The sequence below is a fragment of the Xiphophorus hellerii genome, chromosome 23 (genome assembly GCF_003331165.1).
Source record: "Xiphophorus hellerii strain 12219 chromosome 23, Xiphophorus_hellerii-4.1, whole genome shotgun sequence".
NCBI classification, from domain to species: Eukaryota; Metazoa; Chordata; class Actinopteri; order Cyprinodontiformes; family Poeciliidae; genus Xiphophorus; species Xiphophorus hellerii.
Window position 1 is genome coordinate 23097363 of NC_045694.1, and position 67378 is coordinate 23164740.

Consider the following 67378-nt stretch of genomic DNA (forward strand, 5'->3'; position numbering starts at 1 on the left):
AATATTATTGTCAACAGCTGCTGAAAGTAACTAAAAGAAGTTACTTTTAATGTAACTTAGTTACCTTCCAAATCAAGTAATCAGTAATCTAACTAAGTTACTTTTTCAAGGAGTAATCAACCGATTGAAGTTACTTTTTCAAAGTACCTATGCCATTACTGGTTGCCAGATAGCAGACAGAAATGCAAAAATTGCTACACTATATTTTTAGGCAGTTCAGTGGAGAACCATCACGTTGAAAGATCTCAGAAGTCAGGGCAGGCTGTTTTGAAAAGAGTGTCACCAGGCGGGCTTTAGGACCCAGCGGGGAGGTTCCAGGCCCGCTGATCTGCGTTGTGTCGCTTGTATCTGTCAGTGGTTTGAGCTCTTCTTCCACACACACGCCCTCACACACTCAACTATGGGCCCTTATTAATTTCTACAGTTCGCACCGGGAGAGCATCAGCAGGACGATGGACCCAAACGACCCCTCATGTAAGTACCTGGACCTTATTTGCTCACCCTAAACTCTGATGCTGAACCCTTCTTTGGGATGTTAGTGTTTTCCTCCTCTTGCAACTTTTGACAGTTACTTAAACTGGAAGATTACTGCTTAATCCAAAACCTTTCTGTCTATATCCTGTTTTCAATTCTCATTGAAACTTATGAATCTTTTCTGGCCTACTGTGTTTACAGCCTGGCTCTTATTGACTTTAATTTCTCTTCTTTCTTTTTTTTTCTCAATGTTAGATTTTCAGATGTTTTCCTAATGTTTGTTCTGTTAATGGTGCAATGTCGGGCCCGGATGAAAAAACAAAACAAGCTTTTGGTCTAAAGTTTCTTGTTCTAGAAAAAAGAATGTCTTGCACATCCAAGTCAAGTCATAAATCTGGAAGAGGAGATGCAACAAAGATTGGGTGGGCTTGCTCAGAACCATTCAATTTTGAACTCCACCAGCAGTGAAATCTTTTTGCAGATTTCTAGTGTTTTTGTGTTGAAATAGCTGGAAGTGTTAAATGTGTTTCAGCACTGAGGTTTTATTTTCTTCTTCTTTTTTTTTTAAGGAGGAACATATTTACCCCTTGCACATAGAAAAAAAAAATAAATCCACTTCCCTCCCTGTCTGAGGTTTAGATGATGCATTGATAAGGCAAGGTGCAAGCTGATGTTGTCTCTATTGAATTTGCTTCCAAGATTTTACATGGGTTTTGTTTATGTTTGTTTTGGCCCTCCAGCTGATCTTTCTTAATACTTGTAACGCGGCAAAGAGTCTCGCTCGAAGCCGACATGTGGAGGTGATTATATTCCATCTAATGAAGTTTTTTATTTTTTCCTCAACTGACTGTATCTAAGAGGAAGTGGGACAAATTGCATACGTGCTCATTTGGCTTATTTTCAGGATTTATTTTTTTTTGCAGAAAGTAAATCTTGCAGGGACATTCATCACTGCTCTTCGTGTCCTCCTCATATTTAGCTCTGTTGTATCCTCCCTAAAATCACCAGCGCGCAAGGATTTCAGTGATGTTATTGTTGCTAATGTGTTCGGTGTGTATCGGAGGAAGGAAGTCTTTAGGTCTTCGCCAGGGTGTGTACAATCCCCATCTGTCATTCCTATCTGTCTTGACACACAAGCACGAGCGCACAGCACGAACAAGAATGCAACTTAGCCGAGTCGTGTGGTTCAGGAAACACCACAAGACCTTACGCACTGTGGTCCCGGGGGATCAGCCGACTGTTTATGTTGTCTTTACGTCGCCTGATTGGCCTCTGGTGATGGGTAGATTACTTTTACTTGATTTGCTCTAAACAGCAGAACGGTGCGTTGTCAAATTGCCCAAAGCGTAGCTTTGAAATTGCTCCCTTTGTGTAAGTGTTGGTATAACAAATAATAGATTTTTATTTTTATTTGTAGCAGCTTGTCATAGTTAGAAAGTTTTAAATCCTGTACCAACAAAACACTTCAGTTTTTTTTTAAGCTTTTGCACTTTGGGTGGATTCAGCTAATACTTAAAAAAAAAAAATCTACATGACCAGTAACAAAACATAGAGCTGCATCTTTATTAAAGAGATTAATGGGAAGAAAACCTTTTTTTTTTCTTGGCTGCTTTTTAAAGAGCAGGGGATCCACTGAGATAGCATCGATCAGAAGCAGGCAAATGAAAAGCAGATCCTCACAGATTTATCTGAAATGAAACGGTTGTCTCCCGTCACAGATAATATCGACCTTTGGAGGACATCAGTGCTGCTAATCTTCTGTCTAAAACATTCTTCTAAAACGTGCGTGGGTTAGATCTCTTGCGTGTCGTTTTTGATAGTCATACCAGCGTCTCTGAACTTAACCTGAGCACAGAAATGTTTAAAAGACCAAACCTATTCATTGAGTTCATTTGTTTTCTTGACCAACCTCAGTTTTGCTGCAGTTAACGTTTATTCACCATGTTTCCTTCTATTCATCCTAATATAAATACAGACGTGTTAACAATACGCATCTTCTCGCAATGTCATGTTGCTTACTATGGCTGGCAAAGTGAGTGAAGGCTGTGATCCAGGTTCCCATCACATAGACTGTATCTATACATACTTCACAAAATCTACTATCCACCATAAGATAAGATCTTAGAATATCTTAACCACTCACTACTAATTTAAGAAGCTGATCTAGATGTGATGTTTCGGAATCTTTCTGAATGTCATGGAAATTGTATCTTTAACAACTCCAGTTCTCCAGGGACGGCTTTTGTGCAGCTTTTAGATGTGTGAATCGACACACCTGAGTCAAATTCTGAGGTGTGTTGAAGCAGTGGCACATCTAGAAGTTGCAGGAGACAGAAGTTTTTGACCCCTGGTGGAAGTTGTCTTAAATGTGGGCTTTTCCCTCAGTTGCCCTGATTAAGTGATATTTTGTGCGTGCACCAGCTTTGCACCACTTCCTTGTCCTTCGTTACATCTGTCCTGATTATCAGAAACCATTTTTTTTACTTCTCAGACCTGCTGAACAGCCTTTTTTTTTTTCTTCCGTGAAGGCCAATATGATGGCAGGAAACCCTGGAAAGGCATTGTGAGGAGCATGTGACTTCAGTGCAGTTTGACGTAAAAAGGCTATTGTCTATGACTGACATGATAATAGTAGATGATAAAAGTCTTTCATAATTCAACAAAATTAGGAAATTATGGTTTAGAAGCATTTTTGATACCTGGTAAAATAAAAAAAATTATCACTTGTCCAAAATATGACACTAATCAAATCTGAAATGGATAATTCTACATTGAGCAGGAAATAGAAAACAGAATTTGCAACAACTGTACTTAGAGCTTATTTTCAGTTCGGTATGAAAACTGCAATGCATTGACTAGTCATAGACGTACATGATTTCAGATTGCTGAAAATCAATCTGGGAAACAGTTGCTCTATTAATGGAAACAGAGATAATTGTCATTGTTTGTTTCCCCAATCACAGATTGTCTTACCTTGACAGCTGGATGTATTTCTTAACGCCTTCTTTGCGGCTATGCATCAAGCTTTTGAAAGCCTCCTTAGGCAAAGACAAGCAAGGCTGTTTGTTTTAAAAGACATCGCTGCATCAGATTAAAACCCCTAACTAAAACTAGAGCTTCGGTCTCACTTTGTTGATAAATCTTACATTTTAAGCTTTTTATGTCTCTTTGTCACCAGGTAGTCTCTGCAGTGATCTCTTTTCACTTTGTTTTAGTTAGTTTTAGATGGACTTTTTTGGTACTCTTCTCTAAAATATCATGAATAAAGCCTAAGCAGTGGTATTCTATTTTTTTTTCTGCAGAATAGACTTGATTTTACTTCTTGTTTCATGGTCCACTCTTAAAAAAAATGACCAGAGTTTCAAGTGGGTGTAACAGGGGAGAGGCTGTCTCCTCAGAGATGCATATCGGTAATGGGATTGTCTGTGATTTCGTCCAGCTGATGTGGTCAACTGTAGCTATTGTCACATAATATGTTTCAGAGAATGTGACGTGAAAGAACTTTCAGGCTAAGTATTTGCTATTGCATGTAAAAAAAACAACAACTAAAAAACCATGTATTGTCACTCCAAGCACAAGTCTGCTGCATACATATAAAATCCCCATTCCAGCCATGCCTTACTGCTCACATGGCGAATTGAGTGTGGCTCAAATACATGAATAGAGAACCTGTGAGCTTGCAATCAAGTTCTAGATTTTTTTTTTTTTTTGTAACTTATAGCTGAGTCTTTATCTTTATAGACAAAAGACAAAGGAACTGGTTGCAGCTAACCACATTTCAGCTTTGGTGACTCCAGTTAGCAGGGCAAAAGAGCACCATTTAAATGCAGTCTTCTGTCGTCATCCCGCCAGAGGCGCGTGACCTCACAGTGTTGTCACTTATTATACTTATATATCTATATATTTGTTTAATTACTTCCATGCATATTCTGTAATCTGTATTCCCACTCATTAAAAGCTAATATTTAGTCAAACATTGTAACCTTTTCTCCAAAATAAAAGAAATAGTACACATCAGCATTTTAACACAGTGGGTATTGCATTCAGTGCTAGCTAAACTATTGCTCAGTGCCCTGCCTTACAGTTTGCTGATTGTGGGCCAAAGAGCTTTCACAATAACAAAATAACATCCCTGGGTATATTTTTGTTTCAGCCTTTTGCTCTGGTTGACCGTTCTGTTTCGAGTGTTTTATTAACACCGCATGGGCCCGTGACTGCCAAAGGCAACTGAATAAAATAAATGCTTACATATCAGTAATGACTCTTCTGACTTCATTAAAGCAGCTTCCCGCACTCTCACGTGATACGTCTCCCTCCATATTTCAGCTTGACTAACTTTAACATTGTCTACAGGTCTCCAGTCTGTATAGAAAGTGGAATTTCCCTCCCATGTAACTCATAAAGCTGATAAAGTTCTTTGGTTTCTGAGGTTTATCAGACATTGTCAACACGCTCTTTAACACGAAAAGACGTGCAAACTCTTTTTGTGACTTGATGGGGAATAAAATAACACATTCAGTGCTCGATACGTGCATGCCCCGTCATGTTAAAGCTGTATATCATGGATTATTGTAGAGCAGGCCCATACGAAGTGGAATTCCCCTCCTCAACAAGAGTAGGAGATCACTATAATTCATGTGGCTGGGATGTGTGGAGGGGTACCTCTGTGATGTAGGCCATGTGGGAGTGCACATGTACATTGTGTAAAAGGCAGTGGTCAATGTCTGCATGGCTGTTTACATAGGGTTTCTATGGAGATGTGCTGCTGCACACAGCGCTGCTGCAGAGTGTATTTCAAGCTGCTCTGTTCCAGAGGGTGAGGTGACTCTGCCTGGGGTGTGCGTGCACACTCATACAAACAATTCAGGAAAATGTTCCGATTTATTGAAGGGACTTGGCAGAGTAGGACCTACCCAACCTGTTATCAGTTGGGGGTTCATAAATGTTACTTGACACCAGCCTCAGTTTACTAAGATTCATGGTAATGCGTCGGTGGGGGCAGTAAATCCTCAGCGCTCTTTGTGGGGGGGGAAAAAAAAAAGCCTATGGCGTAAAACACTCTGGAGGAAAGCCGGCACACAAAAACTTTAAACATACTTCTTTTGTAATTATGCTTTTCTTTAGTCATATGTGCTCTTTGATTAGGTTTAAAAATGTTACCCTACAATCCTCATCACATCCATGAAGTACGGAGGAGGATCTCTAAAATGACTCTCTGTTCTTGTTAAATGTTTGTATGGAAAGTATATAAGCTGCAAAAGGCATAAAAAGCTCTGATATTTTGAAGTTTGCAGGGGGTGGTGGGGTTAAATGCACTTCGGTTTACGTCTTTAGAGTTGATAAAAAGCTGATTATATGGTTCTGTGTGAGACAGTTGCAGATTTTAAACCCATTTTTTTTCAAACACTTTTTTGTTTGTTTTATTGTTTGCTTTATTGGTTTCTGATGAAATTCCGAACTCTCAACGTTGACATGACTGTTAAAGGGTCTTGTTTTTTCCTTTAAACCACATGATGCAACATTGGAATTATCTCAAGTGCCTCCTCTTACCATTCCAGGTATGCCTGCAGGTTTAACGGTTGGAAACTGACACTGAAATTTCAACAGTAAGGCAGTTCTCATAAAACAGAATGGCAACTCTTAGTGACTAAGAGATTGTCGACTTTTCACTTCATTTTATCATAATAAAACAGAATTTGCATCGACAAAACACTGGGTACAGCAGTTTTAAAAAGACTTCAACACTATGAAATAATTACTTTTAAAGACTAAATGACAGGTTTTCTATACATAAGCAAGGCTTTTCCTCTATAAAATCACACTTTAGCCTGATGAAGAACGCCTTGTCATCTGATTTTTTTTTACTTTTTCCTGAGTATATTATTTTTCCCAGCGACTCACAATGACTACTTCTAAAATGATCGATATTTTCAAAGATCAGAACGAGGACAGTGGATAGTCCCACTTTTAAGCTAACCCTGCAAATCCAAAAAGAAGACAAAGTTGCCCTTTCTCCAGTGTTGGGAGTTTTTCTGTGTGTATCTTGGGGTGTGTGTGCGTGTGTGTCTGTTCTGTGTGTCTGTTCAGCATCAGTGAAGCTACGCTTCCACTTGCAAAATAGCATCTTTCTCAGTATGTGAATACTTTTCTGTCTTGGAGACATAGTATTGTGGTGATGTCATAGCACTCGGAGCAGATATGGGATCTGAATTATACTGACTCCTCTGTTGGGCCTTTGTCTGGCAGCGGTCTGACTCAAGCCCCCTATGCCACCCCAGACTTGAATAAATCAGAGTGAAAAAAGAAAAAGAAAAATGGGGCCGTAGCAGACAGACGTCGCCTCATATTGATCAACTTTTTGACTTTTTAGCCTTTGGCCATATTGAGAAAATGCCCAGATGCAATTATCGCCACCTGTTCAGTGTGAACTATTCCGTGATCAGACTACTTTGAACCATCTGTCTGTTCTCTCTTCTTTTTCTCAATGTTGGGGGACGGAAACGAGGGAATTTCCCTGGATGGATTACCAGCGGGTCACCATAGTAACGCAAAGATAGACATGTTTAATAACCAACTGTTGATTTCTGTCATTTCGTCAGATGTTTCAGACTTGGTGTGTCAGATAAAGAGTAAAGTTGTATCCAGAGTTTCTTGCAAATTACACTTTTCACATAAATGGACAACGCTACCTTTCCTGCTGCTTAGTCTTGGTTGTGTCTCCCAACTTGAAGAAATTGTGTGGTAATGCAAAGTAACAAGCTACAAGTAAAAGCAGGTCTGATTTAGCTTGTAGAATTTTCCCAATGCCCCTATTTAGTTGTCTAACTCTAAATAGGGGCACAGGTGCGGTTATACTTAAGTTATATTTAATAATTGTTCCTGGTGCAGGTGATTTGCAACATATGGTGTTGGAGCAGCACTTTCTAGTGGCTAACAAGACATGCTACACTCAGCATTTGTTTTCCTCCTAAAGAGTGGACATTGCTGCTCACAGGGCAAATATGAATGAATGATGGCAAAAGATGAGTTGGGAAGGAAGAACATTTTGAAAACTACCCTGTTTCGCTTCATGTGCTTTCAATTAGTTTTTGAAGTTTATGAGACACTTGCGATAAGTACGTGCCCTTTGGATCTTTCAGCTGTGCAGATGCCTTTGGAAGTGAACCTGCTAACAGATGATTCCCGTTGTTTTGCCAAGAACCATTTGAAAGGCATAAAACTGGCTACAGAAAGCCTCAAACTGACCGAATCTGAATCTCCTGTTAGCTATGAGACTTTATAAAGTTGTTTTTTTTTGTCTCTGGTATGATGCTCAATGGAGTTTTCCAATTGAAAATAGAGAGAAGTGTATTAAGCCAAAAGGTTGTCCAACAAAGTGACTGCAAGTTAGCTGAATATCACATTTGACCAATTATTAGCAATGACGATTCAACGCTACTATATCCATTGTTCGAACCTCAAACAGATTAAAACTGTGATTAGGGTAAGTAATTGTGCGGCGGAATGCAGGCCGTTTGCATGCAGGATCTTGATAAATGAAAAGGCATTTCAGGGTAAGAAATCTGCTGAATTGTCATTTTGTAGGGTTGAGCAAAGAATTTGGCTGCTGGTTTACAAAAAAACACAACAAAAAACACATCCAGACTGGAGTAACTCAGACTGCATTCTTGGCCATCTTCCAGCATGACAGCATTTTGTGTGTTTGTTCACTTGTACGGGGTCTTTTCTGTATTTTTATGATATCCTGAAGCATCTTTCGGAGTTCAATAAAAACAGCAGGGAAAGAGAGGTTGTTTTTTTCCTCTACGACTCTTCCAGACAAAATAAGCTTTTCCACATGGTCTCCTCTGTCCCTGTGCCAGATTTGTAGTCTGCATTCGGTCTAGTATGTTGATCCTAATGTTTGTCTAAGATTCCTGGCCATATGATGAACGCAGCTGCCAAACTATGAGAAAGTAGTTTTCACCCTCGAGGGGGTCAACCTGTTCTTGCTCTGTGAAAACTGAGCTTCATTACAATGTCCTCTCTTTGAAATACAGCTCTAAGCATAACTCAGTCAATGCTATCTAATGTCAGGATCTAAGGAGCGCAATGAGAATGGGGTCACCAGAGACGGTAAAGTTAAAGTGGCATTGGGTCAGCTGACAGGAAGAGGAAACAGAAGGCCGGGGTTGATAGGCGATGTCATTGGTAGAAGGAGGAAGTGCATCTCTATAGGGGGCACATGGGGCAACGCCATAAGGTTGGCTGATGTAGGAGAGGGAAATTATTTTCTTGGCATCGAACAGAATCTGAGTCATCTTCAAGAACTCGGAGCAACAATGGGCTCAACATTACAGCTCTGTCAGGTGATTTTCACTGGCTTCCATAGATCAGAAAAAAAAACTTACATTGTGATTATTTTTGTCTTTGGTTCCTCTCGCAGGATTGTTTATCCACATCATGTTTGGTTTTTTTTTAAAAAGATTTTAAGCTTCACTTTCAGATATCAAATTAAGAAATTGAGCTTTCTCCGCATTAACAGTTGGAAACATCCCAGCAATAGCAAAAATAATAAAGGGTTCACTGAAACTTGCCTTTACAGCTTTTGAAAAAAGATAAACGAAACCAGTCATAAATACAACATTCAAATGCTGTAATCATTAAATTTAAAACATCATGTTAAGATTATGGTGTTTTATTAAATGCAGTTAAAATGTGTTTAATTCAGTTCAGAATAACAATACTGCACCAGTCCACTACAACTTTCACCTGGTTGCAAAACTAATTGGTCATTTTCAGCTAGAACATCTGATACTATTGCTGATTATTGTTATGGAAATATCAAATATTTGTCATCTCCATGAAAACTTCTTAGTCTTGTGACTATTGCTTTGGCAGTTTTGTTCTTCTATAAATGCTTTCTTACAGTAGAACTTTGACCTCACAGTGTGACCTTGTTGTGGTCGCACTTTCAATGTGATCATATTAAGAAATGTCTTCCTATCGAGATGTTTTACTATAATCATTTTCTTTGTTGTTATTATTTGTAACTTTTTAGGATGCAGCACAAAAATGTAGGAAACAAAAAGGGGCAAACAGATGTACAACATTTAAAGAATCGAAAACAGAAGGTGTTTACTATGCAGTGAAGAAATGAATGTGCTCATTACCACAAGGCGTTATGTGCTAGTAATTATCAGTCAGTTTTGGAAGACATTATGTCATGAAAAATTATATACGAGTGTGGAAATGGTTCATTCTGGGTGTTTGGTTGTGGTTGGGATTTTCTCAGTGTTGAAATATTAACACGGAATAATTCAGCTTTTGGCTGGGTGAACTGAAATTTGTGACTGAACTTGCACAACACTGGAAATGAGAGGGATGGATTATGGCATAAGCAGGGGATTGGAATTTGAGATCGCTCTCGGAATGTGGTGTTATTTTCTTGTAGTATTGGATTCCTTTATTTAGTTTTCCCTACAAAAATAAGACAGTCAATGTTTTCCTTCACTTTCATTTGCTGCTAGTCTACAGAGACACTGAGCTTGGTTTTGAAAAAGACCAATGCTGGGAATAGAACCTTTCACAGCAATGTTTGGGTGATATATTCCCCAGAGATATTATACATGAGTGTAATTTGTTTTGCAGCGTTCATATGAAGATCATAGACTCAGTTTGAATAACACATTATATGTATGAATTGTGTACATTTAAAATCATAACAAATGAAAACACCATATCTGTAGATCTGCTTCTTCTCCAGCGATGACGTAAATTGCCAAAAAAAAATGTCGGTCAAGTCATAGTTGCAGTCATTATATTGATAAGCTTTATCTTTCCAATGAAGCTTCACCGTCTGTGTTTACTTGTTGTGGACTCCAGAGTTATCAGACCTGTAAATGCCCGGACATGTTGACAACCGGCAGAGGAGAAGAGAAAACGTCACCCTCGGGAAATGTCTGGAATCCTGAGTACACTAGAAGTTCATTTCATCAAGATAGAGCAACGATTATTAGGAGACATGGTTGGCACATGTCTTGATGCAATTAAAAACTTGTAGTATGTATGGTTTACCTCACTTTTCTTTGCAAGGTGTCTGCATTCACCTCACTGATCTGTATATGATGAAAGAGTGTGATAAGGTTGTGGTTTACAAACTAAGAGTTAGGATTTCCTTCAATATTTTTGCTATCTTGCAGGCATTGACTACAGCCACACAATGCCTTGCAAAAGTATACTTTCCATCATTTTGTTGAATTAAAAACAAACAAAAAGACTTTAACGTAATCAAGATTTTATGTGATAGATTTTAAAAAGTTAGTGGATAACAGCAAAGTGTTAAGCTTCATCGTCCTCAGATTTTTTTTAAGAAATAAAAATAATAAAAAACATGGCATGTAAAAAAAATAAAAAAAATTGCTTAATGAGCAAATACCTTCTACTTTTGTGCGTCTGAGGATTGTTAGAGAATTAACAAAGATGATGAAGCATCATGAAGACCAATAAACACTGCAGACAGGTCCGGAATAAAGTTGTGGAGAAGTTTAAAGCAGAGTTGGATTACTTCCCAAGTTAGGAACATCCCACAAAGCACCGTCAAAGCTGTTATCTGAAAAGAGAAAGGAAATATGAGAAAGCATGCTCCAGTTAGATGATACTAAAATTGACATTTTTTCGCATTTATTGCTGTGTGGTGCAAAAATTACGTCCTTATGCTGTGGTAGCATCATTATGTCGGGATGGTTTTCTACAGCAGGGACAGGGAAGCCAATCAGGGTTGAAAGGAACCCTGATTGTTCCTGAATGGAACAAAATACTTTCCTGGAAGAAAACCTGTTAGATGCAGCAAAAGACCACAGACTGGGATGAAAAACTCATCTTCCAGCAGGACAATTCCCCAAAGCACACAGCTGGAGTTACAGTGATGTAGTTGATATTAAAGCATTTTCATGTGGTGTGAAGAAATCCGGAATTTCTGAGAACTAAATCTTCATAAACAGCAAATTTATGCTGTTTATGAAGATTTAAAATAATCAATAGAACCAATCTGTCACAACTCTAGTTAGAAGAACCGGGATCAAAAACTAAGAGTACTCTTGGCAAACTTTAAAATTGATATTGACACACGTTTGCTATCCATTCTGACTGAGCTTGTGCTAATTTGCAGAAAGGACTGGGGGAGGGACAATGACAAACCTAGAAGAGACATACCACCTTAAATTTGGGGTCTGACTACATGTCCAGACCACACTCTTCAGAATATTTTTTGTAAAAGAAATTCTAATAATTTTCCTTAAACTTTTCCGTTTTACAATACTTTATTTCAGTCTCTCACAAAAAATATCCCAGTAAAATAGAAGTTATTGGTTCCTACGTGACAAAATATGAAGAAATTCAAGGGTTAGAAACAATGTTGCAAGGCTCTGGACATACTCCAGCTGCACGGTAGTATTTAGTAAAACCTCGTGTAATTTTCAAGCTGTTTTCTGTCCCTCATACAGAAAAAAATCCTCCCACATTTCTCACTTAACCTGAGATAATATTATGCTTGCTCTAGAAAAAAAAAAAAGTAGCAGAGTAATGTTTTTCAGCTGACAAAGAGACTCCCACACGTTATTTCTGGACACCACAAGATTGTCAACATGCTGAGTTCTTCCATGCCTGGTAAGATTTGGAAGAGTCTGTGTATGCAACATTTCCAAAGACAATAGGAACAAAAGAGGTGTTAAGAAAGACCTGGTAATTTTCCTTACCTACTGACCTCTTGTTTAACACAGATGGTACTTTAAATGTTCCCACAGCAGCTTGCCTTAGAGAACATGTAGTTCTGCTTTTATATTTTATGTTATACATGTAGTACTTAAAATCCATACACTATTCATCTTTACTACTGAATAAAATAAAAAAAGAAACATTTGAGGTCACCCCAAACCTCTTGTGAGATAAAAGGCTGTGAATTTTGCAGCTGAGTGAAAACTGCAGTCCTCCTGCTGTCCCGTTGGCTGACGTGTGATCACAGTTTCACTCTGGAGGTCAGAGTTCACATTTAGTCACAGAAAGCAGTGGTTTGTCAGGCCTTGACCGAGAATTGCAGGGTGAGTCTGTTGGATTTGTCACAGCCAGGGCTGATTTATTAAAAATAAATAAATAAACAAATTGGGAAACACTATATGCCTCTGGGAAGTTCTGGCTTTTGTACAATTTAATTTTTGGAAATGGTCCAGCATCACGCAAAGTACACAACTCCCACATTGATCCAAAAAAACAGATCCAAGACGAGCCCTTTATTAAATTTCTCTGTCTTTTTTTAGTTGTTTATTTTTGTTTGCATCCATGTAGACTTTCAACAACATAGCTACATGGAGACAAATAATACTAACAAATGTACTTAACAGAGACCCTAGTTTCTGGTCAAGGTTCTTAACAGCATCAATTAACTAAAGCAGAAGTAATTTACTCTTACATTTTTCTTTAGCATGACTTAGCAGTTGTACAGTTAGCATGGTTAGCATTAGTAACTCTAAACATCAGTTTCAATGTGTAATTCTTAGGTGTTGTAGGAAATTTGATTTAGTTTTAAGATTTAACAAATTTCAAATGTACCACTGCTGCGGTTTTCTTTTCTCCACCTGAAGAGGTTTCACTTCAAATCAGCCCAATTTTATTAGAGGTTACTCTGTCTAGCCATGGTTTAGCTTGGCTTTAGTTTTATCACTGTGCTCTTTCTCTATTTCTCAAGTTTTATTGCTTGAATAAAACTTCATTAAAGAGGATCAAAAATAACTTATAAGATGACTTATACGAGGATCCTGTTCATGTTTGATGTATCTCTCAGTTTTGAAACCGTTCCTACACCAGTCATAGGACAAAAACAAAAGAGCCTGTAGTTCTAAGAGACAGATTTAACTATGTTGAGGGCTGTTTGTGTAGTTTTAGTGGCTGAGTGAGCGATTGAGGGCAGCATGCTACGTCATGTTCGGGACACTTGAATCTGCCTCAGGGCAACAAGTCATCCACGTGGAACTCTCAAAGGTCTACCTACGCAACACAGAAACAGCTAAACCCTGTCATGTTTAAGTTGATATTTCTTAAAGCAACCAACATTCATGTTTTCAGATGTAGCACATTTACTGTCAAAGTTAGTGCTGTTGGAGTTATTTGAATTCAGAGTGGCAGTAACCAGGATATTTGTGGGCTCTTTCGAACTTTCTTGAGTGGTTGGCATTTTGCTTGGATGGTTGGACGGCCATGCTTTGGTTTCAGGTGAAAGAATGTGGAAGAATAAAGAATGTGGGTTAGCTATTAGTCGGCATGTGTGTTTACACAGCAAGCCTTTCCCAGGTGCTATACAATCCCCAGGATTACAGTGGAGGGCAATCCAGAAAGCTTACACACACACACACAACACACACACTGCACCACAATCTCCCTACCCCCCAAAAGGAAAAAAAGAGGAGGGTAGACAGAGGGAGGTGGAGAGAGATAACAGATCAGATGGAGGAAGGGAGAGGTAAAGGGAGTGCGAATTCAGCCTACTCGAGCTAACCTACAAATACAAAGGCTTCACAGGACTGAGTGAAGCTAGAAATCTTTAACAGGACGGTGGAATATCTTGTTTTATTCCTGCATCTATTTTGTGTATAAGGGAGCTGGTTTGCTTCCTTCTTAATCTTGCAGAATGGTGGGTCTCTCATCCATTGCTGTTGAGGGTAAGTTTTGTTACATGTTCTATTTGGCTCATAGTTTCCATTCCAGGTGTATACAGTAAAATGTCAGGATTACAGTTAGAATAGAAAAGATTTTTAAAGATGTTCCACTTTATTTTGCTCCCCCAAATTCCATTGTGCATACCTTGAAAAACAAAACAAAAAAAAAAACTCACATCACTTTGCTTGAAAACTCATAGACTAAGTGGTTTAAACGTACTGGGGAAGCCGCATGCCAGTAAAACCAGGTGGTGAAACGTTGCTGTTTTAATCCACTAAAGCCTCTGTGTGGGTGTGGACTGATCTGCTGGTTGGGATGCAGGCAGCGATGTTGTGAAACTGAGCTGATGCTAAATCACTGAAATCTGTGACTTTTGACTCACTGTGACGATGTTTGTGTTTGCATTGCATGCCACGGAACATTGTCTCAGCATGAGGAAGATCTTTTAGCATAACGGGGGAGTAGCAAGAAGAAAAAAATATATATATATCTACGTGCACCCAGTTGAGGTCACATTATTCGTTTCATCAGAGTTTGTCGGACATGTTAGCACAGGTGCTGAACTCCCGTTGCCACCCCACACCCCCACTCAACCTCCTTCCCCTGCAGAGTTTAAACAAAAAAAAGAAAAAGAAAAAACTCCAATTGGAAGCTCCTTTTAAAGGCCTGCTCTGTAGTGTTAAACAAACCATTCTCTCTGACTTACAAATGTGTGCTCGCTTACACAAATGCCATGTACTCTTAACAAGCAGAGGAATGTTGTTGGTGTTTTACAGCAGTTATAAGGCAAGTGAAAAGGGCTATATGTCTGAATGTGTACAGAGCTTTGTAAAACTTTTAATATTTATGCATTTTCTTTTTTTTCTCTCTAGTTGCTCAAAGCTTAAACAATCAAAGTGTCTTTGACCAACAACAAAACTCTTTTTCAATCTCCTGCAGAGCTTAGGACTGTACTAACAGTGCTAAGATCACTTTTGTTTTTTTCAAATTTTATATTTCTACTTTTAGTTTGTTCTCTCAAATAAGAATTTTAGCGTTCCAATGATAAATAACAATAATAAAACAACCCCAAAAGTTTTAATTGTAATTTCAAAAGCCAGAGATCCACAACTAATCCTGAATTCAGACTGCATATGGATGCTGTATATATGAACACATTTTTTAAGTTGCAGAATTATGTTGTTTATTTGCTTATTAGATAAATAGCACACCTAGTAGTGCATAATCTATCTCTGATCTTATTCTTTTATTAGATACATGAAATATGCTAAATACGTATGTTTGGATACAGTTGTATTTGCTAATGGTTGATCAAAGAAGCAGCAAGATCTGGTAGAACTACACTATATTTAATTAGAAACATATTTCTTGCTAAAGTGAATTCTGGCTTGCTATGCGGTATCCAGTTGCTTACCGTCCGTATGGTGCAAATTTCTGATATTGTTTTGAGTCCTGGGTCTGCTGATGCAATCTGCAGGCTTGATACCTTGAGACTCTTATTTTGAAATAAGAAAGGAAGTGGTTTTTCTGACAGACAAAAAAGACTTTCTGTCAACGTGAAGCTAGGTGACGCACCGTTATGATGGCTTCCAGTTGTACTTGGAACTGGGAAATTTGGACTTCCCCATCTGAAATATCAACTGGAAATCAACTGGGGCAGCTCCGACTACCCCCAGTTATGACTTGTAAGGTAGAGTTTGTGTTTCAATATGGCTGCTTCTCGCATCAACAGTTGTGGTGGAAACATGCTTATTTTACAAGACACGCGTGTAAGGGTGCGTCTTGAAATCAATATTACTTATAGTGCTTAAAACTGTAAACACAACAAACTAAAATTAGGGTTTTCTTATGGAAAGTAAAGTTTTAAATGACGTTTGTAAGAGGTAATGCAGACAATATGGGTGACGCCATGTCGAAATTCCAACTTCCGTCAAACTCGCCACCAAGTTTCCCAGGTGATTAAAGCGTAACAAATATATTGAGGATGCCCCATCGCCTTTTAGCGAGCGTTTAGCTGGTTTGAGTAGTTGGTGGAAAAAAGAAACACTGACAGGCTGACAGGCATGATATTAATTAATTGTAAGCGTTATCATCTGCTTAAGGTCCTTCTATTGGACTAAACCTGATGAATGTGAAATTTAAATAACCTTGACTGACAGAATCTGCATTAGTTTTGTTCTACACTGAATGGAGATTATGTAAACAGTAGTTTAAGATTTATGAGAAATTTAAACGATTTATAAAAGCAGGGGAAGGGGAGTATTTTTTTGGCATTGGACCACTTTAGAATCAGACCAGGATAAATACCACAGTATGGATTACTCCAACCTGGATGAGAATAATCCCCACTGACGATAGATTCTTAAAAACAAAACTTGAGATTTATGAAACATTTTAAGATAATACTGCACTGCAGAGCATCTTGTCAATTGATGAATGTCATCTTCGACAAACATTAAATACGTCTTCGATACATCGAAGCAGGTCAGATCGTTGTTTTGTTTGAAATCTTGATTCTTCTGAAAACTTCCCCAAAATGATTTGTTGTGTCAACCGGTGACTAAACTTGCAGATTTTTAAACAGAAATAACACAACGTTATTGTTTTTATGTCTGTCTCAATTCCCCAGTGGTTTTGGCTTTTTTGTCTTTTTTGGGGGGGAACAGACAAAAATATTCCTACAAACCCTGCTAAAATTTCATGTCCCCCTTGTGTGATCATTATCATATTGTTTTCTCTCCTGAGTTGGAAATATCTTTAGCAATTTTTTCTACCCATCCAGTGCCATGCCTGCAGGTGTATTAATTAGGGTATTCACATTTTGTGCAAATTTTGATGACTCACTGTTGCGATATTAAATGGAAACTTATTTTATCCAGTTAACATGTCAGTGGTTTTCCAACTCCCATCTAGAACAGGATAAACACTAAGATCTGAGTTCTGACTTTCAAGTTAAAGTAACTGCAGCAGGATTATGCATTTCGAACCAATAAACAGTTGTTGCAAATATTTCAAAGATTGTATTATGCTATAGATGAATTGGAACCCACGAGTTTGGGTTTGATTCTCATGACATAACCAGCATTTTAGAGGTGGTCTTCAGCACCCCACATGCCAGATACTACAAAATAATTAATCTTTGCTCATTTTGGCACAATTGCATGGGCCCCCTAATCCTCAAATTGAATAATCAGCTTTCTAAAGCACAGGTCCAAATGAAATAGTGAAGTAGATTTATGACTGCGAGCTCAAATTTTATGCCAACTCTCTGAGAAGCACTGCTTTGATTTCTGCTTTGTTTGATTTAGTGCTGAGTGGTGTATATTTCAGTTTCTCTGCGCAGCAAGTGAGTCATGCTGTGGAAGAGGTTTTGTCTTTCGCCTGGGTAGGGGAAGTCCAGTGCTGAAGCCAGGATCTAAACAGCTGTAGCAGCTGGCAGGGGGACAATATTCACCAGGCCAAGACTTCCCACTCAAGGCAAGCTTCCTTTGCCTCCATGAACTTCACTTCCTTATTTCCCCTGGGTGAATGGGATCTTAATGAGGAGACATTCCTCGTCGCTGCGTGAATTAATTCCTCATGCCCAGTTCTCGGAGAGTTTATTACAATGGAAGGAAACCACTCTAAGGTGGAAAGTAGTGTCTTTAAACAGAAACAGACAAACAGACATGCTGGCTATAGATGTTGACTGTGGCCATGGGAGAGCATTGTTAAGCCCATAGGAAGACCCGCCTCAGGAAACTATGTCTGTTTTTAGGGAGTGGGACTTTGAAACGAAGGACATGCATTGCTGCCAAACAGTAAATATATCTCCCAACTAATAAAAAATGGCAGCTTGTCAGTAGTGATTACATGCAGTGTCACTCTGTCAGAGCTAAACATATGAGAGTCCAAAATTCTGCCAGAATGTATCTATACTTTGTATAGACACACACACACACATAACGGGGGCAGGAATGCCTTTCCTAAAGTTGCAGACCAGAGTTCACACTGACACACCCTATTAAATACACAACTGAAGCCTGCCTGTGTTTTTTCTATCTTGTGTATCTTAGTTTGGGTGTGTATTTGTGTTGTTCAATGTAACGTTTCTTCTTGGCGTATGACCGCCCAGTGAACAAAGAGTTTTCTGGCTCAGCGGCTGTCCCATGTCTGACCCCAGCGAGATGCACGCTTCAGTGGGCCTAACTCGACTGGACTGTGAAAATTAGCCAATTTTGAGTAGTGAGTGAGAGAATAATATGCAAGGAGTGGGAAGTCAGTGAAGGTTGACAAGCAACGACTCATGTCTTGCAATGGTTTGAGGATTAAAGAAGCATAGAAATGTGCATGGGTATGCAAGGACTAGCAAAATGGAAGGAGGAGACAATCAGTAGGCCCTTCTTGGTGATGCTTCCTTGTGGTTTAAGATAAGATAAAGAAGAATGTGAACCACATGCAGCAGGTTGCAAAACCTTTTCCCAGAACATCCAGCAGCTGAAGGTTAGCGGGGCAGTTTATTTAAGTTTTAGTCTGAAAACAGAGAGGGAACCGACCCCAGCTATCAGATCAACACATGATGTGAGTCACATATCCCTTTAATCTGAGTCTTCATAGGTTACAGAACCAGGAAAGCCTTGTAAAATCCACAAGTATTACAGGTTACTGTGAAGAAGTATTTGTTTTCATTAAAAGAAAGGACAATACTTTCGTTGTGAGTATGTCAGCCTCTCATTTCATTGACCTGCATGTCAGATTCTTTTGTCCAGGTTGGAAAACTGTTGAACCTCTTATCATTTCATTTTGTACCAAAACAAAGTGGACTTCCACTGTCTTTAACAACTCTAATTTCGATCAACTTCACTATGTGAATGCTATTTCATGGACCTTAACCGTCATAATAGTTGCTTTGGATTGGTTATTTGAAGAGAAGCAGATGATTACTGTTAAGGAAGCAAAAGTTGGAGGGTGAAGAACAGAGCATTTCCAAAGTATGGATTCCTGCAAAATTTCGGATTTTATATGAAAGAAAAGCCTCGACTTTACAGATACTTGGGAGGAAAAAGGTTTTCATGTTGTTAAGCAGGTGCCTAACATTAGAAGATCATTGGTGGTCCACTGCCTCTTACTTCCGTCTTCTGTCTCAATCCCTGTTTTCCACAACAATTCAATGCAAAAGAAACTTTTTCTTTAGGTTCATAAAACAGTATCTAAACAAATCACTTCGACAGTTTGAGATTGGAGATCTTCAAGAGAGGAAAAGCCCAGTCTAGTCTTGGCTGTCCTTGCTACGAGCTGTTAGTTATAGCCTCTGGGGTGTACAACATGAATATAATGTGAGATTTTTCAATACAATATATTATCTGCATGTAATCCATCAATTTCACTTAAAAAATCCCAAACTATCCATTTAAGGGAAAATGTCAAACAACCTAAGATCCACTCATTGTTTGAGTTAATTACCAATTAGCATTGCTTCCTGTCTCTGAAGCCCCCCGTCTGTTTAGTCTGGTCTGACTCTGGGGGAGTCTGTGCTGAGACCGCTGATGTATATTGACACTCTGTAAAGCATTGTAACATAAAACTAAAGAGGAGAGAAAGCCCCAACGAAATCCTGTGGGTTTGTTTAGACTTGTCCATCTGATCTTTGCCCTCTCTGCTCCTGAACTGATGTCTAGCATCATGACCTTACATGACCTTCCACTCCCTCCTTGTGCAGCAGTGGAGGTGCTGGTTAAGGAGCTGGGTGTGCTGCTGAAGATGCTGGACCAAGAGAACCTCAGCATGTCTACCCAGGAGAAGAAAACCTCAGTGAGGAACCTCTTACAGCAGATCCAAACTTCAGGTCGGAGAGAAGACACAGATAAATGGGGTCAATGAAAGTGTGGAATGTTATAATGATATTTTGTATTTCATTTGCATATTAGTCAAATCCAAAACAGATTTGAAGTATTTTTGGTGTATGTTGTAAGCTAGGCAAAACTGATTTTCATTAAATGTCAAACGTTATTGAATGATAAACATGTTTAAAAATGTGATAATCTTTTATGGGATTCTATTTCCATTTGCTTTTCTTTTGTTCAAGTCACCTGGCTAATCTTATCAGAGATTGACGTCTCTGCTCTCATTGTTTGGTGAATCAACAAAGAATGTTTTTTGTTGATTCTGTCGTCTAGAATCGGGACCAGATTACATCTACGTGAACTCTTCTGTGTACAAAAATGGGACGAGTTTTGTGGAGTCTTTGTTTGAGAAATTTGGTGAGTTGTACACGTCTGTGTATTTGAGATGCTCCTCATGTCTGGTATAATTTTTGAGTTTGAATGTAAATGGTCTGCTGTTTTCCAGACTGCGAGCTCGGCGACCTTAAGGAAGTCACGGATTATCTGAAAGATGACAAAAACAAACAAGATGACACTTTAAAACAGGCAAGCTAACCCATCCAAAATAAAATCACTGGCATTGCAGTTAACAGATGTGTCAGCTTTTAGGCAAAATGAATAAGTGTGCTGCAAGAGTTTTGTCAGTTTGTTTTTCAAAACTTAGTCTCTAGGTCTAACTTTGCAGGTACTCTTAATGACTCATGAATACAAAGGAGTGAAATATGTGGATTCTGCCGGGTCTGTGTGGGATTTTCCCATGTTCACAGACTCATCAGTCTTACATGATGTTGGAAAACTGAGGATTAAAAGGTCCACCCATGTGTCTAATTTATGGAAATCGTTTACTGCTGAGGTTTATATCCTGCAACCCTTTGGCTTTGAAAAAGCATAAACTTGGCAATGAAAGAAACATGACTTTGTTTATGTTTATGTGTCTGCATTCGCAGAGCTGTACAGACTCCCCTCCCCCGCTACCCACAACGCCTCCTCCTGAAGAGCACTACGAAGAGGCCGTACCCCTTAGTCCTGGCATGACTCCTGAGTACATAATCACACGAGGTCAGCATGCTGAAGACTGAACTTGGTGACCTTTGGTGTCAGTTTTATATAGAAAGCCTCCTAGTCAGTGCCGATGATTTAAAACGATCTGCATATGCCCATATATCACGTTGTCCCAAACATAATTACAAAGCACAAGTTAGATTTAAGTGGATAAAGATGCAGTGAGTGAGTTGGATGTCGTGTCATCTATTTTCAGACAGGCCCAGCCCTCCCAACTCTATCGATGACGTCTATGAAGATACCGACAACCACTACCCGGCATCCATTAATTTGCAACGCAAAAACTCCTGTGAGCAAGAAACCCATCAGATATCCCAGTTTCTCTTACTTCTATTTCACTCAGTTAAAGCATCCTTTATTGTCTCCCCTGCTCCTTCAGACAATGACTCGGATGCTCTGAGCAGTTCCTATGAATCGTACGAGGAGGACGAAGAGGAGCGGAGCCCCGGCGTCACTCATCAGTGGCCGTCAGACGAGAGCAACATGCCTCCCGTCAGAGACTGTCGCATATGTGCTTTCCTGCTGCGTAAGAAACGCTTCGGTCAGTGGGCCAAACAGTTCACCGTTATCCGAGAAAACAGACTACAGGTGAGCGGTTCCAAGTCGGACGGCAAAGTTGTGAGCTACATGAGTGACAAAACAACTCAGTGTCTTTATATTCAAAGCTGAGAGGTGGCTGACGAGACTTTCAGATTTGTAATTTTAAAAAAAGTAAAGAGTTTTCTTTCTTCTTCACATTTATGTACTATGTTGTGTTGCATCTCATAAAATCCCACTAAAACACATTACAGTTGGTGGTTGTAATGTTATAGATGTACACATGTTGCTAAGCACTGCTTGTGTCCTCCTTCCTGCAGTGCTATAAGAACTCCAAAGACACGTGTCCCTATGTGGACCTCCTGTTGCCCCAATGCTCTGTCGTCTACGTACCTAAGGACATCAAAAAGAAGCACCATGAGCTGAGGTTCACCTTACCTAATGGAGATGGACTGGTTCTGGCAGTTCAAAGCAAGGAGCAGGCTCACAAGTGGCTAAAGGTAAATGTTACCTTTTTGTGGCAAGTTTAGTTTGAGAATCCAGCTTTCTCTCATCACCGAAGGATGAGAGAAAGCTATACTATGATGTAAAAACTCCCAATAGGTTGTCCGACAGGCGAGCGGTCAAACCGGAGTACCCGAGGAAGCCACGTCTCCCATCGCTCAGAGGAAACACGAGCTTGACAAGGTGAGGATGTTCACTCTCCACCTTCCCTGTCATTTTTTTCCCCCCAAGGTATAATTACACAGCTGAGGTGAGGAAAAGTTTGATTTAAGTAGCAATTGTGCTGTCACCATCAATTTTTCTAAACAGTTGTTTGGCTTAGCCATGATGCCCGTACTTGGCTCGCAAAAGGAAGAAGAGATGCGTAACATAATTAGGTGTTAAGGCAACAATGACAGAGGTGGCAGTGAGTCAGCCTTCGAACATTCTCTGAAGCTTACAGAAAATTGTCCAAACAGAAACTCCAAAAGCCTTTAACAGAAACACTGATGAGACGTGATTAGAGGGAGGGACAAAAAAGAAGATGGTAGGTCAGTTTACCTATGGGTATAACTTTGATTCTGAAAGAAACCAGAGGCCAATACACTGGCTGGCTTTCAGCATAATAAATCTGAAGTCTTTTTAAACACATGCTGACCGATTTCACTCTCTTGTGAACCACACCGAGTGACCTGGGGTGGGATTGAGACGGTGTTGGTGAAAGCCTAAAACTGTGATTGTATTGTTCCTCCACAGAGGTTGTCCGTAGACAGAAACACGTCTGACTCAGACAGCGTGGGTGTTTCAGCAGGAGAGAATAGCAAAGAGAACGGTGAGAAATTTCTTCCAGAGTTGCTCAGTTTAAACTGCATCTTGTAAAGGTTTTCATAATCCTTGAACGTCTTGTCATGTCAGAACTACAAACTCCAATGGATACTTATGAGACTCGATGTGATAAGATAACATTAGGTAACGCACAATGTTTCACAAATTCAAGAATGACAACTGGAGCATGCCTGTTTAGTAATTTTTTTTTTAATTGATACCCCTAATATAAAGCTCACTGAGCACTAGTAAGTGCAAGATCAAAAGATATGATCTTGCAAAACTACTAAGACATGGTCAACGCAGTAATCAGAGGAGTCAAGAGGCTCATGGTAACTCTGAAAGAGATGCAATGTTCCATATCTTAAGTGGGAGAGTCTGTTGATATGGCAGCTATTGGTCAGACACTCAGAGTCTAGCCTTTATGGAGAATAGGCATAAAGAAACAAATTGTTTCAAGAAACACATATAAGTGTGTTGTAAAGTCACGTTTACCAATTAGTTCATGTCTACAGAGAACACAGCAAACATTTTGAAAATGGCACTGAAGTCAGATGAGATCAAAATGTAACAAACGCCATTCAAACTGACTGAGCTAGGTTACAAAGAAGTGGTATGCATATTATATGCATACCTAGCTCAGAGAGATGTACCTCAAAGGCAGCACAAAATTGTCCAGAAATTTGACTCTAGCGAAGTTGAATAAAAATGCATGTCATACCTTTGATTTCAGATTTTCTTTTATAAAATCTTTTCAAGATCAGATGTCCTTTTTCTTTCATTTTGCAAGATTCTGTTTAAAAGCATGTTAGCGCATGTTTCCTTTTTTTACAAGCTAAAATTTTGTTTTAGTTAAGGTGAAGCGGGGAGCTTTCGCTGCAGGACGGAAGATCACACGCATCATCAGCTTTTCCAAGAAAAAGTCATCGCGGTCGGGTGACTCCCGGACGTCCTACGGTGACCCTCGACAAGGTAGCGTCTCGGTCCACTCTCAGACTCTCGAGATCGCTCAAATTCCCAGACAATTTATTTTTCCTTCCCCCTGTTTTACCAAAAACTCAGGCTACCTGTTGGTGCTGGTGAACCAGGTATGGAGAGAGAACTGGTGTTGTGTGTGCAGAGGCTCCCTGCATTTCTATCACGACCGGGGAGACCCGCGGACCTCCCTGCCGTCCCTGCCGCTGAACGGCTGCGAGGTGGTCCCGGGGCTTGGACCCAAACACCCCTTTGCCTTCCGCATCATGAAGGACAGCACGGAGATGGTAGCTCTGGAGGTAAAACTCTTAACACAACTGCACGGATGAGCAGATGATGCAGTAGGCACGCCTTATTAACAACAGTTCACACTGACAACTGCATGGAAAATCATGGCCTTTTCCTAAAAACCTCTTAAAGTAGTTGAGCTTTCAATTCATGCATTTCTTCTCGTGAGTATCAGGTTGGCCAACGCCAGACAGATGTTGTCACTTAAAAAGCCCTGATGAACTCAAATAAACTATGTTCTTATGAGCAGCATGTTTGGGTGGAGTGGGTGGAGAGACCAAATCAAACTTAAAAAAATAAATAAATATTTGACTACCACGAGGATTAATAGACACACTTTTTATTATAACATTTTTGCACAGTTATTTGTATAAAAACTTGTCCGTCTCCTCCCTAAAGAAATAAAGAACTTGGTGAATAATGTTTTATTGATTAAACTTGCTAGAACTTTAGAAACACCCTGTGTTTTGTCAGGCGAGCAGCTCTGATGAGCTTGGCCAGTGGCTCGGCGTCATCCTTGCGGAAATGGGCTCTGCCACGGACCCCGAGTCCCTGCATTACGACTACGTTGACGTGGAAACCATCGCACACATTCGGGACGCCGCTCGAAATTCCTTCCTGTGAGTGAGACAGGGATCAGGTTTGGGATATCTGAGACAGTTCAGAGTAGAGAGGTAGTGTTTTGACCTCCTTCAGGCCTATTTTCTCTCCCTTTTTCTCCGGTCCTAGGTGGGCTACCTCCTCCAGCAGCACCTCCACCGATTCCAGGACGTACGACGAGGTCCCTACTGAGGACACGCAGGTTGGGCACATGCATTCTTTCTGAGTTAAACAGAAAGTTATGGCTGAATGTTTTACTTTGATGCGATTAGACTGCAGGGTCTGTATATGTGTGCAGCTGTTGTGGACCATCTCTATTTGAAGGAAAGACACTTAAATAAATAGGCAATGGTCTATTTCATGCCTTTTTAGATTTCAGGGGTAGAAAAAATGACTGGAAAGGAAAAGGTCATGGCCATTTTGTAGAACATAAACTCCTCTCTTGATCTCACTGGCATTGAGTGCGAGACATACCCTTCACCACCTCTAGCTAATTGCATACACATCTCAGCGTTTTCTTTATTTTATTGGATTTTTATGTTATTATAGGTCTGCTGTTCTAAACTTTCTTTCCTCACTCTCCTCTTATTCTTCTACATGCCATCCATCCCTTCTCCTCTCTCCTCCACCCAGTTAAAGGAGAAATCACGTAATCAAGGGAAGCGACACTCGAGTTGCTCCCACAGCAACTTCGGCCAAGACAAGTCGTTAGTCTCCCTGAAGCGAACGGACTCAAGTAGGTGCATCTAGTCTGTTGTTTCATAGATATTCAAGGAAAATGGAGAGAGATTTGTTTATTAGATTAGGGTAAGGGTCCAAAACAGTCTTGAAAACATGCTTTACCGATTTTCTAACCCTGGATAATGATGCATTAGTTCATTATGATTTGGAGGAACAGAAATGACTTTTGAGATATTAGAGACGTTTTAGATGCAATTAAAAACTGGCCACAGAAGAGTACGTTCCATCCATCCATCCATCCATCTTCTTCCGCTTATCCGAGGTCGGGTCGCGGGGGTAGCAGCTTCAGAAGGGAGGCCCAGACTTCCCTCTCCCCAGCCACTTCTTCTAGCTCCTCCGGGGGAATCCCGAGGCGTTCCCAGGCCAGCCGAGAGACATAGTCCCTCCAGCGTGTCCTGGGTCTTCCCCGGGGCCTCCTCCCGGTGGGACGTGCCCGGAACGCCTCACCAGGGAGGCGTCCAGGAGGCATCCTGACCAGATGCCCGAGCCACCTCAACTGGCTCCTCTCGATGTGAAGGAGCAGCGGCTCTACTCTGAGTCCCTCCCGGATGACTGAGCTTCTCACCCTATCTCTAAGGGAGAGCCCAGCCACCCTACGGAGAAAACCCATTTCGGCCGCTTGTATCCGCGATCTCGTTCTTTCGGTCATGACCCAAAGCTCATGACCATAGATGAGGGTGGGAACGTAGATCGACCGGTAAATCGAGAGCTTCGCTTTTTGGCTCAGCTCTCTCTTCACCACGACGGACCGGTACAGCGCCCGCTTGACAGCAGACGCTGCGCCAATCCGCCTGTCGATCTCCCGCTCCCTTCTTCCCCCATTCGTGAACAAGATCCCGAGATACTTAAACTCCTCCACTTGGGGCAGGACACCCCCCCTGACCCGGAGAAGGCACTCTACCCTTTTCCGGCTCAAGACCATGGCCTCGAATTTGGAGGCACTGATCCCCATCCCGGCCGCTTCACACTCGGCTGCGAACCGCTCCAGCGAGAGCTGCAGATCACGATCTGATGAAGCCAAAAGGACCACATCGTCTGCGAAAAGCAGAGATGAGATCCTAAGGCCACCAAATCGGATCCCCTCAACACCTTGGCTGCGCCTAGAAATTCTGTCCATGAAAGTGATGAACAGAATCGGTGACAAAGGGCAGCCCTGGCGGAGTCCAACTCTCACCGGAAACGAGCCCGACTTACTGCCGGCAATGCGGACCAGACTCTGACACCGGTCATACAGGGACCTGACAGCCCGTATCAAAGGGCCCGGTACCCCATACTCCCGGAGAACCCCCCACAGGGCTCCCCGAGGGACACGGTCGAACGCCTTCTCCAAGTCCACAAAACACATGTAGACTGGTTGGGCGAACTCCCATGCACCCTCCAGGACCCTGCCGAGGGTGTAGAGCTGGTCCAGTGTTCCACGACCAGGACGAAAACCACACTGCTCTTCCTGAATCCGAGGTTCGACTATCCGACGGACCCTCCTCTCCAGGACCCCTGAATAGACCTTGCCAGGGAGGCTTAAGAGTGTGACCCCTCTATAATTGGAGCACACCCTCCGGTCCCCCTTTTTGAACAGGGGGACCACCACCCCAGTCTGCCAATCCAGGGGAACTGCCCCCGATGTCCATGCGACATTGCAGAGTCGCGTCAACCAACACAACCCTACAACATCCAGAGCCTTAAGGAACTCCGGGCGGATCTCATCCACCCCCGGGGCCTTGCCACCGAGGAGCTTTTTAACCACCTCGGCGACCTCGCCCCCAGAGATTGGAGAGCCCAACCCAGAGTCCCCAGGCTCCGCTTCCTCAGTGGAAGGCATGTTGGTGGGATTGAGGAGGTCTTCGAAGTACTCTGCCCACCGGCCCACAACGTCCCGAGTAGAGGTCAGCAGCACACCATCCCCACTATAAACAGTGTTGGTGCTGCACCGCTTCCCCCCCCTGAGACGCCGGATGGTGGACCAGAATCGCCTCGAAGCCGTACGGAAGTCTTTCTCCATGGCCTCTCCAAACTCCTCCCACGCCCGAGTTTTTGCCTCAGCAACCGCCCGAGCCGCATGCCGCTTCGCCCGCCGGTACCCATCAGCTGCTTCCGGAGTCCCACAGGCCAAAAAGGCCCGATAGGACTCCTTCTTCAGCCTGACGGCATCCCTCACCGAAGGTGTCCACCAGCGGGTTCGAGGGTTGCCGCCGCGACAGGCACCGACAACCTTGCGGCCACAGCTCCGATCGGCCGCCTCGACAATGGAGGCACGGAACATGGTCCACTCAGACTCCATGTCCCCCACCTCCCCCGGGACGTGTTCGAAGTTTTGCCGGAGATGGGAGTTAAAGCTCCGTCTCACAGGGGATTCCGCCAGACGTTCCCAGCAGACCCTCACAACACGTTTGGGCCTGCCAGGTCTGACCGGCTTTCGCCCCCACCACCGGAGCCAACTCACCACCAGGTAGTGGTCAGTGGACAGCTCCGCACCTCTCTTCACCCGAGTGTCCAAGACATACGGCCGCAGATCCGATGAAACGATGACAAAGTCGATCATCGAACTGCGGCCTAGGGTGTCCTGGTGCCAAGTGCACATATGGACACCCTTATGCTTGAACATGGTGTTCGTTATGGACAATCCATGGCGAGCACAGAAGTCCAGTAACAGAACACCGCTCGAGTTCAGGTCGGGCGGGCCGTTCCTCCCAACCACGCCCCTCCAGGTCTCACTGTCATTGCCCACGTGAGCGTTGAAGTCCCCCAGCAGAACAAGGGAGTCCCCAGGAGGAGCACTCTCCAGTACCCCCTCTAAGGACTCCAAAAAGGGTGGGTAATCTGAACTGTCGTTCGGCCCGTAAGCACAAACGACAGTCAGAACCCGTCCCCCCACCCGTAGGCGGAGGGATGCTAGCCTCTCGTTCACCGGGGTAAACCCCAACGTACAGGCGCCGAGATGGGGAGCAACAAGTATGCCCACTCCTGCCCGACGCCTCTCACCTTGGGCAACTCCAGAGTGGAAGTATGTCCAGCCCCTCTCAAGGAGACTGGTTCCAGAACCAGAGCCGTGCGTCGAGGTGAGACCGACTATTTCTAGCCGGAACCTCTCGACCTCACGCACTAGCTCCGGCTCCTTCCCCACCAGAGAGGTGACATTCCACGTCCCAAGAGCCAGTTTCTGCAACCGAGGATCGGACCGCCAGGGTCCCCTCCCTCCGCTGCCACCCATCCCACACTGCACCCGACCCCTTTGGCCCCTCCCACGGGTGGTGGGCCCATGGGAGGGGGGGCCCATGTTTCCTCTTCGGGCTGAGCCCGGCCGGGCTCCATGGGTAAAAGCCCGGCCACCAGACGCTCGCCATCGTGCCCCCCCTCCAGGCCTGGCTCCAGAGTGGGGCCCCGGTGACCCGCGTCCGGGCGAGGGAACACCAAGTCCAAAGTTTTCCTTCATCATTGGGGTCTTCGGGCTGCTCTTTGTCTGGTCCCTCACCTAGGACCTGTCTGCCTTGGGTGACCCTACCAGGGGCATGAAGCCCCAGACAGCATAGCTCCTAGGATCATTGGGACACTCAAACCCCTCCACCACGATAAGGTGGCAGCCCATGGAGGAGAGAAGAGTACGTTTCTGACAAAAAAAAAAAAAAACTAAGACATTCTCTGATAATGCACAGTAATACATTAAAAATAAAACCTCAAAAGATTACTGTAAATATATGAACACAATCTCAAACTTCTTGAGTTTATGGTGGTTATTTCTCTTTTAGCATTACCTACATTGGCCCTAATGCTCTGCCATACTTCAATGACTTTGAAGCATTTTTTTTAATAGTGATTACCGTAATTTTTTTCATCTTGAACTGGACTCCAGTATTACTGATTTCTGAGTTAAAATGAACACAGTCATTAATTTCAAGCCTCTTATTTCTGTTAATTGTCATGATTTTCTACTGACAGCTAATTAAGACGCAGCATTTAAGATTAGAGTATTGGGTCATACCAATTACAACCGGACCACACGTTATATTTGTGTGCACAAACTTTGCAAGTAAAGCTAATTCTGATTATGAGATGATAAAATCATTGCAACAAATAACTAAAAATGTAATGTCTCCAAACTAAAGCAGTAAAATTGCTATCATAACAACAAAGTTTATAAGCTGTCATCTTCAAATAAAGCCGTTATGAAATTTTGACAACACAATTGTTGATAAAACTATCTTGAGTCCTTTATATCGAAAGATAATAAATCACAATTGTTCTCAGCAATTAATCAAATCACTCAGCCAAGGTTTCTGTATATATTATTTCTAGTTTTTTCAGGTGTTTTTGGCTTTAATTGGGAATTATTCAACCGTTTACGGCGTTGTTAAATAAATAAGGTTGTTGGATAAAATCTTTTTCATCTTGACCCGAATTGTGGATAAATTGAGAACTTTGAATACCCTCGAAAACACACACCATAAAACCACAGGCTTGTTTTTTCATCTTGACTTTTGAGATAAAAGTCAGACATCAGTGTCAGCACTTTTTGCAGAATACACAATTCCACAATATTTTGACACAGTATTTTTTCAGCTTTAAACCCACCCACGGTGTCCATGTGTCACTCCAGAGTAGAAAACGAATTAAAAAGAAATAATGCAGATGTTTCCTGTTAGCATACTGTAGTTACATTTCACAGTGGAGTCAGAGATTCCGTTTCTCTTGTGCATTAGAGAGCTCACCACTCTCTGTGCGCTCCTTCTAGTGCTGAGCCAGTTTGCTGACAGCCCTGTAATTTAAAGCCCCCATCTGCCTCAATATTTCTTCTTTCTTTGTTGATCCCTTTCTCGTTTTCCACCGGTGATCTCCCTTTTCTCTCGCCCTCTCCCAAACGCCTTGTTGTGTCATTAGCTTTACAAGTGGAGCAGATTAGTGTTTCTGGTTTGCAGAGGGTTCGCATCGCTGCTTCTCCAACTCATAAAAAGAGCTCTGCACTTTTAATGACTGAGAACTTTAGGATGTGACCAGAGATTTATTGGGCACTCGCATTAGATGTGCTGTCTCACCTCCTGACCTCCCGCTCTGTATGAGTCGGTGTGTTATTTCTTCTTCACGCGTCATCTAATCTCTCCCTAAATAAAGTCTTGGTCACAAAGAAAGATAAAACGTAGAAATTCAGCCCATTTAAATCCAGCGCATTATACTTACTTAACTGTGCAACCCTCGTCCGTATCACCACAAAAAAAAAAAAAAAAACGGCGCAGTATTAATCAGACAGGGAGATGCGTTATTGTCTGGGCTTTTTCTCCTTTTTCCCACAACCCCTTGACGTCTGACCCCCCTCACCTTTTGGCCCCGCCCAGACACCAACCCATATGGACGGTATGGGAAAACACGAGCGGAGGAAGATGCCAAGCGTTACCTCAGAGAAAAAGAAGAGCTGGAAACGGAGCGGGACGGAATACGGCATGCGCTGGTGACGCTCCGACAGCAGAAGAGAGAACTGAAGGAAGAGCTTAAGGTGGCTTCAGGTGAGGAGATAAATAAACAGAAAGAAAACAGAATGATACATAAATCATTTTCAATTTCATCTGTGGTCTCTAAATGATCACAAGTACTCATTAGCTAAGATTTGTTAGAATACTATTAGATATGAATATACAGTGTCCTTTATTGGCACCCTTGATTAAGATACAGTTGTGTTCGAAATAATAGCAGTGCCTCAACAGCAGCAAGAAAATCACTGGTTTTATTAACATTTCAAACTCTATACCCCAGATAAGTTTCTGGGGGGTAAAATAAAGGTATAGAAAACCAACAAACCCAACAGGACAGCCATGCATACTGTGGATTCTGTGAAATTGAATGATTAACTGAAAAGGGTGTGTTCAAAAAAATAGCAGTGGTGAGTCCAATTAGAGAGGGCATCAATTAGGGAGGGTATTCTGGGAAAAAAGGGTGTTAACAGGTGATCCGTATTTAAGGATCAAGACAACTGGCATGCTGGCTGTGCATTTCTCCTGAAAAAACAATGAAAATGGGTCGTTCCAGACACTGTTCTGAAGATGAGCGTTTCCTAATAAAAAAATTGATTAAAGAAGGGAAAACATACAAAGAGGTGCAGAAAATCATTGGCTGTTCAGCTAAAATGATCTCAAATGCCCTGAAATGGGAGCATAAAACTGAAAAACGAGGAAGAAAAAGAAAGACAACCCCTCGAATGGACAGAAGAATAGCCAAACTGGCGAAGACTCAGCCAATGATGGGATCCAAGAGGATCAAGCAAGACCTTCAGTTGACAGTGAGTACTGTGACAATCAGAAGACGTCTTACTGAGGTTAACCTTCCAGCAAGAAGCCCCCGCAAAGTCCCACTGCTGAGAAAAAGACATGTGCAGAAGCGTTTACAATTTGCCAAAGAGCACATTGACTGGCCTGAAAAGAAATGGCATAATATCTTGTGGACAGATGAAAGCAAGATTGTTCTTTTTGGGTCTAAGGGTCACAGGCAGTATGTCAGACGCCCTGCAAACACAGAATTCAAGCCACAGTACTCACTGAAGACCATTAAGCATGGTGGTGCAAGCATCATGATATGGGGATGTTTTTCATACTATGGTGTTGGTCCGATTCACCGCATACAAGGGATCATGGATCAGTTCCAGTACATCAGGATCCTGGAAGAGGTCATGCTGCCATATGCTGAGGAGGAAATGCCTTTGAGGTGGACCTTTCAACAGGATAATGACCCCAAACACACCAGCAAGCGAGCAAAAGCATGGTTCCAGATGAACAAGATTCAACTGATGGAGTGGCCAGCACAATCCCCGGACCTTAATCCCATCGAAAACTTGTGGGCTGACATAAAAAGTGCAGTGCATGAGGCAAAACCAAGAAACGCTGAGGAATTGTGGAATACAGTGCAATTATCCTGGGCTGCAATACCTGTGGAACGATGCCAGAAGTTGGTTGACTCCATGCACCACAGATGTGTAGCAGTCATCGGAAACCGTGGTTTTGCAACAAAATATTAGTTTAGGATACTCAGCTAGGTTCACTTATCAAGAATTTCTTTGTTTGTACAGTACATTTTTGAGTTTCCAAGGAAAGATGGCAACACTGCTATTCTTTTGAACATGCCATTTCTTACTTTATTTGAAATATTATTATTATCATTTAAGTTTTGATGACTTTGCGCAATTGTTTTGCTTTGGAATAGAATGTACTGTGTCCCCAATGTATCTGTGTTCATTAAAGTACAATTTCTTTGAAGAATTTTGACATTTACTCATTTTTCTAAAGGCACTGCTATTATTTCGAACACAACTGTATGTAAAAAGCTATGTAACTAAATCAACTGTTGCAGGACATTTGAAATTGAGTCTTTTGATAAAACTCAATTTGATTGCATTTATGCAGTGTAAAAAAACAGGTCAACAGTGCTTGTTTGGTGTTCATTTTTCAACATATTGCTATTTATTCTGGATACGACCCTCTTTTGTGAATGAGACAGCTCTTCATTTTCTCCTGTAATGTTTCACACAACCGGAGCCTACAGAGGGTGATCTTTGACACAATTTCTCTTTATCATCCACAGTCCTGGGTCTAGCTAGCGCTCTCATATTCAGCTCACCTTCTGGTTTTCTCCTGGATTTCGGTTTGACCACAGAGATGGCTATGAAATAATCTTGACTTAGTTTCTTGTGGACCATTCTGTATTGATGTGACCTTATGCTGAACTCCAGGTCTACGTTTTAAAGTCCATGTGGGATTTTGTAAACTCCTCATCTTTGTAATTGAAGCACAGAAAGCACTTCTGGTTCGCCACAAGCAACCAGTGGTCATTTAGATATGGTGGTTCTAGAGATTTGATGACCCGACATGCCGCTTTTTACTGCAGTCCTCTGACAGTTTTGAGGGGTTTTTTTGTGGGTTTTTTTTTTTACCTCCGTTCTCATTGGGCTCGCTGTGAATTCCAGCTGACTTCATTTTTTAAAATTCTTGTTTTGATTGATGTTACAGCAAGTTTGGACGAGTAGTTGCTCACTTGTAGGCATATTCAGACTTAAGAAGACACATCTGACTTGTGGAAAATTAAAAAAAAAAAAAAAATCCTGACAGTTTGATCAATTCAATGAAACCATACATTATAAAGTCATTCAGTTACATTTATTTCAGAAGTACTTTTTAAGGGTACCAGTAATTGTGGAATCAGGAGCTTTGGTGAAACACATTGAATTTTTTTCAATAAATAAATGGAATGGGAATTGGATAAAATAATTATAGATATTTTTAGAAATCATCAGTTTGAGATTATACTACTGCAATAAAAGCTAAATTTATGCAAGGCGTCTTTCAATAATTGTGAAGGGTTCTTTCCGGCTCTTCTGTGTTTTTGATCCTGGTTTCTGACCACTATTATATAAGGGTCATGTGAAAGGAAAATGCCCCCCAGTGAGACGAATGCAACCATTACTCGTATTAAAAACAACATGGTTATGAAAATGTCTCCCATGTCTAATTAATCAATTTCCTGTGATTCCTGCGGTATGCTGCTATCGCTGACAGAGGGAGCATTCAGACTTGCTCACTGGAACAGTGCATTACTCTCCAAATGCAGGAAATACAATAACAATAAGTACCATCTCATCTTGGTACTAATTCAGTATCTTAAAAGATATGAAAATAGTTTCTTCAGTGAGACAGTTACAATTGGAAAGATAACTTGAATGTAAAAGTATGTGGGTTTTTTTGTGGAGCAGAGAGGAGAAAAGCCTTGCTGGAGAAGCGCGTGTCCCAGCTGGAGGAGACTTGCAAGGCCAAAGAGGCCGAGAGGGTGGACCTGGAACTCAGACTGACACAGGTCAAAGAAAACCTGAAGAAGAGTCTGGCAGGCGGAGCGCTGGGCGCACCTGTGGAGGCCAGGCCACCTGCCAAGGTATATCTGTCGATCTGTGTGGAAAGACAAAGCTCTTTCACCTTGCAGTCTTTTTTAAATTTATTTATTTACTTCTCAACTTTCCTCAGGAGTTCGGCAAAAAAATCCAGAATTCCTACAGTGATTCTTTACCAGTGAACTGCGCCGCAGAGATGCGAAAGAGGCCGCCGTCGATTTGTGCGTCCTCTGCTGGAACCGTCATGCAGAAAGCAAAGGTGAGGATGTTGATTAAATATATGTTATGCTCATGCTTACAGGAGCAGTTAATCAGTCTGTCACTTTACTTCTTTCTTTGCTAGAAAACAAACAAAATCCATTTTTCTGTGGCCTGGTCAGAGGCTAGACTTAAATCTGATTCGGTTGTTGTAGATTAACATTAAACAGGCTGGTCATGGTCAAAAACCTTCCGGTGTGGAAAGTTTTCTGTTAAGAAAAGTCTGGAAAAAAATCTTAATAGTCACTCCATTTGAATTATTGCGAACACTAGACGATTGCTGTTTCCACCAAGATCAGCACAACCAGTTATTTGGATTAGGGGGTGATTACTTTTTCAATTAGGGCCAAGTTGGACTACCCTTTCTAACTAAAATCGTCTTTAATCTATCTTTCACTGATAATAACAAATAGTTTGATTTGAAGTGACAAGAACTCAAGAACAGAATAAATATGTAAAAGGGGACAAGCTCTTGTCAGTACTCTAGAGCTTCAGCTCCCCCTCGTCTCGGATCTGATACTTATCAGTGACTGGAACAGGCTCATGTAGAAAAAAAACATCTCTCATGAGCATTGCGATTCTGAGATGAAAATGTACAACAATTCACTTATCTGATTGAACCTTTAGAGCAGGGGTGTCGAACTCAATTTCACCAAGGGCCACTTCTGCATATTGGCCACCCTCAACGGGCCACATTGACGGTATAAATCAGGAATGTCCAAGTGCAGTCCTCCAGACTGCAACTTTTAGATGCGCCCCTGCTAAAACATACCCCAGACAAAAAGTTGACTTCCCTCATTAGCAGCAACTCAGTTCTGTAGAGGCCTATGAATGAGTCAATGATCCAGGTGTGTTAGAGAAAGAACGCATCTAAAGTTGCAGAGTGATAGGTCTGGAAAACTAGACTTGGGCAACCCTAGCATAAATGTATGAAAATACAATGTTAAAAATAAATTAAACAACACCTCATATTGTTAAATAACTGATTTTATGTGTTCAAGTTTTAAATATTACATTTGAGTTTGCATGGATGTAAAATTACTGCTCAGTTTAAAAATTACAATATTTTTAAACTGAGCAGTTTAAAAATATGCTCAGTATTTTTAAACTGCTCAGGTAAACTTCGCTCTTTAGCTTGTTAGCTGGTCGATGTTTCAGTTTTATTCGCTGGAAAAATTAATCTTTGTCTGCTTTAAAGATAAGCAGACAAATAATAAAAAACAAGTTTTGATATTAACTCTCAACGTCATTCACAAAACTTTTTCGTTATTTATTACACAACGAACATGTATTTCACATAAGAGCAAAACAATGAGGTGATGTTGCCTGTCCTTGAACACAACGCTGATCCCTCTTCACCCTGTCACCAACTCACACACATCCTCATTGTGTTGTGTTGTGTAAATAAACACAAAACAAGCAAAATCAATAAACTATATGCATATTCCAGTATACTGAGTTTTGGTTTTACATTCATTCTATTTAAATTTAGTTTGTTTGTGCTTACCAATGTTTTCTGGCCGGATGTCTGGCACCGTTTTCCCCTGGTCAGTTCGTCGATGTCTGGTTTTAGTTCTATTCTGTGGCAATCCGCAAAATGGCGTGTAGGTTTTCGTCAGTAATGCGCGATCTGGTCTTGGTCTTGTTTAAATTCATTATTGAAAACACAGATAGGTGCTTCCAAACGTGGACAAAACACGAGCTGCATGGAGTCGAAGCTGTGGCATCAAATCAGGGGGCAGTAGACGGTAAAAGTCCTCGATTGAAACATCACGGAACTTCGCTCTTTAGCTTGTTAGCTTGTCGATGTTTCAGTTTTATTCGCTGGGAAAATTAATAATCAGCTTGAGGTGACTCTGCTGCACTCTAGTGGCGAGAAGCCGTAATGTTGGTTGGTAAGAATCAGAAGGCATTATGGGAGATGTAGTTTGTAGTCAATTCGTGCTCAAAACCTATTTTTAAGTCAATCAATGGGGCTGTAAAACGGTGGTGGTGGTGGGGGGGAGAGGGCCACATAAAACGACGTAGCGGGCCACATGTGGCCCGCGGGCCTTGAGTTTGACACATGTGCTTTAGAGCAACTCTACCTGATAGCAGGTTGACCTACTGTCAGGATAATTCAGGTAATATATATTTGACCAATTGAGATCACTTCAGACTGTGTATAGAATATTGAATCCAATAGATAATTACATATGTGGAAAGAATCAAACCAGTCTTGATTCAGTACATTGTAGAATATTATGTAATGTATACCTTCATCCTAATACACACACACAAACACACACACTATTAAAATTAGGGCTGAATCAATAGCATCACACATTTCCATATTTATAATTTGATAATCTGTCAGATTTTGTAATCTGTTTCGATTTTTGTAATTTGTGATGTTAAGTATCTCATGACACACAATAAGGTAAATAAAATTAACTTGTTCCTCTTTATGTTCTTTCCCTGCAGGAATGGGAGTTAAAGAAAATAATCTAGGAGAAATTTTGATGGAAAAGACTGAAGTAAACGGATATCACAGGGTGTGACTTTTTCCCACCTTCTTTCTTTATCAGGTTCATCTGCCAAACTGATCAAGAAAGCCAAGAGGTTTTCCATTCCGACATTTAGGACTTGTGTTGAAAGCAATACATAAATCAGCCAGCAGGTGGAGGTACATTCCCACTGGATATTTGCTCTTTGGAGCCCTGAAACGGTCTACTTGGAATACACTATTTGGACTCTTCACTCACTGCATCCAGGTATTTTCATTGTCTTGATGGCACTGAATGGGTCAAGGAAAAGAAAGAAAGGGAGAATCTATGCGACAAAGGCACAAGAGACGTGTACTGAAAGCAGAGGGAAGTGCATAAAATGTGGAGCTGGAAGGCACAGATGGTTGCAGCGTCACAAATGATAAAAGTGAAATGGTGTGCAGGCCTAACCTGACTAATGTGATATTTTGGAAAGAGTTTTACTATGAGATGCCTTTCACGCAGTGGCGTGTTTTTATTTGTTTTCTTCATGTACATAGCGAACTACAACTACTGTTTCTGTTTCATTCTGCGTCAGACTTTCATCATCGTGCAACAAACAGCATTGTGCAAAAGTTTTAGACACTAAGAGTTGGTCATTAGATTTTTTTATTATTCTACTAAAGTCCCTGGCCACACTGATTTGGCTCCAGCAGTGTCCTACATTTACTTGAATCTTTTTTGTAGGTAACTGAATGACTAACATAGCGGTGCTACTCTGTGATCTATCCTTTTTGTTGTCATTTAAATACTTTCTGTCAACTTTTGCACTTTATGTAAACCTGGATGAGGGACTAATAAATTTGCTTTTCACTGTACAAGCAGTTGATTTTTTTTTTTTTTTTAACTCGTAAAACACCATGACATGAAAGGGCTTCATTAAACTCCACCAACAAGTCATAGTTACTGTCGTTTTCAGTTTAATTGCACATGGCCAGTTATGTAGCCTGATACAGCCAAAGCAGGGGAAAAAAAGCACATCTATATGATTTAATAATCGCATTTCAATGTCGCGCAGCAGATGGAGTTGGTGATTCAGCAGTCCTTTTTTCAAAAGTATTCATACCACTCGGTCCTTTCCACATTTTGTCACATTGCATTTACAAACGCCAATGTATTGATTTCGGATTGGATGCGATAGACCAACACAAAGCAATGCATTTTTGTGAAGTGGAAAAATATAGGTGGTTTCCCACGTTTAATTATTTTATTTTTTTTTACAAATTCAAATCTGAAAATTGGAGTACGTATTTGCATCTGATGCCTAATAATGAAGCCCAATGCAAAAACCTGCGTTCAAAGAGAAATCACCAGGTTTGCTAATGACCACTAGTGGGGGGGGGTATGATTAAGTGGAGGATTTTAGGTCAGATTACAAAGCACTGTTTCAAGCTTTGAAGATCTCACAAAGCTCTGTTTCATATTTCATCTGAAAATGGGAAAAGTGTGGCACAACTGCAGTCCTAACATGGCTGTCCACCTAAACCGACAGGAAACTGGGTTGAAATAACAAGAGAAAAAGTCTCCCCAGTGGTGAAACAACTGTGGTGGCAGCATCTTGCGGTGAGTGTGCGTTTCTTCAGAAGGTGGAAGGAATCCTAATCAGAAGAGGGAAGCCCTGGAGAAAAAAAAAAAAGCTGTTATGGCAGGGGTGTCAAACTCCAGTCCTCGAGGGCCGCAGTCCTGCAACTTTTAGATGTGCCTCTGCTGCACCACACCTGAACAGAATAATTAGGTCATTAAGGCTCTGGAGAACTGATCTACACAAGGAGGAGGTCATCAAGTCATTTCATTCCAGTGTTTTGTACCTGTGGCACATCTAAAAACTGCAGGACTGCGGCCCTCGAGGACTGGAGTTTGAGACCCCTGTGTTAGAGGTTGTGAAACACTAACGACCGGGACAGCAGGATTCCAAACAGACAGCCAAAATTATAAAAAAAAAAAAGTCAGTCCCTCGATGTGCAAATCCAATAGAGAGATAAATACTTGCAGTAATAATTGTGCTCAAAAGTGGTTCTACAAGGTATTGATCAAGAGGGGCTGAATACACACAGATGCAAAGCATTTGGTAAAATATTCACCTTCAATCAGGGTTTTTATTTCCCTCAGCTGTGCAGCTCATTTGACTGGTATGTCACACGAAATCCCAACAAAACAGTGAAGTTTGTGGTTGTAGCCTAAGACTTGGAAAGGTTTAGTCAGTATGAATACTTTTGAAAGCACTGTGACACGCATGGTTTTTAATCATCAAGCCCTCATGCTTAAAATGTGCAGAGCCGTTCATTTACTTGCAATTAACACCAACTTTTTTTTTTTTAGCAGAAAGCACAGTCCTGACTAACCGCTTCTTATTATTTGCAGCCCCTAAAACAGGTTTTATCTGGGTGCTGCAAGAAAAAAAAAAAAAAAAGTTTCATCAGACATGTCCAGGTCCAGCCGCTGGCTAACGAGGAGGTAGGACGGCTTCAGGGCAGTGGCGCGATCTATGCTGCAGCCTGCTGCTAATCAGCATTCAGAGAAAGAGATAATAGAGCCAATACAGGATATTGACAAAGAGGAACGCTGTGGGGAAAGCGGTACGGGCGTGGCGATCGATGTTGTGTGGATTTTCCACAATGAAGACAGCGGCTGCTCTGCGTGAGGCGTCTTTCACAGACGACAAGCCGCAGCCCTGACTCTGCGCTTTTTCCGTCGAAGCCGCGGGGTTCTTGGTGTCGCTCTTCGCTGGCTCCTCAGCCGGCTCCTCTGCAGTGGTGCCCACCTCTACGGACCGGTTCGGTTGGCTGGAGTTGACGATTGGCACCAGGCCGTTTCCATTGGACTCGGCAAACTCCCTCAAAAGCTCCTTGAAGGACACACACACACAAACACAGACAGATGCTTTAATGCAGTCATAGTCAATATCTATGACTGCATTTTATGGCCTGGTTCACGTTTCTTACTCTGTGTAGATCCTCGATGGTTTGATGCTGCATTGTGTAAAAATGAGCACAGGCATATTCCAACAGGGCACCGAAGATGAAGGTGAAGCAGATGCCCAAGTAAACATCTATGGCCTTTATGAAGCAGTTAGCATTTGGCAGGGATGTGCGGGCCCCCATCATGAGAGTGGTCATGGTCAGGACGGTGGTCACTCCTGCAGGGGCAAATCAAAGTGTGATTTTGAGCAGAACAATATTTCAATCGATTTACAGTCAGTTTACTTTATAAAGAAAGTTTTCTGTTCCCAGGTGCTTAATGCAATTCCAATGCTCTCTTTAACCGTGATGTTTGTCCAAGTTATAATAACTCATTTGGCTCAAGACTTGTCAATTTCTTTTATTTTTGTAATTATTTTAAGGATTTCCTGCAGCACTTATCTGTCTCTGCATCTGTATTTAGATCAAATCCAGACTAGTGGATCGTTGACACTAAATCTCAAGGACTGAGAGCAGAACATGCAAAACCTTTGCTTTGCTTTACAAGATGTTAAAAAAAAATTACTGTAGTTTAAGGAACACTTTTTAACAGATTAATCCCACAACCTTTCTTTTTTAATAATCCAATTTCAGTATGTTTTACAAAGAGATCACTGATGGAGAACCATAAGAATAATCACCGGCTTCCATGTAAATAACCCCTCACTGCAAATGTGACAAGAGTTTAAAAGTGGATCGACGTATTTGTAAGATTGAAGTTATTAAAATAAGCAGACATCTCTGAGCAGTTATTAGTTTTCAGCTGCCAGGACCAATAAATCTGGATTTCTGCTCAGTGAAGATGCTAAGAGAGTCATCTACTGCTAGTAAGAATTATGCAGCCTATAACTTTTAACTAGCACTGCACTTTAAATAATCAGAAAATCCCCTTTTTTAGAGCAAAGGTGTTCTCTTTCAATCTGAACCTGAAAACTTGCTCGTATGTAGTTATTGTTTTGCTTTTTATCAAAACTCAATTTTTTCCCTCATACGTGTTAAGCTCCATCCAAATTTCTTTGTCTCATCCTTTGAAAAAAGAAGTAATATAAAGTGCCTGAACTAATATAACGCATGAAAAACCTATATCTGAATCAATGTTTGTTTTTTTTACTTCTAATGAAGTGAATGTGATGGAATTTAACCTGGGCAAGAGAACTGTGTTGAGTCTTATGCAATGTGGTTTGGTTTGTAAAACTATCCATCACAACTGAAGATTGGTTCATAATTTATGTTCAGCTATGACATAAAACTAAATATTAAAGAAGTGACATTTGAAACTAAAAATGTTAAAATTGACAAAATTGTTCATTTCAGCCAATCAAACATTTTACTAATCAGACGTATTTTAAATTACATGCCTGCAATGGGGAGCCAAAAGTCTACCAACACCATCAGGCAAGCAGCGTGAGCAAAACGTTTCTTTTTTTTTTTTTAAATAAAGCTAGAAGTGCAGATTATGGTGGGTTGGAACCTAATCTTTAAAAGTCCATAAACTGCAGAAGTTTTGGGACTTTTGCTTTGAACATCACAAGTAAAAAGAGATAAATTAACAAAGCCCGTAGCCACGTTCTGACATAAAAATGCCTCAGTGAACACCCTCAGCTCTTTAGAAGTGAAACTGGCAAATATTCGATCCATTTCTGCTTTGCTGCTGCATCCAGCGAGGTCTGCCTACATAGCAGTTCCACGTCCGGTACCTCTGATTCAGCTAACAAGATCCCCTCAGCCACAGGTGCTGCGTTTAATACAATCACAACTGGCTTGTTTGAACTCAACACACAATATTTCTGGCAATTCTGTTGTTTCTCTGCACTTTTGAAGAGTATTTTAATGAACCACACATGGCTGGTTATGGTGCCTTGGTGCAGCTTACACTTCTGCTTTTCCACTGCTCTTAGATTCAACGGCAAATGCAACACTGCAGCCAGTGAGGTTGCTGGAAAATTATAGCAGCTGATGAGTGATTTCTAAAGTATTGGGTTGGTTATAAGCAAAATTTCTTCTTTTTTTTCAGAATATTTAAACAGTCTTTTAGATTTTAGTTTTTAGTTGACAGATAAGACCTACCCAAATGTTCTGGAAGTAAACAAAAGTCCCAACATTTCAAAAAAGAGCAAAAACATTATTCCCCACAGTGACGTATCGCAATGAAGCAGCAACCTGCTTTTCACTGGTAGCGTCCAGATTACAGAGATTTGAACAATCAATTGTAAAACCAAGAATAAAGGTAAAGCAGTTTACCAATCAGCATGATTCATGCTGTTTGTGGAAACTTAAGAAAATTTGGGGAAAGCATTAAATTATCGCAACCGTATGTTGGATTCTGTAATACTTTTCTGACCTGTCGTAGATAGATGTCATAGTACCGTCAGGTAAGCAAGTGATGAAATCCTCAGACCAGTGAGTAACAATGTAATTTGTTCATATAAAAGGCATACAACCCTATGTCTGCTATAAGAGTACAAATCTGTACTTTCACATGGAACTTAAGTTTATTGCGTGCAAAACTACAACGGGTAAAACTGCAGATGGTGTGGATGAACCTCATCAGATGAAACTATACCGGTTCTCTCTTAATCCACCAGGAGTGGCGTAAACGTTCAAATTTAACATCGGGCTGTTGTGCAGTTTCATTCAACATGCATGTTCCTGTCCTTGTTCGCCAACAATCACCATTTCAATCCTTGAAATGCCTCCGAAAATATTTTTGCATTGCGGCACGGATGGTGTTTGGCAAAGAAAACAGGGACAATAATAATAGTCATCTGAAACAATGTAAATTTTTTAATAACTATGACCATGTTATTGTATAACATGGTCATAGTCATAGTGCAAACTGAAGCATACGTGCTGCTTCAGTTTGAGTTGTTTAAAAGACTCTGATGGTAATTTTGTCCAGCAGAACCAGTTGACTGTAATCAAGCCAGAACAGAAGAAGACTTAAAAAAAGACACAATTACTGCAAACCAGACAATATTCAGATTTGATTTAGTGGGTAAATACCTGCTCAAGCTTATCGTAGTTAAAGAAGAAAAGAAAGAAATCAAAAGATACTTTTGCGTTGCACTAACAATATGTTTCCAGTTGTGCACGTCTCCTGTCATGCAACGTAGCAGAAGTTTCCATTTTAATTTGACCATAATTAAATAAAAAAACAAAACAACAAGCCGGTGTCTTCCGAGGCTTGACTGGTACATGGCGTACATGGTGCACCAGAATCATAAAGAACAAAAAAATACTGACCGATGCACGTTCGGGCTGGCACAGATGATTGGCTGATCCAGAAAGAGACCCAGGAGAGAACCACAAGCAGAATGGAGGGGACATACGTCTCCAAGATAAAGAACAAGACATTTCTGCGCAGGGAAAAATGCAGCACCAGCTTGGGGTAATGACCTGTTTAGAGACATAAAACAGCACAGCTCTCTAAACGCATAAAAGCGATGGATTGCGTTCACGTTGGACAACATCTTGGCTGCACATTACTCCACTCTGCACCTGTTTCGTACACAGCCTCCGTCACCGAGGTGTAGTAGCTCTCCACGCTGTACTGAGCCAGCCGCAAGGTGTCCAAACCCTTCACAGAATCGTTCCCTCTTGTCCAGTAGAACACCACGTCCTGTATGTTGTAGCCCCCTGACAATGCAGCACACGTGCTATTAGTACATGGTTATAGCATCAAATCTGCACGGCAACAAAGAGCTTAAAGTCTCTACACTGATGATGGAGATGTAAAGCTGCAGAGGTAATGGAAAGAAGACGAACACACACTTGACGGAGGGTGGGCGGAAAGAAAGTACTCACAGCTCTCCAGCTGCAGGGTGCACACCTGTTTGTCCATGGGGTATTTGGTCAGGTCCATGTTGCAGGCAATTGTAGCCGTGATGCTGTCGAGTTTTCAAAGCAAAAGTATATATATATATATAATAAAAGAGATTTTTTCCCCCCTCTTCCCAATAAGTCTTTCCTTCTTTTGTTGAGCACAAGACGGCAACAGATCAGTGAAAGCTAAGAACTATTTTTCTTCTGAGTGACCGTTAAAAAAAACAAAACAAACAAAGGCCCCGATGTGATAAGTCAGCAAATATTTTCACCGTTTGATGTTTTATTCACGTTTAACTCTCTCACTTTTACTGTGGAGGGTGAAGTTTCTTCCCCACGGCGTGTAATGTCCGTGCTTAAAGGAAGTACTGCCACACTTATATCGTTATTTGGATTTTTCATGGTTTGTTTTGTCTTAATCACTGGTTTTATATCGTCATATTAGGATGTGCAATCATTATTGACAGGTGAGTAAAATCAGGTGATGACATCAGGGATGAGAAGGGAGGAGTTTATGTTGTGTGGAGTTATTTTTGAGTTTGCTGCACCCTGACACTCGGACGACGCTATAAAGTTGATGACCGGCGCTAAATGAAAGGCCACGATCTTTGCGGTGCCACTTTGGATATGTTGACTGAATGCAAATATGCAGATGGTCACAGTTTTCCGTAAATAGTGTTTACTTCTGGAATAAACATGGGAGATTCAATGTGCTTAACTGTGTCTTTGCTGTCTTTTTAAAAAAATTTTTTTTTTTTAAAGAGATGAATGGGACTTGAAGTTCCACAATAATATTGCATTCGCTATTTGTAACAAAGCAATAACAATAAAACTAATGTCTAAAACGTTTGCTGTGCACATGGTTTTCCATTTATAAATAAGAGAAGTGTGTTGTGCATTTCCACTCACCCTCCCCGAATCAATACTTTTTAAGGCAACCTTTCTCCAATTACAGCTGCGAGTGTTTAGACTGTATGTCAGCTTTGCACATCTAGACGTTGAAATTCTGCCCTTTCCTTTTGAGAAAACAGCTCAATGTTAGCAGAAATGAATGTGAAAAGTTCTATGAATATCAACTATGAAGTCCTATCAAAGATTCTCATTTATATAAAAAGATACAGATCCCCCCACCCCCACAAAACAATTTGGTTTGCATTGAAATCATCCCGCTTTTGATCTGACTTTCTTATTAGGGCTGTTATTCAGCTGGGATATGAAGCTTCACCACAATTTCAAGTCTGCTGCTTCCTCCAGCAGGTTTTCTTCCATTTATTTACCCCTATTCATCACCCAGTCACAAAAATTATGAATAAAGATACACATAGAATATGTTTGTCTGAAAAGTGTGGCATGTACATGTATTCAACCCCCTTGACTCTTATACCCATAATTAAAATCCAAAGCAAAGGACTCTTATCCTGTAAGACTCGTAAATGTATAGCTGATGTCTCGGCATGAAAGTTTGCTATCTGATGCCTAATTCATGTTTGACTCTAAGTCTTGAAAATCCCTTAGCAACACAGTAAACATTCAGTCGAAGCATTCTGCACATTCGAGGGCAGCTTCCTGACTCATGTTCAAAGCGAGTTGCCACCGTCCATGTTGACATTCATGAATCACTGTCTGTCTTAATTCAGCCAGAAGAAGGATGAATCTAAACATAATGCAAACCTGCTCTTTTTTCTTCTTCTTCTTCTTCTATTAAGCTTTGGAGTCAAAACAAAGCCGGGTGACGAAACAGATTAAATGTCAAGGCACATTTTCATAGATGCCAAGGACATGACAAATCACAGCAATTTCAGGGACACTAGGCATCCAGAAATGAAGTGTCACTCCCTTAAGGTTCATGACTGGATGGTGATGCATCAGTGATTCCTTCCTGTTTTGAGTAGGACCTGAGGCCAGAGCACGGCTGATGGCAGGAAAGGTGCAACGTACCGGAGTGCGTAAAGAACGGTGCCGTTGCTGAAGATGCGGATGAGGCGGTTCTCCACCGTCACGTCGTGAAGGAAGGAGCGCTTTGAGTCCGGGATGAAGGTGTCCGGGATCCAAAGCAACGACACCAGCCGCCCATCCACGCTCACGCTCTCGTTCCCGGGAAACACCAGCCTGGAGTCGCGCCACCGCTGACGGAGAAAGATGGTCGCTGTGTAGTCCTGACAGGATGGCATCAAGAAGAATTTATTTATTAAGCCCAGTTGCTAAAGAAGAACAAAACGGAGTTTGGTGTACCATATTTATTTCAGAGATGGCATCAATGCTGGCGATATCCAGACTCATTCCAATCTCCACAGGACCTTCTGTTGTAAACAAAGGCAAGAAATGTGGTCAAAATCCAATCAGCAAACACAAAAACTGAAAAAAAAAAGTATTCTCAGTCTTTTGATTACCGTTGAAATTAGGCCTTAGGTAGCGGTTGTATCCCTTCATGAGTCTCTGAATGGTGGGCTGAAGCTGAGAGCCGTTCCATTCACCCCAGTGGTTGTTAGGGAACATGCAACCACTGAGGGGGAAGAGAAAAGGCCAGTCAATGAGAAATGGACAATAAAAGTGATTCTGTTTCAACACCAGTTCGCTCACCCCTGTGTGACGGTAAGGCAGATGAGGAGAAGCTCATTCAGCTGGACAGTCATTGCGGATCAACAGACGGAGGTTGACAGCACTGTTCAGGTAATGTGAGAAAAGGAGAGAAAGCGCATGCACGTAATTCTCTTTCTATAAAAGTTTTGTTTGCCTTGAACATTTTCATGTTTTGTCATGTTACAATCAGAAATCTCCAACTAGGATTTTAAGTGATAGATCAAGTGGGAAGTGGAAGAAAAAAAAACAACTTTAAATCTGAAAAGTGAGCTGTGTGTTTTGTTTCAGCCCCTTCGCGTCAAATATCTGTAGAATGGCTTTTGCTGCAATTTCAGCTGAAGGATTTTTTTTCTCCTTCTGAAACATTCCCACAGCACGATGAAGTCATCACCACATGTCATGATGGGAATGATGTGCAGTTAGTTTTACACCAAACTGTGTACGCCAAAATGTTACATTATGGTTTCATCTGCTCATAGTACCTTCCTCTACATGTTGGTTGTGTTTTCCACATGGCGACTCACCAACTTCATGCATTACCTCTTAGTAGTTAATGCTTCACTTCCTTATTTGTTTGATTTGTTGAGTGAATTACTTAAAAGTAAAACATTACAGTACCATTCTTTTATGTCTACTAACTTCTATTCTTTAGATAAATCTGGCAAGTTTTAGATTTTCAACTTCGGTGTGTCAGTTTGTCAAAGATAAATTTACAGCGGTAAAAGGTTTTAGATTAATTTCTTTAACTTTTTAGTTTTCTAGTTGACTTTTGTTAGAATCTTAAAGGCACTTTTATTTTCACCTTAAACCACCTACAAAGGTTTTACAGTGAAGTCGTCCTGTTGACAAATTCCTCCACCTTATCCACCGATCTCTCTAGGATTTGCAGATGTACGATTGTGTGACGAATCTAAAACTGGGGATTTCCTTTTACAGTCCAAACATTACATTATTGGTTGCTTATCCTTTTAGGGGTATTCCAGTGCAGGGAGCTACTGTAAATACAAGCCTTTCTTTTCAAAAATTTCTTTTGAACATTGAAGCTTGCGGTATACCATGACAAATATGAAAAAGTTCAAGTCGTGCGAAGACTTCACAAGCCATTCTCCTTCACACCACAGCACAGGATGGCAGAGCTTCACCATTGGACGGCAGCATCTGACAGGAACGTGGTTACGCACCTCAGGGGAAATCTGCAGCTCAAGAGTCATTCCAGTGCCTCGGAGTGCTTTGTCTCCACCAACAAATGCACAGGAATGTGGTATTGATCCTGGTCAACACCGTTGCGTCAGCAGCTGCTCCATTTTGCACACTTAATGACGCAAAGACCACTGAGCAGATATGTGTCCACCTGTACATTTACGTGTTTTAGCTGAAGTTTCCACGTGAAAGAGTGCGCCTTGGTTTGTCGATTTGTGTTGTCACGGCCTCATGGTTTATTCACACTGCATTACCGACAACTAATCACAGCACTAACTCGCTGTGGAGTCCTTGTTGTCACCGGTTGAAACGCCCCCCTTCCTCTCCAGCCCCCTGCAGATTAATCTTACTGGCACTAATAGGAAGCAGCGCTCTGATGTCTTGCTGTTGTTCAAAATTATGCAAATCCATGTTTCGGCTACCAAAGCAAAAACATCTTGCAGATGAGTTGCATTGTGGCACATTCACTAATTGACCATGGACACATGAGCACAAATGATTGTCCCTGCTCTTGGCCAAATTGAAAGTTAAAGGGTGGAAATTAGTAGGAATTATGGCAAATGTCCTCATTCATTATAGCTTTATTTGAGTCTTTCCCTAAACATTAAAATTTTATTGCTTATTTTTCCCATAATTTGCTGTTCATAAACCCCCAAATTATTTGGCATCTTTAGATGTTATCCCTTACAGCATGTCAGCACAGCTTTATTCCTCATTTAAAAGTTGCCCTTACCTGCTTTGACGTTTGCCCACCTATCTTGTGGCTTTTCTTCTTTCACTCTATCCCCTCTGCAGCCTTATCCTTTGTTCCCGCCGTAGTCTCCCGCCCCTCTTTGTGTCCCACGTGTCAAGTCGTCCTCTCCTCTCAGTTAGTTCTGAATAAATCCCCGTGTTTCTTCGGCAGACCACAGCTGCATCCTACGCCCCGATGCACGAGCCGCGGCTGGTTGTTTTACTGTTTGTGCAACTCCCACCACCTCTCTGCACAGCCGTATCCATCTCCCCACTGAGCCCTGTGTGCGCACACCCCTCCCTCTATCTTCCAGTCTTCATCCCTCTTCCACTTTACTCTCCTCAGCATCACATCTGAGCTGCAGCTGCTCCTATCGTCTCTCCCCCTACACACTCAGTCCTTTGCATAGAAATTCCCTCTGAGGGCATTCCTAAGCATATAACAACCTAAAATACTTCCATTAAAAAAAAAAGCAAAACGTCGAATAAAATATGAGTTCGTTTTTAGACCTCTACCTTAGTACTTTTCTCAAAATCACACTCTGCGTTTCACTGGTCCTCTGACCTTTGGTGGTAGATCCAAGTTAAAGAAGACTAAATTCATGGAGGTTGAAGACAAAAGTTGCAAGAAAAAAAAGTGAAATATGGATTGTTTTTTTAGAATTACACTAAAAAAGAAAAATAACGGAAAACATCCTTAAATGTTTAAACAAAAATCGTTGTTCGTGACACTTTACAGAAGCTTAATTTATGGGTTTTTAATATGAATTTCTGCCATATGTTACTTTCAGACACACAATTAATGATCTACTAATTGGGAAGCCATTATACGCAAACAGCTGATGAAACTTTCCTTGCATCACAAATGTTTCATCAACGATGAAAGAAATTACACATAATCAATTATCTAATGCATAAATTGTGATCCAAAAAACCCCCCAGAGAAACCACATAAAAATGATTGAGGTAATCATGAATGTCTCCTGGTTAAATCGTTATGGTAAAAAAATGAGTAATCAGACATGATCACAAATACCTAAAGTATGCGCTATGATAAAAAAAAAAAAACATAAATACCTGATGTATCAGTTATGATGCCAAACAAAAGGATATATGTAAGTTGTATATTTTTTTCCACTTTTGTTGTGATATTGTTTTGACCTTTTTAATTTGAATCAATTTGAACATTTGCTGCCACCGGAAATGGTTTATTCCAACAAACAGTCTTTATTTTTCTCTTTTCTCCTCTGTTTTCCCCCCTCTTCTCTGCTTCCCCCCTCTGGCAGCGAATCGCTAGCCACCTCCTTCTATCTCCCCTGACACCACCACTCCTCAGAGGCTCCCGAGCCCTCCGCTGTCTCATTCCCTCATGCCCTCGCCGTCCTCACCTCCGATTTATGTTCCCTTGCATCAGTGTCATTATCTGAATTAGAGTCTCTCTCTTTTTCCCCCTCTTTGTCCTCACTTCTAGAAAGTACCCATGTAGCTTGAGAAGGGAGTTCTGCTAGTTGTTTTTTTTTTTCTTTTTTCCTCTTGTAAGACGTCTGCTGTTCTCCAGCTGAGTGCACATTTATGTCATTGCCCAGATATTTTCTAAGAAGATTGCACACTTTCTGAAATTGTTTATGTTGATGATTGGGATTTATTCCACACGTAGCGGTAATTTATCTCCAGCACACCTGATATCGTGCCATTAATCTTTATGAATTCCTTGCCCTCCCATAGCTTAGCATCATCTGTAATAACAGCCTGACCTTTTGGGATGTAACCAGCAGAAGCCACAGCATATGCAAAGAATCCCAACTGCTTGGTTTTTGTAGATACTTCATGGGTAATGTGATCTGACCGCGGGTGCTTGCACCTACCGCTCTCCCACTGTTTCTGTCTGAGTTGATATATGGATACCAACAAGACATGTGCTAGTTCTTTTATCTATCCTTAACAACATTTGCATTACAAAGCTGTCTTCTCATTTTTTATTTTTTTTTACACCGGATGACAAAGCACAGTGTACAGAACAAAGTCTGATTTGCATTCTCCAGAGTTCACGACGTGGCTTCCGGAAGACAAAGCAACAGATGGAGACGTTTGTGAAGCACCTGAAGGGAATTAAAATGAATGTTTCATGTGAGTTAGGGGTCTCGTGCACAATTACAGCCTTGGTGATGATGTCAGAATAACAAAGAGATTCAGTCAGCGTTCCGGGGACTATCTGGATCTCAATCTCTACCTACGTCTGTCCGCTGCCGGGCTTGCATTCATTCCATTTCATTTATTTCATTTGTTTGAAATTGCTGTTTACAGCTGTTTCCCTGCCTGACGGTTCCTCTGAGTTCGTTCTTCGCCGGATCAATTTACATGCTTTATTGTTTGTGGGTTCAGTTTGATTTTTGCCTGTTACCAAACGTCAATCTTCTGTGGATGTTTATGCATTTGAGATTGCTTTTGTTTTTTGTTTTGTTGTGGCTTCTCAGGTCCATTTAGCTTCGGACTCGGACTGGATCGCTCAAACTAAACAAACGTCCAAATAGGTCTGTTGGACCTCTGGCTGTTTGATTACAGTCGTCATCTGGCTTGAAAGTGAAAATCAGCAAAATCTAAAGATTTTTGCAGCGTCTAATTCATCTTCATTCACTATTATCTTGGTTTCAGCTCCATTAATATTTTATGTACTTTGACAAGGCTCCCTGTCCTTCCTAAAGTCCTGTCATCATCTTTTTAGGGTGGAGATTGTGTGTAGATGATGGACAGTTTTATTTTTGAAAAAAATAAAAATAAAAAAAAAGTATTGTTTTTAACTGTTACCTTTTTTAGGCATGTGTACAGAATACCAGTTTCACATTCTTTGTTGGAACTATATCAAAATAAACAATAAATGTTAAAAATCTTTTACGTTGCATTTTATTCTAGCAATTTTGTTTTTGCTAAATTTTAAATGTGGTTTAATGCAACAGGAACAGCTTGTGGCAAATGCTAACTCCTTCCTATTGCCTTCTTTTGACAATGCTATTAATGCACATTTTAATCTTCTGCGGTGTCACTTTGTGCACCAAAAATAAATAACGTATTTCAGACATAAACTGCTTGTTGCACAATGACCATGATTATAGTTTGGTGCCGTTTTTTGGAATTTATCCGTCCTCTTCTGTTTTCTGAATTCAAGTGAATTAGGATACATTAGTACAAGAACATGCAGCATTAAACATAATTTGAAAATGAATTAAATAATGGCATGTGTGTGTTTCATTAATTTGATGTTTAATACACTGGTATTCATCTTTTACCTCCGTCTGGTCCAACCAATCCAAATCTTTTATTTTCCTCCAATAAAACAGGGAGCTCATGTTTTTCTGCAAGAAGAGGATAAAAGAAAATGATCTGAAACAAATCAAAGGTAGTTCCCGCTCTGTGACTCTGTGATGAACAATCAGTGGCAGACAAAATAAATCCATGGAGAAATGCAGCACAGGACCATGAGCAGAATACAGTTCCTCTGGGTAAAATGAACAGTTCTGGTTTTATAAACCACTGAATTAACTATGCATTTGATCAATTATTCATGACTTTATTCATTAAAAATGCACATTCAGGAACAATTAAGCAATGTGTCGATTCATAAAATTTTTTAACTCTGGGCTCTTTATTGTCAAATAAATAGCTGTGGTACAGTAAATTGGTACAATTTTAAATCTTGTGGATTCATATCGGCTACCAAAAAACTGCATCTTTCTTGGATGCACTTTTTGTTCATGTTCATGTATTTTTTTTAAAATATCATCCCCATAATTTTCTGATGCCAGGCTTTAGATAAATGGGTAGAATTTATCTTGTTTTCTAGTCACATTTGACAAACGGAACACGTCTAAAGGCCCCTGCTCTTCCCACTAAACCACTGTCTCTTCAGTAGCTTCACTTTTCCTAAGTGAAGGTAAAGCCCTTTCACTGAGGAAAGCAACTGCTTTCATGTGACGAATGAAAATGTCACAGGGATGCCCATGAGAGGGGCAGGAATGCATCTCCCTTAACAGACTGTGATGGCTGCCATGTCTAGAAGGAACATATGAATTAATACGGTGAAAGATGCTTCCTCTCCTGAGCCGTCTACCGTCCCTCCCTGTGACCGCTCTGTCTTCTTGTGGGCAGGTAAAGTGTTTTCTGTTGTCTCTCGTCAGATCCTAACGGGGAAGCGCTTTGACGTGAAACTCTTGAGAGATTTTGATAGTCACTTTGGTTACTGTAATGATTTTAGGTTTGGACATTAAGAAAATGGCACTGTGCATTTATGATACTGGTTAATATCAGAGTATCAACTATCTTCAGGAGTAAGGTATTTGTTAGAGGCAGAGCCCAGTAAATTGGGTATATGTGCTCTGCTTAGAAGTACTTTTGTAAAATCAATACCTTTAAGAAAGCACTTATAATATATTTAACATTTCTGTATTGTTTTTCTTTTGTTGTTGTTGTGATGTAATAATATTACCTTAAGTTTTGTGCGTTGGCTGTAAGTAATTAACAAACATCAGTTTGTGCTTAATAATCTCTATTATAGATAATCTTTGTGAATCGATTTAGTAAAATACATTAATTTTCAACATTCTCAGTGTACAGTTTTCTTAAAAAGCATAAGCTGATCTTAAACACATCCCTCAGAAATATGTAGCTTTACCTACCTGTTGAAGCTTTTGAAGATGTTTGTCAGCCGCAGGACTACTTGTGTTAGGATAGATTTTGAGTCTCCAAAGAACAATAAATTCACTAAAGTCTAATTAAAATCCATCTCATAGAGCATGAAACAACATTCTGTTTGGGACCAGAGCGGCAACTGACTTTAAGATAAACTAACCATGACATTGGTGCATCAGGGATGCAAACATTCTTGCTAAAATTTTAAATAAAACCACAATGGAAAATCAAAAGGGAACACTGACTCAAACAGCCCCAAAAGCATTGTTGACTCATTAAAGTTCATATGGTTCATCTTTAATTGTTATAAAGTTTTGCTTGATTGTTTTTTAAATATATTGCAAACAACTTTGTAATATTTCTTCAGGTTTCTATTCAGAGGAAACTCTATTCTACTCTCTGGTCTACTTTGTATAATTTTGTTTCAGATACACCACTGTGTGTAATTCCAAATTTTTTAAAAAAGGTTTTGCACATGTGTGTGTACACACCTCTTATGGATTAACTGCAAACCCATCAAGTGAAACTAAAACAGCAGCTCATGATTGAGGGGAAACCTCATTTCAAGCTGTATTATTAACAAGACATATCAAAACAGAGAGCAGTAAAACTAGTGACTTGATGTGGGCATTGTTTGAGGCTTTTGGGGACTGGAATTATGTCCAGATTTGAGATAAAAACTATTTTAGTGTGAAATGAGATGGCCTTATGACTTTATTCTTCTGCTTCTTCAGTTTTTTGCATCTTGAATAGTTGAAAGTTTATGTAAATGTAACCCCCATAAACTATGCTGATCTGTCTGTATGTTTAATGTGTTTGTTTGTTAGTTCTTAGAATGTCCTGTAGAGGGCACTAGACCCACATTTTTCCTGTGTCGGTACGAGAAGAAGAGTAAAGAAGAGGGAAGAAGAAGAAGAAGAAATGGCAGACTGTACAGACTAAGCACATTTCAGCAGAAGTAGAGAAGTTACTACGCATAAAAGCTGCTGTGATATGAGAGAAATCTGTCTATTTTGAACTGGATAATGTACATTCTGTTTTGAGAGTTCTCCGGTGAGTCTGTTGTTTTATTTTCAGCTGCTCACTTACGCAGAATGGCTACCTAGCTGGAGCTAACGTTGCTCAGTGTTTTTCGAACTGGAAAAAAAACCAACCTGAGTATAAAGTGTCGCTCTGTGAGCAGCATAGCTCTGTGAAATGAGACTGTTTATGATGAAGTGATGTTTATTAAGTAATTTATTTATTACTGAGCGTTTTTGGTTTATTTTAAACGCTAATTTGATTTTCACTGAGAAGTAATTGAAAGATTTCTCTGATTTCCGTAAACCTGCCTGATCGGTTAACGCTCTGCATGCAGGTTGTTTTTTTTTTTTGGACGACCGATATCTGAACGAGCCAGTGGAGTTCCAGAAGCAGGAGGGTTCCGCCGCCATCTTTGTGACCCGGACTGAAGCCTGGAAAGACGGAGGGCCTGGTGCTGCTGGAGCTGGATGTTTTGCGTGGACAACAGATAAGCTTATTGAACAAAAAGGGGGGCCCCCCAAATCTTTTTTTTTATTCCATAAGCTATTTGTTCATGAACATTTTCATAACGGACAACTTAAGTGCACATTGACTGAACTGTTATGTTGAAGGACTAACTGGAATATGCAATTTCTTTTGTTGAAATAAGCTTTAAAGCTACTGTTTAAAAAAAAAACTACCCTCAATTTTCTATATATTAATTTGATATTTTTATATAAGGGTGGACAATTTAAGTTTTATACCTTAATTTTATTAAAGTAATTAGTGTTACCTGGATTATTATTTTGTTTGTGGGGAAAGAAAAATAAACTTGAGTTGTTAAAACTTGTATGCTTATCATCCTCCTGTGTGACCCTACAACAAAAGTAACTTTCCTACTGAATTTATTGCTAATTAAATTAAGTAGTGGTTACATAAACATCAGAGATGTAGATGTTAAATCTCTGAGACGGTTGGGGTCAAAATGGTAATATTGCAATTATTGAATTATCGTATACTATTACAGCCAGTGAAAGTGATATTATTTCTGGGATAGGTTAACTAACCTGGCAATCTGTTGTAAACACAATTTTCTTTTTTTTCAAAACTGAGTTTATAGGTGCTTTGATCCTCATTGTGCCTGACGAGCATTGCTGCCCTTCTGGATCTTCCTCAAATTGAATTCAAGCATTGACAGAGATGGGAACGGTGTGTTGATAAAGTAATAGTATAGAATTTACTATCTGAGTCAGTGAGTGTTTGTTTGATGAAAACCCACAACTCCTTCTCTCTTGCCCCAGAGCTCCATCCTGCTCTAACAAAAGGTCACACTGGGGCAGTTATTAAACCAGTCAGTGGGAGGAAAAACCCCAAAGCTCATCTTTATGGGCAGGATGGATCCACTGGGGTTAGAAGTCTTCCTATCATAGGAGTAAGTCAAAGTTTATCCTTCCCACACACAGCTGTGGGACTTGACTGTTTTCCCTAAGTCATCAAACAAGCCATCCACCTGGGAGTCTACAGCTCTAGTCTTCAAATCAATCTTTTTTGTTGCTGTGCAAGTCCATTGTAATTTCATTGTAAATATAAACACTCTAAAGAACAAATCTGAATTGTGATACTTGAGAACAAAGTACAGTGCGAGACGTTCATATATTTTGTAAGAATCATGGGTACCATAGCATTTGATGGGGATTTTATGTAATTTTACATTTTATGTGAATTGGAAACAAATTTATAGATAGTTTTCAAAAACTATCCATGTACATCAGCCTCACAAAACTACCCCCACTGTAAATAACAGTAGTGGCAGCATCATGCACTTGGAATGAATTTTTTCAGCAGAGATGGGAAAATTGACTGGGTTTGGTAGGTTAAACTAAAGGATTTAACAAATTGGACAATTATGGAAGGAAATCTAATTCTGTCCAAAATCTAATAATGCCTCCAGTGGCTTGAAATCGAACTCGCTTTGTTTTCAAGCTACTTAATTTCTACGTGGCACAAATTCAACAAAGTGTGAGAAAAATTCCCCAGCATTTCTGGCCTTCCTACAGTCTTAACATGTCTGCATCATTCAATTGCTGCAGATTTGCACAAAAATCAAAGGTGAAATCTAGTGACCATGGAGGCTACCGGTGAACTCACTGTCATGCTGAAGAAAGCGACATGATCTGAGCATCGTACAATGGCGCATTAGCTTGCTGGAAATAGCCATCAGAAGACGAGTACACTGTGACAGTAATGGGGTGGACATGCTAACATACTAAATTGGTTGTAAGGGGTTCGAAGTGTTGCAAGAAAGTATCCCCACACACTTCCACGACCACAGTCCTAAACTGTTGATAGAAGGCAGGATGCATCTGTGCTTCATGTTGCTTAGAACGTATTGAAACAAGCGGACATTTCAGCTATTGTTGCTTTTATGTTGAGCAGTTTCATTTTTTTTTTGACCTGTTACATTACTAAAGTATTTTAACTACACAAACTGTAAAGCTGAGAGATGTTGGCGTGGAAAATCCCAGTGGATCATAAGCCAGTAGGACATACACAATAAACTCTCTAAAATATTTTTTCTTCTTCAACCTAAATGCTGTTTGCACTTCAGCAAGTACAGTAGTCTTAACCGTGTCTACTAAATGCACTTAGACGCAATCATGTGACTGCAGATTACAATTTTGATTGGCAAGCAACTGGTGGGATGTATTTAATAAAGGGGTTGATAAGTGTCGTTTAAAAATGCATTGATCTACACCCTGTTTTCTACTTTTGCTGTCATTTTTCTTATCTTTGCCATCATGGCTTAGAAACCATCATTTTCCTGTTTATTTCAGCAACACTCCTGTGCAGTGTAGTGGTCTATCTACTGATAACCTTCAGGCGTAATTAGACTATTGATGTTCTGGAAATAAAATACTCATTTGTTTTCCTGCTGGAAAAGAATGAGCAGCATATTGTTCTCTTCCATCCTCTTCAATTAGCCATGCTTCATGCTTCTTTCTCCTTTCAGTCCCCAACAGCAACAGCAAATTTCCTATATGTTCTCACAAGATTGAGCAATTTTCTGGTTTGTATTTTAAACAGAGAATTACCAGGTGGGCACACAGAAATGAGAGGGCAAAACCTCGTTTTCAACAAATAAGCAGAGGCTTTTCTAGCCAAGCTCTGAAAAAAAACCGAACATGTCCACTGAAGCAAAGGCCAACCATGTATGGTTTAAATCCATCTATATCTCGCAATCTGTAGTACCTTTCATTTCATCTCCGGCCATTCGAGTGAAACACTTTGGCCTCTGCCACTTCACTCTGAGAACTGTCACTTCACTCTCAACTAAGTGAAGTGTGAACCCATCAAGTTGCCTGGTAGATCTCTGGGGAGATCTTGTGGATTTGTGCCATTTCCTGCATCAAAATGCAGGAAAACACAAACAGACATACAAAAGATATTAAATACTTTTCATTTGCGCAATAAAGCATTATCATGACAGCCATTCCCAGTCACTATAATACCGCCTCCGTTGATTTCTTCATGTTTTGAACAGGCCGTACGCATTCGTAGGTTTTCCTGTCTTTAAAGAGCTGCTGTGCAGCATCTCGCCAGTGTGGCAGTATTGGAATCAGTCTACTGACACATGTTCGCTTCCATCCAGCGTCATCAAGCCCTCCCCGGTCCTTTCAGAGTCTTCCCTGTGGTTCTACTTGAAATTCAGATGAGTAAAATGTCAGAAGCGGTTACCATCTGGACCAGAGCGGCAGCTTATTGAATTCCCATGGAGGGAGAATGAGTGATTCATTTCCCTTCCATCACCTTCGTCCAATTGCAGTTTTGAGACACTTTCTCCTTCAATCCGCTTTAGACTTGTCAGTTGTTTGTTGCAAAACTCAACGTGCAACATTAACGTAAAGAGATAAAAAGTACTTCTGGCAAACCTTTTAGACCAAACTTGATTTACCTGATCATTTGTCGAATGAACTGCGACAGTTGTGCATTATTCCAGGACTTCCTCTTTGAGTTACTTTGTGGCGGGCCCTTGGGGCACGGTGGGTGAGAACTAAATGTTCTTTTAATGATAAAAATTCATAACAGGACAAAAGACATGCTGTCTTGTTTCTCCACAGGAATAATTGGTGCTGGCCTTCTTCTTGTGGGGTTACATGAGAGCCAGCAAATGATCTAACTCAGTCAACTAGAACAGCGAGTTGCTCTCATAAAACTCCCTTCCCACTGATGTTTCCCTTTAACCTCTTTTTCTGAGTTTCAGCATTTTCTGCTCTGCAGCTGTCCTCATAGCTCCAAACTGCTTAATTGAGCTCATTGAAGGTTGTGCACCACCATTAAAAGGCTACACTTAAGGTGATTAAGGCTGTTGTAGAAGGCTTCCAGTTTTAAATTCATTGGGAGGGAGGGATGCTGCTGAGAGCTCAGTTCACATAACCTCACAAAAAAAACATCACAGCCAAAGCAACCTTAACTTTCTAGAACTGCATGCAAACTTTGGGGAGTTGCTGCTCTCATTGAGGGTCCCTCCACTGTGTGTGGTTGGGGGAGGGGGAGTTCTGAAACACCTCCTTCAGCTCCAATTTTAATAGACTTTGCATTTGTACACCCACATATATAACTCCAAGGAGGGTTGGATTCCCAGCTTTTGTTCCTGCACACTGCAGTCAGGGAGGAAGACCAGTGGGGGATCACCCCCTGATGTGGAATTGTTTGAGCGGGAGTTCTGACCAGGTTGCTGCGAGGTAGTTTTCGGCTGGCTATGGGGGTCCGACTCCCTTGACCTCCCTACGGCGGTCTTGTCAGCTAGCATGTGGGCCATTGCGCTTCGAGGTGCTTTTATGGGTGCCTGGCACCGGGGCAACCAGTTTTTGGGCTTGACTTTCCATTCGTTTGCAGTTTAGACATTCTTTATTTAGAAAAGGCAGGACTGTAGGTAGGCCTGTATTTTTTTTCAGCACCAATGCTTTTTCTGACTGCATGAGGTGGCTTTGTATTAAATTGCTGGAAACTGCATGGATGTGGCCCAAAAAGATGTCGCCTCCGAGGGACTTCAGGTTGCCCTAAAATCTTGGTGTAATTTTCTGTATTATGTCTGCCAAAAGCACTGAGACAAGCGTCGCACTGTAGTTTCGCAGGGCTCGGGGTTTGGACTTGAAGCTAGTGAGATCTATTTGTATTACAAAAAAAAGTCTACATTACAGATTTTTCTCACAAGAATACACACTTTTTATTTTTCACCCCCGGTGCCCGACTCCTGAAAAATGGGTGCCATTGTGCATATTTTTATGCGATTTCTTTTTGCTTCATATGTGTAACTAACCAATTAAACTCTACATTTGTGGAGATTCTGAGCAAAACACTTTTTAAAGTGTCCATGCAAAATATCCTGGGTTGTCCAAAAAGCTACTTAATTATGGAAAATGTATTGAAATGTATTCACCTTCATGGAGAGTTTCTGTGTGTGTCTCAGCACAGATCAGGAAACAGTGTCCAAATAGATCTACCGCGCTGACATGAGGTGTCCCAGGGAGGATTTACCCAGCAGCAGCAGGATCCAACTCGTCTGCATGGTCCAGTTGGCTCCTCCGCCCACACACGTACACTCACGCTCGCATGCACACGTACGTGGACGCGCACACCTTCCCCTCTTGCCACGGGGATTGAGACACACAAATTTGCATGCACCAGTTGATTTACTCCAGACCAGCCGAGAAGCCCAGTGGGGAAATAAAGGTTCATAAGGCGAGAGTCGCCTGTGTGCAACAAGAATAATTAGGCAATGCAGTACTTTCCTCAGATGCACTCAAAGGAAATATTAGCTAAACAGCCAATTACGGCATAATAGACTTTAAAACTAGAGTTACTGTTGTTGTTTCTTTCTTGTAACCAATATATGTCATTTTCTAACTTTATGATTTTAATACAAATTAAAGCTGCAAGCAGCCTCGGGCGGCCCTCGCAGCAAGCGCCGCTCCGGCCTATTGGCCACCGTGGGGGTTCCAGCCACCGCAGAAGCTCTCGCACGATTTCCAGAGCCGCAGCCAACTCCCCACCGCAGAAGCTCTGCCGCAGTTTCCAGCACCGCCGCCCGCTAGCCGCCGCAGAAGCTGTCGCGCATTTTCCATGCCCGTCCACCGGGCGACACGCGTGAATGCGTTCGGCGGCGCTCCCCGACGACTGTCAAAAAATCTGGTGCAGATCGGTCGATGCATCGAGGAGATACAGCCGATGTATTAACTTAGGGGGCGCAGTGGAGCCAAATTACATCTCAATCCCGTTGGGCTCTTTAGAGGTGAACAAAGGTCATACATATCCAGTTTGGAGCCAATCGGATGATCCATGCTTGAATTAGAGCCAAACGTATGAATATGGCGAGGGACTGATATTCGCCATTTGGCCACGCCCACACGGTTCAGCCAGCAGCGAGCAATGACAGAGCTCATCATCCGAATCATCTTGATTAGGTCAAGAGAGCCATAAACGGAGCTTTCCAAGGAAAAAAACGGCACTTCCGGTTCCGAGGGGGCGGGGCTTAGATGACGTCATAATGTGATGACGTAGGATCGACGGGCAAGCCTCCAGGATCACTCAGGCCAAGTTTGATGCAGCTCGGTCAAAATATGTGGAATGTAGAGGCAAACGTATACGAACGGCGTTGCCGCCATTGAAAACTCTTGGCACTTTAAAGCAAGCGAGACCAACTTCCTATCTGTCATCCAACACAGAATCACCTTGATTAGGTCAAGAGAGCCATAAACGGAGCTTTCCAAGGAAAAAAACGGCACTTCCGGTTCCGAGGGGGCGGGGCTTAGATGACGTCATAATGTGATGACGTAGGATCGACGGGCAAGCCTCCAGGATCACTCAGGCCAAGTTTGATGCAGCTCGGTCAAAATATGTGGAATGTAGAGGCAAACGTATACGAACGGCGTTGCCGCCATTGAAAACTCTTGGCACTTTAAAGCAAGCGAGACCAACTTCCTATCTGTCATCCAACACAGAATCACCTTGATTAGGTCAAGAGAGCCATAAACAGAGCTTTCCAAGGAAAAAAACGGCACTTCCGGTTCCGAGGGGGCGGGGCTTAGATGACGTCATATTGTGATGACGTAGGATTGACGGGCAAGCCTCCAGGATCACTCAGGCCAAGTTTGATGCAGCTCGGTCAAAATATGTGGAATGTAGAGGCAAACGTATACGAACGGCGTTGCCGCCATTGAAAACTCTTGGCACTTTAAAGCAAGCGAGACCAACTTCCTATCTGTCATCCAACACAGAATCACCTTGATTAGGTCAAGAGAGCCATAGATGAAAGTTTCCAAGGAAAAAAATAGCACTTCCTGTTCTGAGGGGGCGGGGCTTAGATGACGTCATAATCTGATGACATAGAATTTTCAGGTATCACACCAGCATCACTCAAGCCAAGTTTGGTGCAGCTCGGTCGAAACATGTGGAATCTAGAAGCAAACGTATGGCATCGGCGTTACAGGTCACTTCGCCACGCCGCCACGCCCAGCTGCTATCTCAAAGCCGGTCAGGGTTGGAATCCTCAACACACCAACATGTCTTCTGTGTCTGGACACAGTTTCATGTTGATTAGGTCAAAGGGCTAAGAGAGCGACCGTTCACAGTAAAACATGACACTTCCTGTTCTCAGGGGGCGTGGCTTAAGTGATTTCATCATTTCACCACAGGGTATTTTAGGACATCCGATGCCGATCAATCACTGAAAGTTTGGTCCCTCTATGTGTTTTTTTATAGGAAATATAAGAGTTTCGTGTTTCATGGCGAGTAGGTGAACTTTGACCCCTGCTAACCCCCCTTCAACATACTCCAAAACTCACCAATTTGATAACTTTAAATCAAACATGCCTTATGATCAGACTGACCGAGTTTGAAGTCGATCAATCGAAATCCCTAGGAGGAGTTCGATCAAATACGAAGGCTGTAAACGTCAAAATCGAGGAAAAAAATGGACGTTCAATACAAAATGGCCGACTTCCTGTGATAGTTGGCTAATAACATTAAATGTAAGTTCTGAGTCTTTTGGTGAGCTCTACAAGTGTACCAAATTTCATGTCTCTACGATGAAGTACGTTCATACCATTGTGTCAACAGAAAATTGCTAGTTGCCGCCGTTGAGCAATTTTTTTTGCGATTTTTGCGACAACCTTAAAATTCAAAATTTTGAATTTTTCTAGTCGCGACCGCCAAGTTTGGTGAGTTTTTGAATATGATAAAGCCCCCAAAAAGGCAATTCATTTGGGTGGAAGAATAATAAGAATAATAATTAAAGCTGCAAGCAGCCTCGGGCGGCCCTCGCAGCAAGCGCCGCTCCGGCCTATTGGCCACCGCGGGGGTTCCGGCCACCGCAGAAGCTCTCGCGCGTTTTCCAGAGCCGCAGCCCGCTCCCCACCGCAGAATCTCTGCCGCAGTTTCCAGCACTGCCGCCCGCTAGCCGCTGCAGAAGCTGTCGCGCATTTTCCCCAAATTACATCTCAAACCCGTTGGGCTCTTTAGAGCAGAACAAAGGTCATACATATCCAGTTTGGCGCCAATCGGATGATCCATGTGTGAATTAGAGCCAAACGTATGTATATGGCGAGGGACTGATATTCGCCATTTGGCCACGCCCACACGGTTCAGCCAGCAGTGAGCATTGACAGAGTTTATCATCCGAATCATCTTGATTAGGTCAAGAGAGCCATAAACAGAGCTTTCCAAGGAAAAAAACGGCACTTCCTGTTCCGAGGGGGCGGGGCTTAGATGACGTCATAATATGATGACGTAGGATCGACGGGCAAGCCTCCAGGATCACTCAGGCCAAGTTTGATGCAGCTCGGTCAAAATATGTGGAATGTAGAGGCAAACGTATACGAACGGCGTTGCCGCCATTGAAAACTCTTGGCACTTTAAAGCAAGCGAGACCAACTTCCTATCTGTCATCCAACACAGAATCACCTTGATTAGGTCAAGAGAGCCATAAACAGAGCTTTCCAAGGAAAAAAACGGCACTTCCGGTTCCGAGGGGGCGGGGCTTAGATGACGTCACAATGTGATGACGTAGGATCGACGGGCAAGCCTCCAGGATCACTCAGGCCAAGTTTGATGCAGCTCGGTCAAAATATGTGGAATGTAGAGGCAAACGTATACGAACGGCGTTGCCGCCATTGAAAACTCTTGGCACTTTAAAGCAAGCGAGATCAACTTCCTATCTGTCATCCAACACAGAATCACCTTGATTAGGTCAAGAGAGCCATAAACAGAGCTTTCCAAGGAAAAAAACGGCACTTCCGGTTCCGAGGGGGCGGGGCTTAGATGACGTCATAATGTGATGATGTAGGATTGACGGGCAAGCCTCCAGGATTACTCAGGCAAAGTTTGATGCAGCTCGGTCAAAATATGTGGAATGTAGAGGCAAACGTATACGAACGGCGTTGCCGCCATTGAAAACTCTTGGCACTTTAAAGCAAGCGAGACCAACTTCCTATCTGTCATCCAACACAGAATCACCTTGATTAGGTCAAGAGAGCCATAAACAGAGCTATCCAAGGAAAAAAAACGGCACTTCCTGTTCCGAGGGGGCGGGGCTTAGATGACGTCATAATGTGATGACGTAGGATTGACGGGCAAGCCTCCAGGATCACTCAGGCCAAGTTTGATGCAGCTCGGTCAAAATATGTGGAATGTAGAGGCAAACGTATACGAACGGCGTTGCCGCCATTGAAAACTCTTGGCACTTTAAAGCAAGCGAGATCAACTTCCTATCTGTCATCCAACACAGAATCACCTTGATTAGGTCAAGAGAGCCATAGATGAAAGTTTCCAAGGAAAAAAATAGCACTTCCTGTTCTGAGGGGGCGGGGCTTATATGACGTCATAATCTGATGACATAGAATTTTCAGACATCACACCAGCATCACTCAAGCCAAGTTTGGTGCAGCTCGGTCGAAACATGTGGAATCTAGAAGCAAAAGTATGGCATCGGCGTTACAGGTCACTTCGCCACGCCGCCACGCCCAGCTGCTATCTCAAAGCCGGTCAGGGTTGGAAACCTCAACACACCAACATGTCTTCTGTCTCTGGACACAGGTTCATGTTGATTAGGTCAAAGGGCTAAGAGAGCGACCGTTCACAGTAAAACATGACACTTCCTGTTCTCAGGGGGCGTGGCCTACGTGATGTCATCATTTGACCATATGGTATTGTAGGCCACCTGATGACGATCAATCACTGAAGGTTTGGAGTCTCTGTGAGTTTTTGTGTTAGAAATACCAATTTTTCATTTTTTCCTGTGTATTACAAAATCGAAGAATTTCATCTGCAGGGCAATGCTGCCCTCTGGTGTCGAATTACTGAAATAATGAAACTATTTCAGTGGCCAGCAGAGGGCAGCATTGCCCTACAAACGACGAACATGTACTGTTTATTATGTAATTACACAGAAGATCTCTCTAATTCATTCTGAGGGGGCGGGGCTTAGATGACGTCATAATATGATGACATAGCATTGTCAGGCATCACAACAGCATCACTGAGGCCAAGTTTGGTGCAGCTCGGTCGAAACATGTGGAATCTAGAAGCAAACGTATGGCATCGGCGTTACAGGTCACTTCGCCACGCCGCCAAACCCAGCTGCTTCATCGCAGCCGGTCAGGGCTTGAATCCACAACACACCAACATGTCTTCTGTCTCTGGACACAGTTTCATGTTGATTAGGTCAAAGGGCTAAAATAGCGACCGTTCACAGTAAAACATGACACTTCCTGTTCTCAGGGGGCGTGGCCTAAGCGATGTCATAATTTCACCACAGGGTATTTTAGGACACCTATTGTTGATCAATAACTGAAAATTTGGTGTCTCTGTGAGTTTCTGTGCAGGATATATAAGAGTTTCGTGTTTCATGGCGAGTAGGTGAACTTTGACCCCTGGTAACCCCCCTTCAGCAAGCTCATACAGTCACCAATTTGATAACTTTAAATCAGACATGCCTTATGATCAGACTGACCGAGTTTGAAGCCGATCAATCGAAATCCCTAGGAGGAGTTCGATCAAATACGAATGCTGTGAACGTCAAAATCGAGGTCAAATGAAATTCAATCTAAAATGGCCGACTTCCTGTTGGGTTTAGAGCATGGCTCTAAGAGACTTTTTTGTACGGCCCGACAAGATACACATGTGTACCAAGTTTCGTAATTCTAGGTTTAAGCATGGCTTGGGGCTGTTCATTTAAAATACTCTAGGGGTCGCTATAGAGAAATTAGGCCACGCCCACCAAATTTTGTTATGAATTCCTATCGGTGGGTGGATAAGGATCCATCCTAGTGAGTTTGGAGCAGCTGGGCCCGAAATTGTGGAATTCAGAGCCAAACGTATGGCAACGGCGTTACAGGTCACTTCGCCACGCCGCCACGCCCACCTGCTATGTCAAAGCCGGTCAGGGTTGGAATCCTCAACACACCAACATGTCTTCTGTCTCTGGACACAGTTTCATGTTGATTAGGTGAAAGGGCTAAGATAGCGACCGTTCACAGTAAAACATGACACTTCCTGTTCTCAGGGGGCGTGGCCTAAGTGATGTCATCATTTGACCATAGGGTAGTGTAGGGCACCCGATGACGATCAATCACTGAAAGTTTGGTCCCTCTATGTGTTTTTGTATAGGAAATATAAGAGTTTCGTGTTTCATGGCGAGTAGGTGAACTTTGACCCCTGCTAACCCCCCTTCAACATGCTCCAAAACTCACCAATTTGATAACTTTAAATCAAACATGCCTTATGATCAGACTGACCGAGTTTGAAGCCGATCAATCGAAATCCCTAGGAGGAGTTCGATCAAATACGAAGGCTGTAAACGTCAAAATCGAGGTAAAAAATGGACGTTCAATACAAAATGGCCGACTTCCTGTGATAGTTGCACTATGAAATCTATACCAAATTCTGAATGTCTTTTTGAGCTCTACATGTGTACCAAATTTCATGTCTGTACGATGAAATAAATGAATTGCAAAGGTTCCGTTGAAAATTGCTAGTTGCCGCCGTTGAGCAATTTTTTTTGCGATTTTTGCAACGACCTTAAAATTCAAAATTTTTAAACCGCCTAGTCGCGACCGCCAAGTTTGGTGAGTTTTTGAATATGATAAAGCCCCCAAAAAGGCGCACGAAGAGGGGGTAAGAATAATAATAATAATTAAAGCTGCAAGCAGCCTCGGGCGGCCCTCGCAGCAAGCGCCGCTCCGGCCTATTGGCCACCGCGGGGGTTCCGGCCACCGCAGAAGCTCTCGCGCGTTTTCCAGAGCCGCAGCCCGCTCCCCACCGCAGAAGCTCTGCCGCAGTTTCCAGCACCGCCGCCCGCTAGCCGCTGCAGAAGCTGTCGCGCATTTTCCCCAAATTACATCTCAAACCCGTTGGGCTCTTTAGAGCAGAACAAAGGTCATACATATCCAGTTTGGCGCCAATCGGATGATCCATGTGTGAATTAGAGCCAAACGTATGTATATGGCGAGGGACTGATATTCGCCATTTGGCCACGCCCACACGGTTCAGCCAGCAGTGAGCATTGACAGAGTTTATCATCCGAATCATCTTGATTAGGTCAAGAGAGCCATAAACGGAGCTTTCCAAGGAAAAAAACGGCACTTCCAGTTCCGAGGGGGCGGGGCTTAGATTACGTCATAATATGATGACGTAGGATCGACGGGCAAGCCTCCAGGATCACTCAGGCCAAGTTTGATGCAGCTCGGTCAAAATATGTGGAATGTAGAGGCAAACGTATACGAACGGCGTTGCCGCCATTGAAAACTCTTGGCACTTTAAAGCAAGCGAGACCAACTTCCTATCTGTCATCCAACACAGAATCACCTTGATTAGGTCAAGAGAGCCATAAACAGAGCTTTCCAAGGAAAAAAACGGCACTTCCGGTTCCGAGGGGGCGGGGCTTAGATGACGTCACAATGTGATGACGTAGGATCGACGGGCAAGCCTCCAGGATCACTCAGGCCAAGTTTGATGCAGCTCGGTCAAAATATGTGGAATGTAGAGGCAAACGTATACGAACGGTGTTGCCGCCATTGAAAACTCTTGGCACTTTAAAGCAAGCGAGACCAACTTCCTATCTGTCATCCAACACAGAATCACCTTGATTAGGTCAAGAGAGCCATAAACAGAGCTTTCCAAGGAAAAAAACGGCACTTCCGGTTCCGAGGGGGCGGGGCTTAGATGACGTCATAA

The 67378-nt window shown here is 41.6% G+C and overlaps 2 protein-coding genes and 1 long non-coding RNA gene across 7 annotated transcripts; 2 read left to right on the plus strand and 1 right to left on the minus strand.

Annotated features, from left to right (window-relative positions):
• The first annotated feature begins 346 nt into the window (after positions 1–346).
• On the plus strand, positions 347–38611 carry afap1l1a (actin filament associated protein 1-like 1a). 5 transcript variants are annotated; one of them, XM_032554927.1, is made up of 19 exons: positions 347–474; positions 19862–19987; positions 20319–20402; positions 20491–20570; positions 20972–21083; positions 21283–21375; positions 21466–21674; positions 21944–22123; positions 22227–22310; positions 22863–22938; positions 23784–23903; positions 23994–24205; positions 24669–24814; positions 24924–24996; positions 25428–25530; positions 30860–31027; positions 34258–34433; positions 34523–34648; positions 37111–38611. In XM_032554927.1, exons 1-19 carry the CDS (start codon positions 453–455, stop codon positions 37135–37137), a joined length of 2217 nt encoding a protein of 738 aa, XP_032410818.1. In that variant the 5' UTR covers positions 347–452; the 3' UTR covers positions 37138–38611. The 5 variants fall into 5 exon arrangements, with proteins under 5 accessions (XP_032410818.1, XP_032410819.1, XP_032410816.1 ...); XM_032554928.1 differs by having other exon boundaries at positions 353–474; positions 19865–19987; XM_032554925.1 differs by lacking the exon at positions 347–474 and adding an exon at positions 13944–14165.
• Positions 25537–30801, plus strand: LOC116714386 (uncharacterized). Its single transcript, XR_004338050.1, has 2 exons — positions 25537–25755; positions 29131–30801. It is a non-coding gene; the product is annotated as an uncharacterized LOC116714386 (long non-coding RNA).
• Positions 38612–38940: 329 nt separating the features above from the next.
• Positions 38941–48851, minus strand: gabrp (gamma-aminobutyric acid type A receptor subunit pi). The gene is made up of 10 exons (XM_032554205.1): positions 48465–48851; positions 46532–46613; positions 46342–46454; positions 46184–46251; positions 45890–46107; positions 43934–44016; positions 43628–43765; positions 43373–43525; positions 40115–40308; positions 38941–40017 (listed from the first exon to the last, which is right to left on the minus strand). The coding sequence occupies exons 2-10, from the start codon at positions 46582–46584 to the stop codon at positions 39685–39687; spliced, it is 1353 nt and encodes a 450-aa protein (XP_032410096.1). The 5' UTR covers positions 46585–46613; positions 48465–48851; the 3' UTR covers positions 38941–39684.
• Between the last annotated feature and the right edge of the window lie 18527 nt (positions 48852–67378).

Bases quoted from the DNA above. Each gene is read 5' to 3' on its own strand.
- afap1l1a (XM_032554925.1), top strand. From the start codon at position 14,135: ATGGTGGGTCTCTCATCCATTGCTGTTGAGG. The intron at 19,988-20,318 runs GTCGGAGAGAAG...TCTGTCGTCTAG, and splicing joins ACAGCAGATCCAAACTTCAG to AATCGGGACCAGATTACATC. The intron at 21,675-21,943 runs GTGAGCGGTTCC...TCCTTCCTGCAG, and splicing joins TCCGAGAAAACAGACTACAG to TGCTATAAGAACTCCAAAGA.
- gabrp (XM_032554205.1), bottom strand. From the start codon at position 46,584: ATGACTGTCCAGCTGAATGAGCTTCTCCTCATCTGCCTTACCGTCACA. The intron at 46,455-46,531 runs GTGAGCGAACTG...CTTCCCCCTCAG, and splicing joins TGCCTTACCGTCACACAGGG to TGGTTGCATGTTCCCTAACA. The intron at 43,766-43,933 runs GTGAGTACTTTC...CTGCATTGTCAG, and splicing joins CACCCTGCAGCTGGAGAGCT to GGGGCTACAACATACAGGAC.